Source organism: Calypte anna, chromosome Z (genome assembly GCF_003957555.1).
Source record: "Calypte anna isolate BGI_N300 chromosome Z, bCalAnn1_v1.p, whole genome shotgun sequence".
In the NCBI taxonomy this organism is placed as follows: Eukaryota; Metazoa; Chordata; class Aves; order Apodiformes; family Trochilidae; genus Calypte; species Calypte anna.
In genome coordinates this window covers 14,454,353-14,526,441 of record NC_044274.1, presented here as the reverse complement: position 1 = coordinate 14,526,441, position 72,089 = coordinate 14,454,353, and the positions used below count along the sequence as shown (strand labels likewise).

The following is a 72,089-nucleotide window of genomic DNA, read 5'->3' as shown; positions in this document are numbered from 1 at the left end:
GGAACTATATATTCCGTTCAAATACTTCTTCTTGTTGACAGCTTTTTGTTCCCATTCATAAAATATCAAATGGTGATCACCTCTATGAAAGGTGAGACAGTACTGCAATGAGTTAGATCCTTTGGTCTGTTCTTAAAAGAATGATAAGCATGTACGGGAGATAAAGAGTTAATGCAGAATGCACTCTAACTGTTAGCATATGTTTATGTTTCTGTAAAAATCTTCAAATCTTTCATATTTACATTTTTACAAAAGACCCATTTCCTGTTGCATTTATCTGTTTTGCTCTGCTATTAACCTAAACTGTCACTGGACCTACCTTCTCAGGTCTAAGGGGTTTTTTTAGACTTTTTCTTACTAGGTATAATGACGTACAACCTCATTATATGGCTGACTACCACTGCCTGCTCAAATGATGCTAGCACATCATTGTTTTGTGGGCTTGGGCCCTTCTTTTGTTGGTAGCAATGTCAGAATTTAAGTTGGTGATGGACTAGGATGTCTGTGAGGAAAGAGTATTTTATAAGGCTAAGGGTAGCCTGATATACCTGAGCTGTCACAGAACCGTCCACACCAGTGAGTGAGAGCAAAGCTGACATGACTACATCTGAGTTGCACAGTGAGGGTCCAGCTCCCCTTTTAAAGGAGCATCTGCTTCCACAGACTCTAGAGAAAATTTGTGCAGGCTACAGTTTCTAAGCTGAAGTTAACCTTAGCAAAAGTCCCTCAGGCAGCCAGTTGAAGCTGTAAAACCTGACCATCACTATAACCACGGCAAGAGTCCTCTGAATGTATTTTCACATCAGGATCCATCAGTTCTAGAAAAACAGATACATAACACTACTGCTAATTGGCCTGCTTGTAAAGATGTACCATGCACTGGGAGATTAAATGCAAACAAACTCCCCAAATATTTGTTAACATCACAGAAGTACACCTCACTACAGCATTTCAGTGAAAATAGGATTTTAAATTTACTCTTGGCAGTAGTGGTACTTTGTATGAAATGCTTAGCAGGCATTGGCTTTAAAAAGAGTGATTAAACATCAAGTTTTACTGATTTACAGAGTAAATATTGGTGCAGGAAGAAGGTAAGGCTAGTGTTTGCCTCAAGGGACAATGAATTTTGGTGATCAGCAAAAGTTTGTTAGCCTAGGCCTTTAGCACCTTCCAGGTTAGCACAGTGTTAACCCAGATCAAGGCTATTGAGGTAAATGAAGCTATACCAATTTGAAAAGAACACTGCAGTTACGTTTTCTTTTTTTCTTCAAAGCAATAGACTGGTATCACAGATAAAATTTTTAAATGATCTTAAAAATCTTAATCCTGTAGTAGATACTATCAAATAGAAGATGTGGAAGTAGACCTATTACACTGTGATATGACTGAAAAATCAATGCAAGAAAAATTATTTTTAATTTCTGAGATGGCAGCCAAAATGAAATAAATTAATTTGTAAACAAAATTGAATAGTCAGCTAATAGTTTAATGGGAATTAGCTGTAATGGTCACAGTTTTAGAAATTAATGGCTAGATTCCAGAGACATTAAAACCAAGAAAATTTTAATTAAATTTTGAACCTCTAATTCTGCCTTGAGAATGACCCCACCGAAGTAACACTAATAAATTCTAATTTTAAAGTTCCTCATCTGGCCTTTCCCACCTCATCACTAGTGATAATTTTATTTGCACATAGTATAAATCAAAATCCTTGTGATGACCCAGTCTGATTAGCTATTTTATTACTTAAATTTCATATGAATATTTTCAACAGAACTAAAACAGCAAAACAATGGAAAATGCTATTGCAAATGAAGCAAGTTCACCTCTTTTCTAAAGCCTGTCTTTTCTGCCAGACATGTTCCTTATACTGTATGACCTAAACTCTAATTTCACCAAATAAACCTCAGCCCAAACACTTTAAATGTCCTTTCAAGACTTTCTCAGAAGCAAGGATTTCCTATCACCAATAATACATCAGGTTCTTGTGCAAAGGGCAGCCACGAAGGATTCTTGCAACATCAAAAACAAATTCATCCTTGAGGGATCTTAAAAGCGTATTTCATAATATTTTCTAACCAAAACAAGCAGGACACAGTGCTGGAAGAAACATTTTATTGTCACTTCTCAACCATAAGTCCCTTGTGTGTAAATGATTTCTTATGCTGTTATTCTACTACCTGAATGTTATGGTGTTCTCCTCGGTTCCTGAAAAGATGAAAAAGAGGGTTTATTATGTCTCTTTCTTTACATGCAAGACTGATAACTTGATAAAGGTTTTGCAATAGCTTTTCCAAGGACAAACAATGAAGAAAAAACATCCAAATTCGTATCACCAACGTGTATGGAGGACTTTGATACCAAACTGGTTTGCCCAATGTAACCCCAAAGGCACAGCATAAGAAAAAGAAAAACATAGCTCTGAAAGTATATGATGTTGGTGTTGGCAATGAGTACTACTAACTGCAGAGAAATGCAGAATGCTTCTGCTGTTTCCTTTTCACAGAACATATTTACTTTTGAAAGGGTACTTTTAAAGCATTTTCTGCAAATAGGCACTGTCTGATGTAAATGGTTTTTTGCTATCCTGATCACTTGTTATTAATAATCAATTTTTGCTGAACCAAGAATAATTGTGTTTGACAAAGACATATATAATCTTGCAAACAATAGTGAAAGATTTTGTTTGTTCATTTAAAATCTCAAAAGTCAAAGTAGTTTGTATTGTACAGAGACATTCAGGCAATTTGGCATGTGCATCCATGTCGCCTTAAATTAGTGTTTATTCATCCTCACAGAAAATAAAGCTGAAATATTCCAAGCTGAATTCAGAATTACTACTTTTACTTTCAGGAGGAATTTACTCAGTTCAAAACCACAAATTGATTCCAAAGTCATAATTTATATTCCTCTAACGCAAATCCTAATTGAAGGGAATGAGCTACATTACACTATGTTCCAATTCTTGGGGTTTTTTAGTAGTTACAGTCTAGCAGCCAGTCTTAAAATATCTCAGTAGTGTATTTCTCCATGGAATAATTTGAATGGGAAATGGCACGAAACTGTGCACTGAAGTGAACTCAAGCCTCGCCAAAGACAAGATTGTTAGTTGACAACCATAAACTTTTGTAGCTTTGTAACACCTTTGTTCCAAAATGAACTTCAACTGTGTTAAAAATGTCTGCAGCTGGCAGATTGGCTGGCAGACTCTGAAGGTTTTAGGTATTTGCTCATGATCTGAACACAAAATAAAATCACAATCTGCATAAAATATAGAATCGAATAATTATTTTGGTTGGAAAAGACCCTTTAGATCATCAAGGCCAAGTATCAACCTACCACTGCCAAGTCAACCACTAAACTGTGTCCCTGAGTGCCACATCTACACATCTTTTAAACGCCTCCCGGGACAGTGACTCAATCACTTCCCTGGGCATCCTGTTCCAGTGCCTGACAACCCTTTCAGCGAAGAACTTTTTCCTAGTATTCAATTTAAACCTCCCCTGGTGCAATATGAGCCCTTTTCCTCTTGTCTTATCTCTTGTTACTTGAGAGACGACACCAATCAACCACCCCTTGGCTATGACCAGGTAGTTGGAGAGAGCAATAAGTCTCCTGCTCCTTGTAGGACTTGTCTACTAGACATTTCAACAACTTCATTGCTCCTTGGACATGCTGCAGCATGTCATTCTTGTAGTGTCTTTCTTGCAGAAAGAGATGGGGCACAGATTTACTTCTAGTCAAAAGTTCTGTGCTTAGGGTTCTCAGACAGGAGCCTGCACCTAGATTCTTCCTCTGAACCTTGGAAATTTAAATATCAAATCCACATTTTTCACAGCAGATAAATACTCTTTCTGCTAAGTGGGAGACTAAAGTGCCTCCACAGGTACTTGGAATTTCATTTTTTCAAGGCAAGAAATTCAATGGAAGAGATTAAACCTCACCTCCTTTTCTCTCTATTTAAAATTCTCTTGTTTTCTACCCGAAATATATTCTTGCACTAAGTCACAAGTGAAGGGTGGCCCTTTGCTGCAACCCAACAGCCTCAAAGAAAAGTGGCATTCAATCCTTCTAGAGGATTTTAGCCTCAAGTCACTTGTGGAAAAATCACTTCACATGTTTCAACTGTGAGATATTCAGTCCACCTCCAGGGTATGAGGCAAGTTTATACAGAATAGCACTGGGGAGACAAATTCATTAGCAGCCCTGATAGAGCACAGAAGCACCAGGGCTTTCAGACCTTGTCTAAACATTACCCTGGAACTGCTATTCTGTCCCTGGCTGAGGACAGCTGTTTTTTTACAAACCTTTACACGATCTTATACTGTGTGTGGGTAGGGTACACCATTGCAAAACTTTAATTTCAATGCCAGATTTGAATATGTCTACCCACCATACATATCAACTGAAAAATGACAGCAATTTCTTTTGGTCTTAAAAGACAAAAAACTTTTAGAAGGTTTTATCATCCCCAGAAAGAGGGATAGGCTACATGAAGAAACTGAATATTTCAGCGAAATGAGAATCCTAGGACAAGCATGGAAGAGTAAAATGCTTTAGAATGATTAATTGTCTTCTGTTTGGCAGCACTATGTCACCAAAAATAATTGAAAGATTGTAATAAACTGATGTAGAAATTATTTTAGAAATTATGCTATGCCTGCAAGTAGGCCTCATGTAAGACTTTTCACATCGTGATATTTGTAAACTGGGAATCATCAATTCTTCATTTTCATAGCATAGATTTCAATTTGAAAGGTGTAAATTTGATTTGACGTAAGTTTGGTGAGAATCAGTTTCCTCTTTTTTATATTTAGTAAAAAGGGGAAACTATATGTATTTTTTAAAGTATTAATAATTTAGAACACATATGCCTGAGCATACTAAAACTGAAAAAAATAAAATCTTTTGTGAGAACTGGCCACAGGCTTTGGCTTTTCTTTGTTGTTTGTTAGAGTGTTTTCTCGCACAACTTGTTATAAACAACACCCACATTATGTGAGAATGATGAATGAAAATTAACGGAGAATGTCCACAGGATTCTCCATTATTTATTATGAGACATTAGACTCCTGCTGCATGGATGTGACTGGGCAAAGCTGGGCTGGGCAAAAGCATTTATGAAAAATAAAGATTTAAGCACAGTTTTGCATTGCTGTAATATGGGCATGCCTGATCCAACCCAGAGATTTGTGGGAAAACAGTCTGCGGAGGCTTAAGGATTCCATGTGCACACCAATATGATTGTATGAAATCGTTTATTAGCAACTTGCACTCACTTTATATAGAGAAGTCTTGTTTACACCATCTTATCATGCAGGTGGCTTTGTATTCCAATTACACATTCCATTCTCACGGAAAGATTCTTCTCACATAATTATTTTCCTCTTCTGTTGCCAATTAAGTTATCTCTTTCCCAGTAGCTCATTCTCAGAAAGCCTCTAACTAGGCCTCAATAACCATTAACCCAATGTGGCCTAAATTGAAGTAAGTCAGGATTGCTCACAACCTGTATATTTCTGAACTGTTTCCCCAACAGAGATTACTGAGAGTGATTGTGTGTCAGAGACCACAAACATATCTGGAGTTATGCCATATATTTTGAATGAGAGAAAACCACTGTGTCATAACAAATCAAGGACAATGGTGTCCATAAATAATTATTTTAAGTGAGCTTTTTAGCTTTTGTAATTAAGTCGTATGTTCTTCTATGAGCACACTCTTGAAGCCTAACTGGGTACTGCAATTAAAAGCAGGGCCAAATATTTTCAGAGCATTAGGAACTCAGGACAACAGTTACCACAAGCTGGTCATTTATCTGTGCCACCAGCTAACTACTGAAATGGTGGCCCAAACTGCTTTAGAGATACCTCTATCCTCCTATCTTAACTACTGAGGAAATTTTTGATAACTCAAGCAACTCCAGTGGACGGTGACTATTTTCCTCCAGCCGAAAATGAAGAGACTATGACATAAGGCAGCTGTAGGGAGCTTATTTTCTATGGGAAGAATAGTTTGTGGGTTTTGTGATACCTCTTTTGTTTTGATATATGTCTGAATGGTTTTGTTTGTGCAGTGAAATAAAACCTAAAAGTTCTGCAAAATGCCTATAGGAGAGCTGTGAAACAAAAAGTCTAAAAGAGGTCTGCACCAAGTTGAAAAGTTTTCTAGGTTAGAAGTATGGAAAAATGTGAGACAAGAAGGGATCTCCAAATGGCTGCCTGACTTCTGTTCCCATCCCCTCCTCTGTCTGAATTTTGCAATCTGCTCACCCTAGCAGCACTATCATTCGTGGACTAACAGACTCTTGTGCCTAACAAGACTTAATCTGTAGTCTAAGTTACTCTTTTACTGTAGCAATGAAAGAAAAGCAAATAGTTAACAAGTGACTAGGAGTCTTTATAATTGCTGACCTTCAATAGTCCATATAATGTGACTTTAGGCCACTGAGTAATAAATAGACTAGTGTAATATTTACAGACATGTCTGGAATGCAGTGAGTTCCTCTCTTCTCTTTCACAAAGTCATTAATGGCTCTGTGAGGAATCAGACTACCACTGTTCATGTTCCCCAAAACACCTTTATCTCTTGACAGTTTATGCTGACCCTTCTACTTTGTTTTGTTGTTCCCAGATCCATTTCCTAAATGTTGGGTTTTACAGACTTTCCTAATGGGTTAAAAGTTTTTAACAAATCTTTCTGTGAACTCAGCCCTAACCGTGTATTCCCCAGCCCAGTGACCAGAAGACTTCTTAGACACAGTGTTTCTCAATCAGTTCCTTTCAGGTGGAAAGGACCATGTTGTTTGTACAAATAGAGATTTTCCTGCTGAAAGTACACAACTCTCCCTCTTTCCCACTCTAGCAGCCAGTTTCCACTTCTTTGAAATTCCGAACACTGAAGCAAATGGAGCAAAAATAGGAAATGTGTTTTGGAGAGGAGAAATGAAAACATATGGAGGAATAATCTCTTGCTTTCCTTCTTTACCTCTGAGTAAAAATCTGGACTTAAAGGTGGTTTCTGAAAATGCCAGCCCTGCAGAAACACTGGTCTTAAGTTTTGAGCTTCATCAGATACATAAGATTTATTTATAAGAAAAGGGAAAGGATTTTTTCCAATGAATAAAAATTAGCACTTTTGAAGAAGCAGAGCAGATTCATAATACTGCATAGTTCCATTTGAAAGTTTAGCAATAGTTTGCAGCTGCCCATTAAGTTATTTTCTTCAAGTCCCATGGCAGTAAAGGCAGAAAAAAAGAAAGTCTATATGCCAATTTTTATTCACTGTAGTCTTGGATATAAACTCCTCTGCTGTGGTTTCCAAGCCATTTTTGGTTTATTTCTGGTTTATTCCAAAAACAGACAATACACACAAACACCTAATGTTGCCAACCAAAAATTAAATCATTAAGAATTAAAGGAATTTCCAGAAAACTTATTAAAATTTTTACAAAACAAAACAGAAGTACTACTGGAAGTGCTCGGTATTGGGTGGTTCTTTAAATAATGAATCTCAGTCTGTATCTGCATCGTCATGCCTATTTTACAAAGGCAGATTTAAGCTTGAGTAGACTCCTTATCATACAATACTAAGTCAAATCTGAGATTTACTATCTAGAGAGATTTTAATTTTATTTTATAGTTTGTTTTTATTTTTAAAATATGGTATGTTGCACTATGACTCAGCAAAGAATTTGTCCCATGAGTATATTAAAGAAATGTTGCTCTTGGCCAAACATATTTACTTGGCAGTATTTACATTGTGGACCTAAACTTGACTTTCAATATAATGTTTTTACCTTTCACATAACTATTCCATGGCCTAATTATCCACATGGACCTCACTTCCTTGGAAAACAACAGTACTAATTAAGTAGAAGACTAAGGCATTTTGAACACTGTCCAGAGATGTTGGATCCAAACAATACGCATTTTCCAAGCACAACGTGGAATGGAGAATGAATGGAAATATTTTGGATGGCATTTCTGTGAGGCTATTACAAAGACAATTATCACATGTGGTTATTTTTGCACAACAGTAATTAAGGAAATGTGAGAAATCTGTCTCATGTTATCATCTTCCTCTGATATTGGACAAGCTATTCTTGGATTACTTTAGCAATTTCTTTCCCTTCCACTCCTTCCCTACCCATTTCTGCACATGTGCAACAAACATCTGGGTTGAGGCAATGACACATTTCTCATTTCAGACCCATTCCTTTCCCTTTTTAGGGAGAATTGCTCTCTGGAGGACTCAGCAAGTGTCAGCATGGTAGTATTTATTTGCACTTATTATAGAAAAGACAATTTTTCAAGACTATAACATCATTGTTTGGATGGGAGTGCAAAATATATAGAGCAGTCGGACTGCAAAAAAAGGTCATTTTATTCCTTCCTAAATTCAATCCACTTTGAAAAATGTTTGACAGAACTGCTGCAGATGATACAGAGTAAGGAGGAAAAGCATAGACATATCTTATCCAAAGCCATCTTCAACAAAGAAAAAAAAAAAAGCTGGAGTCTTTTCAAATCTACTGTATTGTTTCTTGAGCTAATCAATGCACTTTGAGAAGATTTCTCCAATCTTCTTGTGTCAGGATGACACAAAAGGTCAATAATAGAGATTCAGTTAAATAAACTTCTCACAGGAAGAATTTATCATTGTGTCCCAGGGAATCTATGCAGTACATCTTGTTTTGTAACTGCTCTAATAATTGCCATGACCAGCAAGTAGTATTTATTCCATTTTGGGTTATCTCCCAGTGCTCTTTTTTTCCTGTAACTTTTTATTGCAATATCCCAATAAGAAATTTATCAGCACAGGCATCTGTAAAAGAGAAGCACATACAATCCAGCTTTCATCTCCCAGAGACTGAGAGATTTCTTTTGCTACACAGCTGTGTTTTTCTCCATGAATTTTTTTTTTTTTACTACAGTACTATTATAAAAATTTAAAAAAATATTATCTTCAAATATACAAGAAAAGATATAAGAAGTGCACAAAGTAAGAGCTTGCACAACTTGAAGGAACATAGTACATGAGGCAGAAAAACTGTGTAAACAATAAAAGTAGATGCATAAGAATGATGGGAAACTGTGACAAAAGGAGAAGCAAACCATAAGCCAAGGCTTACATGTTTCCCAGTGTATTTCTGCTTTGTAAAATGTATTTGCTTCTCTTTTTATCTGCTTCATTTCTCACTAGGTGGTTGTTTGCTACTCTCTTTAGAAAGAAAGACAAACAGCTTTGCTGCAGCCTCTGCCTTTCCTCTGTGGTACATACCTGCTCACATACTAAAAATATCCCTTTCATGTACACAGATGGTTAGAGCTGCACCTCAGTTTCCCTGTGACAGTGTCGCAACAGCTGATCTCTTGCAATCCAGAAGGCTTTTTGTTGGTTTGCTCTGTTTTCCATATGTTTCTTTTAGTACATGCATCATCTGCAGCAGTGCAAAGGCTTTTCCCCAGAGATGAGTCACTGGGACATCTGACCTTATTCTGTTCACCTTTAAATTTGACCATCATTTTTGTACCATGACTTGGTTTTGAATATTTTTCTTGATTATGCACTAGCTGCCTTCTAGTCTTTCTCTTTGAATGCACTTGGGAATGGAGTTTGTCCCTAAGTATAAGTATTCATCAGCTACCTGTGTAAGTTCATAATTTTTGGCCTGACTCCACCATGTTTATGTGCAACTTCTTTGACCCAGTCTACATACTGTCTCTACATAGAGTCAGCCTGTAAATATCTGTGTAGGCTTTTTAAGTCTTAATGGATAACAAATCAGCTCAGAAATTTCTAGCAGGAAAATAGAAGCTCTGTTCTATGGTTTCAATGAGAAATAACTTCATTACAATGAAGACTTTAAGGATTAAAGAGAAACTCACCAACAGTTTCCAGGATGACAAAGTACATTATTGTCCTGTTTTGGGCCAGGATAAAGGTGATTTTCTGCCTTGTACTTTTGCTTTTAGCTAAGTCTCTTGTAAGTAGTTGCAACTACTTACAGTTCCATGAATTAGTCTAATTAACCCAGATACAGGACAAGCACAGATATATCCATCCCATTTGTACACTATACACCTCAGATGATACATTTTATCTAGATGTAAATAAAGTGAAAGCTTTGGAATCTCACAAAGATTTTCTCTCAGCTACTTTTGAATGCTGCTCAGCTGATGACTGGCAGGATGCTTACTGCATGACATTTATGGATAAAACTTTGCTAGTACTTCAGAGATGCCCACAAGGAGGATGCCATCTGTGCCATGTGACACTTGCCTCCTTATACGGTAGAAATAACAACAGTAATGACATTTTTAAAAATACCAGCTACTGTGTTTTTCAACAGGCCTGACATAAACGGATGAAGGTACCCACCATGTTTCTATTACAGGAGACATTTGCCTGCTTGTCATTACCCACAGAGAGGTGCTGCATGGATGCTAACACTAATAACAGCAGACCGGCCTCAGAGTTCCCTGCCACAGAGAATTAAGCCAAATTTTGCCAGCTGAAGTTAAATATCTCTACAGATCCGCCTCTAAAGGCAGAGGACCTTCATGTTGTATCCACATATCCCCTTCTGCCAAAGTATGTGGATTTTGGTGCAGTATCCAATCTAAGCATCTGGATTTCTCATACTATGCAGAGAAAAACAAGGAAATCTCAAAAAGATATCCAGCTTTACAAGAAAACCCACATTTTTAGCCTTCCTATCATGTAGCAACACCTATTGCAAGGCTCCACAAGGTGTGCAGAAGGCCCCAGAAGTTCCCTATAGGCACGCAAAGTCCGGAACTTGCCACAGATGAGTAAGTAGGTAAGGTGCTAATGCTTCTTTACTGATCTCATTGAGGGATTGGCGGTCCACCCAGCACTCCAGGAAACACAGCTTATTTAGGCACACCCTCTAGCTCGCTCAGATCTGCCACCTAACGCAATAGGTCCTTCTCCCCAAGCTGCAGGTAGTTTTTACCTTTCCATTAGCAATATATGCCAATTTTTCTTTGATTGTTAATTCCCAAGACTTTGCAGGGACTCATAATCAGATAAAAGCTGCCTCTGAACAACAGATGCTAGAGACACATAAATCTGTAAGTATATTTTGTGTTTAAACACTGAGGGTCAACAGGATGCTGGCAAGGAAGTTGAAGTTCTTTTCTTTTTGCTCTGGCAGCTGCCACAGTTAGACAAAAATGGATAACCACATCGGCCCAAACCCCGTAATCTTATAATCTAAATGTGTGGGTTTCTTTGCCCTTGGTGCCATAGCATATACTGATTCATTGTTATGAGGTCTGTTTATGCATTTTCTGCATTGTTTTCCAATTACATCAGATTGTAGCAGTATTTCTTTGCAGTATATCAATTACTTCTCTTAACTGAATGCAGATTAGATCTTCATTAACATACAAATGACATATCATGCTGAGAGAAAACATGTGGGATAAATAACACAGTTAACAAATAAGTAAAAAAATACCAAATTAAAACTTATAATGGTGGCTACTGATGAAATAAGATGAAACACACTGACTATGACTGAGATTGGTTTATGACAGAAGAAGTTACTTTACTTCATCTCATTAGCTATTCAAGTTCAGTTGCTAATTATAGACATTAGAATAATTGATTTCTTGTTATGCAAATAAAAGGTAACATATGGGATCCACAATTCTTATTTAAATTCTAGAATACCTAGTATACCTTCCCGTGCACCTGTGTCTTTGTTATCTGGGCAGGTGCTCTGTAGCTTTCTACATCCCCTTGAACATATGCATACCTGCACTTAATCACACCACTTCAAGCAATGTGAGTTTCTAATCTTGGGGCCCTTTTTCCTGTTAGTTATGCACCTTTTGACCAAAGGAAAAGCAGCAGCAGAAACATGAGTGACAACAGAGAAAAAACAGCCAGTATAAAATCCATATTGTTTAAGTCAATCATCCTGGAAAGAAAAGAAAAATATTAATGAGCTAGATGATAAAGAAACTCAGAGCACTTGGTTCCCTATATTTCCACAACTGTATCACTGAACTGTTAATGAACAAATATCCCTGTCCCATAATTATCTTACTCAGTTTTCACTTTTCTTTGAGCCAACTTTAGTCTAAATCCTGGAATTGGTGCCCTTTCCAGAGCTATTAACGTTCATAAACCTGCATATGTCAGAGAGGAGTCTAACTAGCCTGGAACAAAATCTGAGGTCTGCCCTCATTGATGGAGGGGAAACATTCACAGAATCACAGAATGGGTTGGAAGAGACCTTAAAGTTCATTTTGTTCCAACCCTCCTGCATGGGCAGGGACACCTTCCACTAGACCAGGGTGCTCAAGGCTCCTTCCAACTTGGTCTTGAGCACTTCCAGGAGGGGGAAGCCACAGCTTCTCCATGCAGTCTGTGCCAGTGTCTCCAGTGTCTCACCGCTCTCATGAGGAAGAATTTTTCCTGATGTCTAACTTAATCTCCCCTCTTAAAGGGAAGAGGAGGGACACTCAGGAGGGACCTTGAAAGTTACTCCTCCACTAAAGCTGTGTGGTGGGTAAGGTCTAGCAGGAGGTAACACAATTCCATTACCTAATCTGGCAGAGGTCCTCCAGCTCCCCAACAGAGAAGTTCTGCCATACACATACCCTGCATGGTCTCAGAAAAAGGATAAGGAGAAAGGTGTTCTGAGGAAATCTGGGTGTAGGCTCCAGAAACCAGACAAACAGATAGTGGGGTCCCATAGAGAAAATTCTGGTCCCACAACAGAACTGGGTGATTTGAGAACATGGAAATAATGTGGAATAAGTGAAACAATGGGGGGAAAAAAGCCTCCTTGCCCCAAACCACAACCTCTTCTCAACCCAATTATAGCTAGTTTACTGGTTTCACAATACTTTGTGGTATTGCAATACTTTTTGGTACTGCAATACTTTTCGGTGTTGGTTTTGAAAAGAATTCAAATATATCACTCATCATGACTATATACTGAGTTAGCAGAAAAACAAATGTACAGTCTTGCTTAACTTTCACTTCTCCAAGCACACAAGCCATGGGGCCCCAGAGTTTGTCCTGTACCCTTGGTGGAATTAATTATCAAAGAGCCAGACAACAGTGGAGGAGTGGAACTATGTCTTTCAAGTCAGTAGACTGGAAAGAAATAGGTAGGACACTTTATTTTGTAAATGAAAGGACACTTTTCTCCCTGTTCCCTTTTTCCCTTTACTCCTGACATGGGCTAGAGCATCTGCAAAATCCCCTACCCTCTATAGTGAAGAACCTTGCTTTTCCATTCTGACACTCTAGAAGAAGCCAGCTGAGAAAGAGATGTGTTGCTGCTGAAGCAGATTGACACTGTGAAATTGCTATCTAAACTCTCCTCTCTTACTCTCTATACTTCTGGACTTTGTGCTGCGTATATGAAACAGAGGAGCCCATATGAACTTCTGTTCCCAGTTCCCCATTTCAGTTACAAATTCCTGTTTCCAGAGATTGGTTATTAGGTTCCGGAGTATTTTTACTGCACTGACCTTGCATGTTCTTTTCAAAAAGTTAGAAGGGAACTGATGGGGTTTTAACACCTCATGTAAAAAGGCAAGTACTAAAATGAAGGCTTCCAGTACTCTTTGAAGCACAATCCTTTGCCTGGACTTCATGTTTCTGTAAGGGCAAACATGATAGAAGCAAGCAGCAAATAGAGCATTATTTACAAAGCAGGTACCTTTAGCTCTTGTAAGGGTACTGATGTACAGGAAGAGCCAGAGAGGGTTACAATGGTTGTCCTCCTATGGTGGTGTCTCCTGGAACTATAGATCACTAGTACTAATTCTGATAGAAGTTTGGGTATTATCTACTAGGAGTTTGACTGAGACCAGACACAGAATTTAAAATACAGCCTCCACAGCTCACAGCAACAACTGCAGATTTCAACAAGGATCTTTCACCAGTGTGCTGATCCAGAGCACCTGCAGTGTAATTAAGGTTAAGCATTCAGTTTATCCCAGCACCCTTGGCCAGCACAAGCCTTCTTGACAGGAATATATATATGCAAGGTGCATAATGAATATTGTGGATTTTAGCCTTCTCTGTGCCTCCTGATTCTTTCCCTTTGCTGCTGGCCTTAAACTGACTGAAAGTTTTCCTTCCTATCTGACCAATGTTCATATACCTTTTTCACTGTCTGTAACTTCTACTACATATTCTGTTTGGTCTTGTATTATTCAGTTTTGTATACTGAGATGCTGAGAGTACCAATCGTGGATTTACTCACACTCAGGTGTATTGCTCAGGACCTGTTGTCAGTACCCTGAGGTACTCTGATGAGGATGGATGGCAGTAGGTGATTGGGTTTTTTAAAGCATTTTGGCTTACCTATAATACTAGTACTAGTATAGTTACCTATAACTAGAGTCCCCCTAGGCGCAAGTCCTTGGTTGCCAGCAAACCAAAATAATAAGCAGGTAGCTAGGGAGTTGAGATGGGATCTGTACTTTGAATATTTAGTGAAATTAATGCCAAAAATTAAGTAATGATGTACATATGCAAATCTAAGTACCATAACACATCTCTGTTTTTCTGCAAGGCAGATAGAAAAATGGGCATGTTCTGCAAGGGAGGGAAAACCCGGATTTGAGGGGATGGCAAGGCAGAGAGCAGAGTGGTCTCACAACAGGAGCCCATTCCCATAGTGTCCAAAGAAAATAAGCAGAGAAATGGGAAAATGAGCAGTGGCAGCAGCCAGGGTCAGCCACAGTCCACTGATAGCTGGACACCTCTGGAGGGATGAGTCAGGTCTGAGGTCAAGCCGAAAGTCAGACTGGTGAAGGCAAGTTGAGGATCAGGAGGGCACAGGGGCTGTCCCATCACACCTGAACTGTAGCTCAGGCAAAGCCTGAGATCAAGGGTATGATCCTGACCATAGTACCCAAGCCAAGAACGACCCCAAAAGAGATTTCTGATTATCAATTTTTTTCACAGCATCTTGATCCAAGGTTATGCAGCTGTGCTGTATCAAAGCTAACACTGTTTTCTAGGATGGGAGAAAAATTTCACAGTGCCCTGGAAGGTTTCTGGCAGCTACTGCTGAGGACTTTATTAATTTTCATTATTAGTACCAGCACTCTGCATCTGGGCCATGGAAGATGATACCAAAGACAGTAGAGGACTAGACCTTGGGACCTGCTAGGCTTCAATAGTTTTGCATTTGTTTGATGTGATAGAACTTTGAAATTGCATTATCACCAGCACAGTGCCTATCACTGCTAAATAGAAATGTGAATAGGTGCAGAGCATATTTCCATGCAATGTCCCCACTAAATCTCAAACTATATCCTCAGTATGCTGCAAATCTAGAGGAAAATGTCCACAACCACACTAGAGAGACCTGTTTGCTTTTGGTAGGTGTCTGTTAGAGAGTATACCACTCCTAGGAGGTAGATGCATGAATTCCCCATAATTTATATCACTATTTCACTAGCCTCTGATTGTTTTTTTTCTGTAGAAGGTACACACATTTTCTAGAAAAGAGCTTTCAATCAACACAAAAAAAAAGTTAAAAGCATAGCAATACTAAAAAGAATTGTGTTTGTCTCAACTGGGGCTTTATGCTAAGGATGATACAAAAGCCTGAGGCACTTACAAGACAGCTGTGGAAGCTAAGATGTGTAAGGTGATGTCTAAGCTCAGTAGAATCCTTAAGGTCAGTATAGCCTTAAGGATTTCAGTGGTAAGTAGCTAGATAACTTCTAAGAGCTAGTCCTATCCAGTACCAAAATTCTGTGAATGTATTCTGAAACACTTAAGGACATAATCAGAGAAGATTGGAAACAGAAAGTAAATACACGGGAGAGATGAAGACAGGGCATTTTGGTACACAGTTTTCATCTGCTTTGGAGCAGTACACATCAAAGGGTGTATGGGCAATGGATCTTCCTCCAGCATTGGTTACAAATGGGAGCTACTGGGATCAGCTGAAGGAATAGCTCATATCAGTCAGGTCCATTGATACAGTGGCCCTTGTAACAACAGTTAGAAACATTAATGTGCACTATCACCACTACACCAGCCTGCACACTGTTCCTGCACACAAGGAACAATGTTCCTTACAGGAGCTACATCAGCAGATTCCAAGTAACCTTCCTGTTCATCTTGTCTGTCCTGTCACTAAAACAAGTTGTGTTCTGCATCGGACACTTGGCAGACTTTTTCTGCTCTTGGTCACCTCCCATGCTCTGGTCTACAAGGCTATATCTTGAGAACAGGAGCCACAGCTCAGATAGTTGAATGTCAGATGACAGCTCAATGTAAAAGACTAGTAGAAGACACACATTTATTTGTTGTTTACAATTTTTTATTATTTTTTTACTTTGGGCATTTAAACTTTTAAACTGTATGGGTTTGTCCCTCAAAAATGTGAAAAATAGAGTTAAGGTAGGAATTTTTTTTAGCCCATAACCAAGGCTAACCAGTTTGTACCTTCAAGATCTGGGGATTCTCCTAGGCTGAAACGGAACAGTCATGTGTGAAGTCCCATGAAATGGCAGTGCATCACCACATAACGTCAGAAAATTAATTACTGCAGTATTTACAAGACCCCACACAGGAACCTCCACATGGGAACTCAATCCACCCTTGATATCAACTCTGTTGCAGATGACAACAAAGTTTCTGAAATCAGTGCTAGAGAGAAACATAATTCCAGTCTCCTACAGTCACAGACAGCAATGTAAAAGAGTTCTTCAGTCCAGAAGGGTCCCCACAAACCACAGAATACTTCCCAATACCCTGTAACAAGCCTACAACCTATGGTGCAAAAGACCAAAAGCCACAAGGAAGGCAGTATGCCACAGGAAGAGGGCAGGAAGGATTCAGCTTACCATCACCATCTTTGGTCACTGCAGAAGCAATGCTCCTCAGAGATTAATGTTTTGTTAATTTGTCTTGGGTTGTGCCATTTTGATTTGATAATTACTAGTTAAATAAATTTTCATTCCTGTTAGATACATTAAAAAGGCTGTAAAATAAGCCCAAATATGATATTTCATTATTAAGAGAAAGTTACCCATTTAGTTAACCATTTTCAGTCAGCTTTGTTAACTACTGTTGTGCTGGTCCCCAAAGCAGGTGTGTGTTAGCAAAGATCAAGTACAGACACAGGTATGATACTAAACTGATGTGTCCTTCCCTGTTCAGTAGCAAGTGAAGACAATTTTCTTCAGCCTACATCACAAACTGTATTTGAGAAAACCAAACTGAAAATATGTTTGAGGCAGAAACCTGTGATTTTCCTTTTCTATTTTAAAGCTCCCAAATCTGGACTAAAGCCCAAATTCAGATTTTGCTCTCTCAAAATATCCTCTGAGTATCTGGTTGGGTTAGTGGTTAGTTTGTTTCTGTGCTTCCTACATGATAAATGATACCCACTGTCACACTTAACCTAGCACATAATTTTATTGCATTTGCAAAAGAAAAGCAACAACTAAAGAAATGAAGTTTGATTTCAGAGAGATGTAGAGCCAACATTGATTTGGCAGGCAAATGTTGTTTTAAAAGTTGGCTGACAGACCTCCCAAAATATAAAAAATATGGCATCAAAATATGCCAAAATGGGAATTTTGTTTTCTTGCAAAATTAGAGTATATTCTTCTCCTTTCACTGAAGTTTTGCTGTCTAGCATATAGACTATTTTCTTAAAAAAACTCTGAATCCTGCTGTTCTCAGTAGGAGTTGCATATTATGGCAGAACTGCTGGAAATCTTAGAATGACTGAGATGTTTTTGCAGGGTGTCAACTTCCAAGTCATCATTAATGTTTACAGTCTCAATAGCAGCTTGCATTGCTATAGTAACCCTTAAAGGAACATTCCTAACAGAAAAGTAATATAAAAGGAAGCCACATTTTTACCAAACACTCGTAACACAGGAATTGTTCAGAGGCTATTTCAGTAATTTAAATTTTAAACAAAGGCAATCTAAAGAAAAAGAGTGGTTCTCAAACTAGCAAATCAGTTTTATATAGTGCTTCCTGATGGGATGTGACAGAACTTGGATAGATGCCCTCTCTTAAAAAATCTAACTTCTGTCATCTCCAATTGAAGCAAGTAAGGGATGGAGTTAAGGATAACAGGGCTTCTTGCCAGAAATCTTTTTTGGAAGGAATTCTGTGGCTATTAGTGCAGAAAATAATTCTACCGTGACCTTTACCTCTAGGTTGAATTACAAAAAACAAAGCTGTCTTCTGAGAATTTAGTGCCATGCACAATAGAGACATCATTGATAGAGTAGTTTTTGGTCTAGTATCACCTGCTCCACTTGAGCTATGATGTATGCAGTAACCATTCTCCTAAGCAGAAGCAAACTGTGAGACCTCATATATTTTTATATTCAGATTCATGCAGACAAATGTGTTGCATTACACTGTTTAGCAAAAAGCCAAATTTATTTCATAAAGCAGTAGTCTAGTAACTTGTATTTACTAGGAAAATCCTGAATCCATTTTACCAACCGTTTGTCTCCTAATAACAAGTGTGTTCACATCTCACAGACAGTTTGGAATGCTAGAGCTGGGGAGATGCAATCAAATTTGAGTGTTCTCAGATTTGTCAAATCATAACCATTTCATGATATTCCAAATGTCTTTTAACCCTGTTTTACATTAGTTATGACAAAGGGAAGCACAATTTGACTTGTAAAAATACCAAACTCTGAAAAGCAGCAAGAGGAATCTTTTTATGAAAAAACATTCAGCAAGCAGGAAGTCTAGAGTCCAAGAAGTAGGATTCATATCCTGATGCTATTCTTACAAGTACTCTACAGACCTTATGTGTGTAAACTCAGAAAATGGCTTTGCCTGAATTTTCTTACTAGTCTGAGTAAAGCAAAGGCAAACGGACATGGTCAAAGCCACAGAGTGTCAAAAGTCCAAGACCTCAGGTGTCTAAGATGAAAAGATGAAACAGGAATCATTTTAGGCTGTTAAAGCTCAGTACTGCAAAGACCATTCATTAAAGATCTGTTCTTTTTAGACTTTCAAGCTACAAAATTGGGAGAACAAGGTGAAGTAGTGAAACAAAGCTGTGGACCCTGCATACTTGACAGTGATCATACTGTCTTCTGTATCTAATATTGGCAAGCCTCAATCTTCAGGGCCCAGAGGGGCTCGCACAAGCGCCAAAAAGCCAAGCCTCCATTTTCTGGTATGGGTCAGAAACATGAAGAAGAGGTTTGCATAATGATCCTCTCTGTTCCTTTATGTAAATGAAAAGCAAAGGCTCCATGTGACATATGAAAGATTTAGATACAGTAAGGATGGGCCAACTGGAGCAAAATTTTGTTTGCCAAATTTTGTAAATTTAAGAATAAATGAAATTACACATACATGGAAAGAGAAGGGTCAGTGCAAATGGTCTCCAAATGTGCATGTCATTGATATGTGGGTCTGTCTGCTCATGAAGGCTGTTAAAAAGCTTGCATTTGATGACCTGATTTTCAGAGACTGACAAAATAAAGAACAGAAAGGAAAAGACAATAATTTCACTGCTTCCCTCATGATGTCCTATTTACAAGGTAGAAAAGGCAATGCAAAAATGGAAGTTGCCAATAGGGTAGCAAGTCTACCAAGAAGGCAAGGAACACCTACAGGAAGACGTTATTCTAGAAAAACTGTATGATGGGCAACCAGACAATACTAGCTGGAGAGGTAGTTCAAGAGAATTAGAGAACCAGACAACTAGCAAAGGCTGTACACCCACTTTTACATGAAAAGAACAGAAATAGTTCTGGGAATTTTTGAGAAATAGCCAAAGTGAGAAGAAAAGCATAACAAAAGGTAAAGGGCACAAAGAGGATTGATTGTTCTCCCCATAGCATGCATTATATGACCAACATCTATATACAACAAATATATTATTTATTTTCTAGAAGTTATCACCTCTCTAACCTCAAAGGCGTTAATGAGATTAAGAGTATGGAAGAAAACAACTTACCCAGGGCCCAGCTGGAAAAAAGTGGAAGTCTTTGATCAAGCAGATTAACTTTAGTATTTGCATAGGAGACCTGAGCTCTAAGCCCACTTTGTATGCAAAGTTACTCTGCAGCATAACCCCACTCAGTCTAAATTCCAGACAACAAAAGCAATTTACTTATAAAGGCCCCTAAGAATGCAGAATATAAATGTTAAATTCTGTGTTTGGATGGAATTGGATCTGCACATAAAATACCCAAAATTTATTCCACTATGTTATACGTGCTTCTAACTTAGAAGAACAAAGGCAAAAAGAAAGGTGAGCAGATAAACAAAACTGTTTAAATCAACTCTTTCCACATGACTGCATTGCATATCTTCATCCAAAAAAAGTTATTTAAAAGTATTTATAGTACCTTTTGGGTATTGTCACATAAAAATGCCAGGGTTAGCGTTTCAGAGCAGTATACTACTGTAGGATGCACTAACAGAATCAGGGCAACATAGCACTATTTTGGGTGGCTTTCTGAAAGTATGTTGTCATGATTTAGACAGTAACTAGACAGTGACAGATACTCTCTGTTATTCCCCACTACTCTCACAGAGGAAGATGAAGAAGAGAATAAGAGAGAGACACTTCTGGTTTGGAATTAAAAACTTGGATAGGCTTAGTGACAAAGCAATAGAAAATTAAAAATGTATGTACAGGTATGTAAATATGGAGCTCTCCCTCCTTAGTTGTTAGCTGGTTCCCAACCAGAAAAGTCCCACACTGGACTGGGCACCATATGGGGATAATCAAGACCAGGGTCCCCGTGACAGTTCAGCACAGTCTTAGAGCAGCCAAGATGGTCCTACTTGGGAAGGCAGAAGACAACCTGCCTTGGTGAATAATGCTCTTTTTTACTGACAAAATGAGGAACAGTGGCAGCAGCAGCAGGAACAGCAAAGCAGGAGTCACCTGACCCATCCTTTCCTTGCAGAGGCTCTGCTGCTCCCCATTTGGCCCAGATGGCAGTTTCTGGTGGTGTCCCAGGCAGGCTTTTCTACCTTGGTCCTCTCAAACCAGGATATACATGAACACAGAAAGGCTTTTAACCAAAGTATATTGTCTGCAAACAGGAAAGAGAAGAGGAAAGAACCTTTTGTATGGCTTTCTTCTTGTATGACTTGACATGTTCTGTATGACCGATTCCATCAGTCTTAATTCCTGGCTTTGATTGCTTCTGAGCTGAACATAAAGCTAAGGTCACAGCCTCACCACATAATATAGCTAATACCTTTTGAGCGCTAGTTTATACTCATTTGGACTCCTTAGGTACATACTTATTTACATGATCAAATTCAAAGAAAAGGCTTAATTCTTAGAATTTCAGAATGAGATATATTATCTCAGATTCTCTTCTTCTCCATCTACCTACTTAATAACTACAGAGGTAATCTTTAAAAATGCATATTGGCAAGAATGTCTACACCTGACAATGTAACATCAACAGGATTCTGTGTTCTTCGATAAATTCTTCTGGATTTGCTTAAATCTAAATTGTGTGCAATGTGTAATTTATGCAGCTTCACTTCACACATCATAAGAGTGAAGGACAAGCTTTCATGTTTACACATATGGACAAAGAATTGTACATCTGCCAAAGACAAGTTTCAATGAACTGCATATGGTATGGTTAAATTTACAAAAATCAAGGCATTTTTGGTAGAATTTGCAAACATAGTTAAGCAAGCCAGTGGACCAACTCCAACCACCAATCTGTACAGGTAGTAATGGTGGACTAGACCCAAGAAGATGGTCACATGTTTGGATGCTGAATATTATGAACTCAACTGTGGACTGAAAAAAACCAGAGCTAGAATATATAACATGCAAAACCAGAAGCAGCTACAGCCAGCCAACCTGAAACACCTCCAAGGTGGATGCACCAGGAAACTCTTCCTCTCCTCTGGACATAGCACATCTCCAGAAAAGAAGTACACCATGGCCAAGTCCCCTCCTGTATGCAGGAATGTACATGCACATGCACCGTCACCTGGACCACAAATACTGGCCATACCTCCTTCAAGACAGAAAGTGGTCTTCTCCCTCTGTTTAGAGGGTATTCTCACAGTCAGAGAACATGGCTTGGGTATTAGCTTTTCTTCATCCTGATGGATGCCAAACAAAATGCTGTGTTTATTTATTTAATATGGGTGGGGGCAGTGTACTCTTTCAAATGAGAGTATAGAATCATAGAATTTTCAGGTTTGGAAGAGACCTTTAAGACCATGTAGTTCCAACCCCCCTGCCATGGGCAGAGACACCTCCCACTAGATCAGGTTACTTAGAGTCCTGCCCAGCCTGGTCTTAAAATCTTCCAGGGATGGGGCTTCTCTGGGCAACCTGTTCCAGTGTCTCACCACCCTCATGGTGAAGAACTTCTTCCCAACTTCCAATCTAATTTTCCCTCCTCTAGATTGTATCCATTCCCCCTATTCTTGTCACTACTTGACATCCTATTATTGTCTCTCAGTATATTTTTTCCTCAGATACATTTATGGTCCTTTTTCACCATACCAATGACCAAGCACTGGGTTTCACTGATGGAAAAGTCACTTCTGATTTAACTAAAGTCTGCTGGCTGGTGAGCCAAGCACAGTCATGCTAGGAACAGAGGTACTGTGTAGGCTACACACCACGTGCCTGCCCTCCACACCAGCATACATCCACAGACAGGCCCAAGGCAAACTGTGTCTGCAGACAAGAGGAGATATGAAAAACTGCTGAATGACAACAGGACTGGGGGACTAAAGCACTATAGTCATAGAATCATAGAGTGTCAGGTTGGAAGGGACCTGTATAACCTGTTTAATATCTGTTGGAGTTGCTAAGTTTTTTTTAGCAGGGGCTTGTGCTGGTTGTGTAAGTGAAGAGGTCTGGCTGTAGGTGTGCTGCAAGAAAAGGATACTACCATAACGGCAGCACCTGAGCTTCCAGTCCTAAAATTCACCATCTCTTCCCTGAGGCATGGCTGAAGCTTGGCAAGTTATCCTTTCTCAGACATATATTAGCAATCATCATCTGAGAGACATGTTAGCTTTAGTTGATGGAAAACACCACTGCAGGCAATCTAAAATAATGTCTTACCTCACACTGCAGCTGGTTAAGGCAAAGACTAACAGAGCTGTTGTACCTCAGCTGAAGAACCATAGCTCTTACAATTCTAGTCAATCATTTTTAAAGACCTGTACATATTACCAGCTTAAATTCTTGTGGCAGCCTAAGCCTGAGAAGAGCAGACTTGAGCCCAAACAAACAAGCCTTCAATTAAATAATTATTCAGGAGAAATTATTTCCAAGACAAGTTTAAAGTCTGTTGTTGATCCAGCGCTTGGGTACTGTGTCTGCTAAGATTCATTTCCCAGAGGTATGCCTGAAGCTATACTAAAATTATATATATAGATTGTGATTTAAAATTTTGAAGTAGCAAGGATGCTTTGTGCTTCAGATACTCTGTGGACTTTAACTGAATTTATAAAAATAAGTGGTCAGCAAGTCCAAGTCACATGAGAAACTTGGCTGAGAAGTCCAAAGGCTGAAGTACAAATTCTTCCTTCATGCTTCCTTTGACATACTTTTCCTTCTCCAGTTGACAGCAGTGAAGCTTCACTGAAAATGTACTTTCTAGACCAGTTTTCCATTACTTTTTATTCCCATATATTCCAAAGTGAGAATTCTCTAGAGATAACCTAAGCATCTGAACAACTCCTTCATTCCTGTCATTTTTTTTTATTTTACACTCACACAAGTTTGCAAGTCCTCTTACTTTTAGTCACTTCTTCTGTGGCTGCAACATCTGTAGCAATGCAGAGAAGTGTACAAGAGCATACAGTTTACCTTATGGCAAATTCCATGGAAGTATTCAAAGTTCACATGAAATTCCAGCATTCAAAGCATGAGGTTTAAGGAAAAAAGTCACAGGTCTGTCAATGAAAAGTTTAATTATGGACAAGAAGACACAGATATTAAAGCCTACAAAGGCAGCTACACCACTGTGGAAGCACATTCCAATAAAATCTCAAAAGATTACTTTAATAATAAACCATGCATTCCTGAGCAAGCCATTGCAAGATTAGCTATCACACTGCTTTGCTGCAAGCAGATTTTTCACAAACTGTTATTGATACCATTTTCAAGGCATTCATGAAAGTTGATGTCTTCTGAAGGTCCCTTCACTTTGGTGTTTTTACTTCACACTATTATCTCAGTCTCCTCCCAGGCTGGAATCCCAGCGATCCTAAAGACAGACTGTGGTTTGGGCATAGTTAAGGTCCAGAAAAGAGATAGAAAAACTCGCTGAGGTGGTTTGCAGCTGCAGCTTGAAGATAATTTTAGACCTTCAGAAATGGCTTGTGTTTGGGAAGTGCTGAGACTGATAATACTGTTATGCACAATAAGCAGCTAACTTAAATAAAAAAACCTTGGGAAGGGACTGAACCTAAGCCAGCAATAGTAAAATCAGACAAAACAAGTATGTGAAAAAGAGTCCTCGTTCTGGGAAACATAGCAGTCTGACTCTACTGTAATCTTTTGATAGTCAGGCTTAAGGTCCTAACAGCCTCTGTCCATTTGATTCTGTTTTTACTATAGAAAAGTCCTTCTACTCTTCCTAAAGTGTCAGGGGTGCTCTTTAAGTCCTGAAGACCAGTATAAATGAAATAATTGAAATCCCCTGGGGTTTTCTGTCTGTATTCCTCCTGCATTCAGAAGGCAATCCTATTACATGCCTAATGTCCTGAATTTAGTTCTGAATTCTAGTGCTTAGCTCCCCAATGTGGGACATCAGGGGAGCTATTCTAAGTAACAAAATAAGATAGTGCAGTTCTTCAAGGCTTGAGATATTTTTTTATTATTATTCTCTAAGAAAAAAAAAAAGGGGGGGGGGTGTTCCAGTTAGTTATTAACCTTTTCTCAACTGAGAAGTTCTTCCATGAAATTATTAGCAATGTCCCAAGTACAGGTAGATAGTATAGGACCTCTTGGAATTTACATAGCAGATGTAATTTCACTGCACCTCAAAAAAGACTCAAACTGTTCTCTGTTGGCAAATGGAAAGCATTTTTGTCTCTTTGAAACTCAACAACAAATATTATAAGTCAGTTTTGTAACCATTAGTGCCACTAGTCAAGGTACCTCAGTGAAATGTGCCTGGGTTTGGTGCTGGGCATAACCCTGCTTATGCCAGCACCAGGCTGGGCTGCTTTATAGGTGTTTCTTTGTTACTTACTGCATGTTTAAAGCAGGCACAATGTCATCCTTCATGTTAGGCAATCTAAGTCCTACTTGTACATTGAGTGATTTTTAAAAATATTTAAAGCATTATTCATTAAAATATATATTGCCCCAGGACCAAGAAGCTCCAGTCCTGCTGGAAGGCATCTAGCACAAGGTGTTCAAAACAATGTACAGTGCAGTGCAAGATGTACAAATCCAACATTGTTAAACATGGATACAGCAGTGTCCCAAGAAATTCAGATGTAGTCCTCCAAATACCCACATGTGTAGCCAGCAAGCTGTTAATTGTAGCAAATGCCTCCTTCCTTATGTAGCATGCACTTCCTTCCATGAACACTAAGCTAGTGTATAAAAATACATCCCTCGTGTCCTTTTTGGTTAAAATTAGCACTTCTGAAATGAAAGTCAGAAACAGGCACGTGAGTTGCAACTGTCAGCTTTTAGTCACTTTAGGCACGCACAGAGCTCCTAGTACTTTTGCTATTCATAAAGAAAGTACCACACCATTCCAAAGAAGTACTGTACCATTTGGTAGCTTAGCATGTGAATGGTTACCATCCACCAGTTTTGAACCCTGAACTCCCCAGTGGCAAAATCATTTTGTATTAAATATTTATCTCTTCCAAAACTCTTAGAAATACTTATAAAAGATATTGAAAACAGGGGGGGAAAAGTATTGCTCTTTTTAAATCAGGTGTTGTTGTAGAAAGCACTATCAGTTTTCCACACTGTTATTGTGTACTGTTTGGGTAAAATAGATGTTAGGCTAAGTTCACAGCCTTAAGGAAAAAAATTAAAAAATAAGTTTTGCTACAAGGACAAAAATTTCTGATTTCTTTATCAGAGGCTCTTTCACACAAGTTGGAAAATAGCTCTACTGCACTGGAACACAACACATGATAAATGTTTGAATAAAGAAGAATGGGAAGTACAAAGATCAGGTCTGGATGTGACCCAGAAACTGCATTGCACTGACCCAGTGCTTTTGGTTCAGCTAGCCACAGGTTTGGGGTGGGGGGGAGGGTGGTATTTTTGTTTTGGTATTTTAGGGGAAAAAAAATGAAAAAAAAATTATTTTTTTTTTAAAAGCTGTTGGTTTGAACTTGGACATTTTAACACCACTATCACCGCACCCACGTTTATGCATACTCATGAGAGTACCCATTTTCTAAAAGAGCATTTCAGGCCCACTACTGCCCAAGAAGCACAAATACCTGTGCTATGCAAACTGTGGGTGCCGCAGGTTCCTGTACCCCCGCGGGGACCCCTGCCCTCTCCCCCCCCCCCCCCCCGGGGGGTTCCTGCCGGGGGGGGGGGCTGTCCCTTGCCCCAGGTCTCCCTGTCCCCGCAGCAGGGACCGGAGGGGTGGCTCGCAAGGGGTTAAGCTTGTGAGCACCGACACTTTGAAGGGGGAGTAGCCAAGACCAAGGAGCAAAAACATCACAGCGCATTCCTGGGTAGTCCTCAGCTGCCAACATCTGATTAAAACCATATCTCTCGCTGTGAGTGGCTGACTAATCTCAAGGCGAGGGAGCGACACGATATTTAACTGGGCCTCCCTCCCAGTGCCCGCCAGGCTACCAGCTGCAGTCCCCAGATCATGCACGCAGCGACACGCATCTAGCCTGTAAGTAGCTTTGCCAGCGGGACTCGTTTCCCGCGAAGCCGACGGGGGGGGATGAAGGGGCTATCACCGAAGGGTGGGCTTTTACCTCGAGGACGTGACAGCCGGTGCTAGTGGTGGGGCTGCGGCGAGGGAAGCTAACAAAGACAGGGCGAGGGTGCTTCAGCTGCCGCCGGCCCTGGGCTGCGCTCGTCCCTGCCGGTTGCATCTCCCCGCAGCCGCGGGCCAGGGGTGCCGGTGGCGCAGCCCTTGGCCGCCCTATGCCGACGACCCCGGCCCACGACCCGTCATGGCCGCGGGCCGACGGTCCTGGCTGGAAGCCCCTGCGGCAACCCTAACCCACGACCCGTCATGGTCCTGGCCCTGCGGAGAGGTGCTGGCCGGGGGTCCCGGCTGGCATCCCCTGCGGCCGCCCCGGGCCGGGGGTCCCGGCTGGCATCCCCTGCGGCCGCCCCGGGCCGGGGGTCCCGGCTGGCATCCCCTGCGGCCGCCCCGGGCCGGGGGTCCCGGCTGGCATCCCCTGCGGCCGCCCCGGGCCGGGGGTCCCGGCTGGCATCCCCTGCGGCCGCCCCGGGCCGGGGGTCCCGGCTGGCATCCCCTGCGGCCGCCCCGGGCCGGGGGTCCCGGCTGGCATCCCCTGCGGCCGCCCCGGGCCGGGGATCGGTCCCGGCTGGCAGCCCCAGACCGGCGGTCCCGGCTGGCACCCGCTTCGGCAGCCCCGACCCACGACCCGTCATGGTCCCGGCCCCGAGGAGAGGTGCGGGCCAGGGGTCCCGGCTGGCATCCTCTGCGACAGCCCCAGCCCATGACCCGTTACGGCCCGGTCCCTGCGGAGGGCTGCAGGGGAAGGTCAGCGCTGCCCGAGCCGCGCTGCGGGGAGAGGGTTCCTGTCCAGGTCGGGGGAAGCCGCCGCTTGCTTCGGGCTGTGGCAGGGCCCACAAGATGGGGTAGCTTGTGCACCAAGAGAAATAAATGTGTTTTCAGTTTTGTGTAGGGGGATTAAAAAGAAAAGTACAGAAAGACTGATTTTCACATTAAGTACTGATATAAAGGGATCTCTGTAGTAGAAGAGAGCAGGTGAAACAGGAGTAAGCTTTTGATTTATGTTTTTGATGAAGCACCTTTTCTGGGTACCCTGCTGTTTGCAGCTGAATCTCAAGATAATACCTTTGTTTATGGTAAAGGGGTGCAGTTAAAGATATCCAGGATTAAGTGGAATGAGTCTTCTACTTTGCCACAGAAATGGGCTTCTCAGCTGGTGAGACAATGTCTAATAACTGTCATATGATGATCCTCAAGGTGAAGTTGTAGCACCTGTGCTGTTAAGGGGTGAGGTAAATGCAGGTGTTGCCAATACATCTGGATTTGCCTGCAACAGACCTTTTGGCTTTCAGATGAATTGAGGCTGGTTACCTGAGAATTTACCAGGGAAGCATGCAAATCTCCTGGTAAGGTAGGATTAATTTTTTCTTTTTCATGATGAGGAATTGCTTTCTCTTAATGAAGGTAGTGTGCCTCAAAAGGCTGCATTTTTTTACTCGGGTGTCCACTGTAACTTCCATAAATAAAGCTGCCCAAAATAGACTAAATCTGAGAGCATGTAGGCTTAAATTTGGCTTAGGTATGCTAAGGAATGGGCATAGATATGCACAGGGATGGGAACACCTGTGCAGATAGGCAAAATAGAGGTGCAGACTCAATTAGAGAAATGTAATTATGAAGCTATGTGTTCCACTTGTCTGTGAAGACTGACTGGGTACTGGTAAGTAGAAATAACTTGTGAAAGTGTCTGCATAACCCCATTACTGTACACTGTAGACTAGTAGCTGCTATGGATATGCTTCTTGCTTAAGGCTTACTTCATAAGCAGATACAGAAAGAAACACTTTAAACAGATGAATGTCATGTATACAAATTATGATAAAAATGGCTCTTAGATTTTTGTCTGTGTGGCAGAAAAATTTGCTTAGTGTAAAGGAAGAGTAAATCAAAGGCTAGTGTCTGGAATAGATATTTAGGATAAAAAACATAGCTTGAAATATGAAGTAAATGAAAGTGCATAACATGCTGTAGTCATTGAGTACTGATGCAAAATGCACAGATTCTTCTCTTCTACTGATGCTCTTCTCTCCTGGTGAACTTTATACTGCTAGGACACTTGCGTGATCTGCTGGGTTAACCCCATTCTTGGGAATGTTTGTGGACTCTGTACAGAAGGCTAGCAATATGTGAGCACCACGTATGTGTAAATTTGCTCAAGCAATGAAGCTGTAAATTCCATGTCCAGAGAAAGCCATCTTGTTTTGGAAACATTACTGGTAGTGCAAATCCTGCTTGCTGGCTAGATTCTGTCAGAAAAAATGAATAGATAGTGTGAAGGTATCTTGTAATCAGCAAGGATTTTGAGGGAAAATCTTAGATCTTGCATGTTGACCAAGGGATTATTAGAATCGAGATTCTGCCTCCTGGTTAGGGGAGAAGGAATTGTGGGATGTCTTAATCAGCTTCTGCTGTAAAGCCACTACTGCTTTACCTCAGCATGGACATCACAGAAATATAAGTTTGTGTCAAAAGGATTGAATACAATATGATGTTTAAGTGCCAAAACTGACAAAACAAACTGACTCTTGAAACCTGGTTTTGAGTCTGTACCTGGGTCCAAGGGTCTCAGGTTTATAAAGCACAGTAACAGGTCTGGTCAAAAAACATGAGGTACCAGTTTCAACAGGATTAGTTTGCTTATACAAGCTGGGCAGCTCAGTGCTGAACAAAGCATCTTCTCCCACCTAGCTTCTGTCAGCCCACATTGGTAGAGGCACAGGCTGTTTCAGTTTCCCCTCTTCTGAAAGGCTGTAACTATCTTCTCTTGAGAGTGAAGACTGTCAGCTGAAGTTCCCTTCTGACCTTTACTCCTAAGTATCTGTAAGATTTTTATTTTTTTTTTAAAGTTTCTAATACAGCTTCACTGCTGTTGCCTATGACCTTAAGTCTCAAAGCTCAGACATTGTGGCCAGTTAAGGAAAGACTTTTGGCCTTGGAGCTGAGTTTCCTGGTGCTCTGTCAGTTCATGTTGCATCCTTAAGAAGTAAGATAAGAGGTGAACATGTGATTAGGATTGTCTCTTGAACAGAACAAATAGATTCTGAGAGACAGGATATTAGGCCTTTAGCTTGGCAGTCAGGAGACTTCTTGACAGCATCAACTAGGAGCAAGCTGAAGGACTGAAACTGCTGTAGAAGTGCCTGTCTTCATAAGGTGCAAAGAGTTTTCATCAGGCTTCTAATGGCACATCATTAATGTAACCTACGATTGTTACAAAAGAAGAGCATGGAGTGCCTTTTGTGATTGTGACAATGACTGCTACAGCAGTTTCTGTGAGAAGAGGCATGGTAGCTGGGAGCTAGGTGGAGATATATTTTAAATACTGCTGAAATTAATATTCAAAGATGGGTTTTTGGCTTCTTGTGAGATCATCAGACTGGGAAAGTAAACCAGTACTTGACAGCTGTGGTCATGATTATTTTAATTTAGGTTGGGTCAACAAAAGGGTAATACAGAAAAATCCTCTTGATTATAGACATTTTAACAGGTATAGAACACTCTCATGACATAAGACATGCAGAATATAAACAATCTCTCTCATTACAGGTTGCACACACCCAGACTGTGAAGACAGATAACCCTGCCAGCACTGGACACTTAACAGAATGCAGCTGAAATAACCTATGATAACAACTTCAATATGTGTCAAGTTCCTGCTCCAAGGAAGGGATTGAAAAGCATGGTTATTGGCAAGAGTCTACTAACTAGCAAGAAGATCAGAAACAGTCCTTCTAGCAGGATGGAGTTAGTACAGCTGGAAATGAAGCGTTTGAACTGTTGTCTAGTTCAAATTAGTTTGCATCTGAGTAAACACCATCTGCCTTGGTTAAAAACTGCTTTGCTTCAAAGTTGTTTGGTATATGCAGTTAGTCTTAACAAGTACTAGAGACAAGAGATCTAGTGTTGTGCACTGCAGACACATGGCTCTTGAGTAGGCAGGTGCTGCTTTCCTAAGCAGTAGCTAGAACAGGCTGTCAAACTCTGGCTTGGGACTGAGTGAGTTATGAGGATTCGGCACAAGAAACTGGAGAGAGTGGTATTAGAGGAGTGGCCATTAGTACACTACAAAGTATGTTGTCTTTCTTGAAGTCTGATATGGAGAGGCTTCTTGTAGTTATCTAAGTATATAATCTAAGCATAAGCATGTGTTGCCAACCACATAGATCTCAATCAAGAAATAGTGTATTGAGATGTCTTGCAATATTTAGATGAATAATTTAGAATTCATGTGCTGATATTAATAGTGAAGGGCTTTAAGAGTTAATTTCTTAGATTAAGACATGGGAATGCTAAATGCTGAGCAGAGGTTGGAAAGGCTGCTACCAATACTTGCTGCAAGATGCTACCTTATTCCTGGAACCACCCATCATCTGAGATGGGGTAGTTAGGCTGTCTCAGCTTTGAGTTTGGGCACTGAAGTTCATGGCTGAAGAATAACTATCAAATAGACTATGACAGTGTTAGCTTCTTTCACTTTGAGGTGAAGTCTTCAGGAAATCAGATGGCACTAATGTAATGTAAAGCATCCCACTTTCTTCCTTTAAAGTAAGTAGTGAGTAATATTTGCAATTTTATATCGTTTCAAGGTGTTAGTCAGGTAAAGTTTTTTTAAGTTGCTCATGACTTCCCCTGAGTTCTCTGTTCTAATATACCTGCAAGAGCTGTATTTATTCCCACAAGTGGATGACAAATCCAAAACAGAGCTACTGTGGTAGCTGGGTTGAAGTAACTATCTCATCAGAGACTGTCCCCAAAAGCACAGTACAATAGCAAGTGCTGGTCTGATTGCATCACTTGAACAGTGACCTGTTCAGTTCCAGCTGCTGACTTACTGGTCTTCACTTGGCTGTGATTCTAGTGTGCAGAAAACACTTTCGGGAACTTCGTTTGAATTTTTACATTCTTGTTAAAAACCAAACAGCTCATAGGAGACTGATGCACTGATACGATGAGAACAGACTGTTCTCTTAAATTGATGAAATAGCAGTTGGCAAATTGGCTGAAATGGTAAGATACCTGGGTAGTTTTGCTGGTGAGATCCTCCATCTGCAATGATACATGCCATCTTCTGTAGCTTACATGGCTAATAATAGTACTGAGATCTTTATCTTGTAATATGTAAATACAGTTGCACCTTGCTCCAAAAACATATTTCTGTTGGTAAAGGAATCGCGTAACATAAAGTTGTCTTAATACCTCGGCACGGTATTGATCCAGTATATTCATGTTTCTAATTTATTAATACATGCCTAGTTCTTCTCAAGACTACTTGGGGCACTACCATTGCAGCAGAATGTTGGCAAAAATTGTGGTAGTCAGTTATGCCCATACAGATTTGTTAGATGCAAATGTAAGTCAGTCATAGAAAAGCTCACACAAACGCACTATTATACTTCCAGTATGGGTATAATGGTGCTAGCCAGAATAGTCCATTATTAGTAAATATATCTGGCTTTACCAAATTTGTGTCTTGCTAGTCATGGTATGTTTTGCTGTTTAGCCTGTAGTCTATTTCCTCAGCCTGCAAAGCAGAAGTCTTGGTTTCACTCAAGTGGGTAGCTTGTTTACCAGACTTCTGAAAACAGCTCTTTTGTCAAGAATTTGATGTATGTTTAAGGATACATTACGCAGGTCCTGATACAAACTTTGAACCAGAAGAACTTGACTAGCTCCTCAAGAAGGTAGGGAAGAGGGACCAACTTACCTTAGAAGCATTTTCATCACTTGAACTATTGTGCTTCCAGTTACTATTTCATCCTAACAGGCTACATTGCACTTGGCAGTAAAAACTTCTCTTGTCCTCTCCTGGCCTCCCAGATACTAATTTGAAGTTAATATTTACATGCAATGATTTAAAGCTGAATCACATACTTGCAGTATCAAGGGACAAAGAAGCAGCACAGTCTGTGAAAAATAAAAAGTATTAAACTGCTGAGCAGATGTTTAGTTTATATGCTTTGCATCTGTTTTTTTCAGTGTCACTAGCCTCTTCTCAGCCAACCTTTTAACAACACTGATACAATTACCTTTGTCTTCTGACAAAAAGTCTGGGGATTATTGTCCAGTCTTTAAATCCAATAGTGGAGTGCAGCCATGATGAAGATTGTCAATCCCCTACGCACAAGACAAAAATATAACCATTAAGGATAGTTATCATGTTGCTCCCTCTCCCCTATTGCTCAAACAAGGGATAATTGTGAAAGCATCTCAAGGTAAACGAAATGTTGCTCAACAAAGTCGTTTGGCTTGAAGTCTTGCTAAGAAACTGGTATTTTGAGGATGACTTGTCACTAGCAACAGCTCTTCTTGTAGGAAGTTCAGAGAAGACACCAGGAGCCGAGTATGCACGAAGTCTTAAGACTTGAATTTCTTTGTGGCTGTGTGGAAATTAAGTACAATGTTTGAATGCAGAATTGCCTGCAGGTATCAGCTCCTACTTAAGGGCTATGTGTTGAGGGCCTCAAATGGCCTTTCCCTATGGAGTGATCAGCACTTCCATTTCACAGGGTAGTCCTAGTAGGAAAGGAGGAAGATTCTGTTAATGCTATCTTTACAAACCCTTTCTGCAGTAAACTGCAGGTGAGCAAAATGTGGTGTTTGTCTACCGGCACAAGTTTAGGGCACTTGTCCATAGACCTGCAGTCTAAGATACTCGAAATACTGTGTTTAGCATAATAGTTAAAATGGTACATACGACTGCAAAGCAAGAAACTAAGCTGTGATGATAGCAATGGAATTACCTACATGGAGAAGACTGAAAAGGCATCAATGAAGCCTGCTGACAAATATTGTTGTAGGAATGATCTTGTTCTTCACTATGCCAGTATAACAGAATGCATGACTGTCGTGGCACAAAAGTATGTGCATATCTAACCCTGCCATACTTCTGGCTTGCTCTTTTCAGATAAACTCAGAATTCAAATGTAACAGAACAGTTCTAGTGTCTTGTTGCCTTACTCCTGCAGACTGAGCAGAGAAATACTAAGGGACTGAGCACTGTGAAAAGAAGCTTCCAAGAGTAGGAACTAAAACCAAAAGATTTTAGTATCATTTTAGCTACTTGCATGTAGACCACACCAGCACTTTCTATTAAGACAAACCAAGCTTAAGTGTGACAAAGACCTTGTGCAGCTTTAACTTGAGTATAATCATTGAATCAAAATTTATCTGTGGCTAAAATTCTTCTACCCCAGCAGACTTTATTACTGCTAACTCAAGCTATATTACTATTGTTTTTCACTGCTCTACTGAAATTTGAAGGTAGAGCCTGAAGCAATTTTGTCCTAGTTTTGTGGCTTGACTAAGATGACAAGAAGTAGTTATATAAAATATAGATGTCTATTAAGGCAACCATTGTTTATCCTTGCATTCTTAATTCGTAAAATTCTCATTCTTCTGAGATATGATTCTTAAAGCTATTAAGCTCTCCAAAAGTATGGTAACAACTCTTATACACTATGAACTGCTGCCAGGTGAGATGAGCTATGCCAGACCTCAGATAGAAGAATATGTTCTGTAAACTAGCTAGAAAGACATCACTAATCTTCTCAGCTGCACTGATAACACTGAGGATGAGCCTTTCCACGGAAGTAAGGAGTAAGACAGGGGTATTTGCAAGGGTTCAGCCAGATTTGTGTGTATACCCACCTACCTTCCTCTGCCTTGAGATTTTATACTGTCTGGATGTACAAGTCATTGGTCTGCTCTCCACAGGATGGAGGGGCATGGCAACAATGGAGGGATAACTAAAGTTTAAAAATGGCAATTGCCCATTTGGATTTCTGCCACTTTACAGTTGCAAGGTCTAGCTTGTGCATCTTGCGCCCCCCAAGATTATTTGCTTATTATTTTCACTAAGCTTTATTTCAAAGTGGTATACTTAAGGTGGCTGTATAACAGAGGTGGATGTGGCTCTACCAATTAAGTGGTTGAGCAGAATCTCTGACAGGACTCAACACCTCAAGGCTGCTATTTCTTCTTCCTGACATGGAGCTGGGCAGTTCCAAAAGAGCATATCTTAGCTCAGATTTTTTTCCAGTCCTTTTTATTCTATTCTCTAAACAGTAACCTTCCACATAGGCTTAACTAATGATTCAACCTTTACTCTGTCTTTCCTTCCTCTCTGTTTCTGAAGAACTTGATAAACCTAGAGAGGCTCATCATGCTGAAGGCTAAAGTCATACCTCCACTCAAAACTACACTATTATGCAAGCTAATCTAGTTTAAGTGTAGAATTCAATCAGCTTTGTTTTACTTGCTTAATATGTGGCTTTCAATGGGCACATTCCTTTTTTTGCACTGGTGCAGGTTTCTAGCCGAATACTTTTACAATAGTTTCCCCTTCGCTCCTTAGTTAGAATTGGCACACAAGCCACTCTTCCAGTGATAGCATTGCCTAAGTAACCATGGCTTGCTTGATCGACTCTTCCTCTAACATCTGTTTGTACTTAGAACCACTTGAAATTTTCATAGCGATATTTTTTTCCTTTGTACCAAGTGTTACCTACCTGTAAAGGGAAGTTGCATACAGAGGAAAACAGGTATAGCTGCCAAAATTGTTTCCCACATAAGCACTTCTATCTCTGGTTTACTTGAGAATGCTAAATTCAGTTCACGAACCAGCCTGAATAAGATCTAGTGGCTTCTTTTGGGTCTTCTGGTGTCCTCTTCAATGGCGATTTTAACAGATCCTAGCAAATGGTTCTTGAATTCTCTCATGTAGTACTACAGGAATTTAGCTGACATTGCTGAAGGAGACTAGAGCAAAATATCTGAGGTTCTATAAATAGCTTTAAAGGCTAAAAAGCTAAAGGTTGACAGATTAAACAGGGTGATGCAAGTACAGCCTGTGGAAATAGGTCAGTGTGATCTACTGATTAGGTATTACTGAGCTGATGGTGGTGGTAATGGACCTAAGGGCCGTAAGTTCGTGCTTTCTGTAGCCTGAGATGAATAGGCAGTGAGTCGGACTTCCTATACAATCACTACTAAAACTTTCAGGCACTAGTGGACCTTGATGTTCAGCAGAAAAAACTGGACTAAGAGGTCAAGTAAGAATATTTATTCTTCAAAGTAAAATATTAAATCTGCTTAATAATTGTTGTTTTTTTTTTTTTAAAGATACAGCAGCCACAACTACAGCAACCATCACCTCACCATGTCTGCTGAAGATGAAACTACTACTATTAACATCCCACCTGAGGAACAGATTCCACCAAAACCACAAAATTCAAAGAAGGAAAAAAAGAAAGGTAAGTAATGCTCACCTCTTGAACATCTCTTCTACTCAGTGTCCTTAATCTTTTGCACTTGCCTAAAACTCATCTCACTATGCCATAGTTAAAATACTCCTCAGGTTTTATACAGACTGGAAAGAATGAGTAAATAAATTAGCAAAACAAATCTAACCAGGAGGCAGGCTTTTAGCTTGAAAGTTGTTTTTTGTTTTGTTTTGGGTTGGTTTTTTTTCTAGTTATAAGTTTTGATGCTCTCAGTTCCACTTGTTTAATGTCTCATTTGCTCATCCTGACAAGTTGTCAAAAGCCCAGACCCAAGACCATCCAGGTCAGGACTTCCAGCTGTCAGTCTGAACCTGAATTTGCTTTCTCTCCTCCCTTCAGAGAGGAGGTGATCTGAAAGGCATATGTACAGATTCTAGTCCAGAGAAGCTAGAAAACATGAGAACTACTGCAGATTAGATACCTTTTGGTTTTGATAGATTAGGTCATATAAATACCTTCTACAGAAATGCAAACATAAGAACATACTTGGAGTATGTTGAACATACAAAGAAGAAAATCAAGTGTTTTTGAGAAGTAGCAGAAACTACAGAAATAGAACTTATGCTAAAATCCCAAGTGACTACAGGGATGGGTGTATCAGGGCTTGTAGAAATGATGACACTGGTAGAAAGTTTTAACACAGGAACTAGGAGATTCTTGCACATGAAGAGAGAAATGACACTAGCACTAGGGGCTATCTATCCCATGGACTTATTGAAAATCATGAATGGCCATGGAAAGTACCATTTCTGCTTGGTGTTTTTGCTTAGTGCTTTTATCTGCTTGGCTGTTGCTTATAAGTATTTCGGTCTTTTAGGCAGCAAAGAAATTGTTCTTAAGTATCCAAATATAAAGCATTGGGCTCCACTCTTTGAAATGTGGCCAGATTCTGCAAGAGCACTTTGACCTATCTTGCAGTGCACACATTAATGGAAGGAATAAGGGCTGTTAGTCAGCTATACTCAAGGAATAGTTTTAATATATGCTTACATTTTTTATATTTTAAAAGGTCTTAAAGCTACAACATAGGTATTTCTCTCAAAAAATAGTAAATAAAAATTCCACAAACACCAAAATACTTTTCTCTGTCTCCAGGACCAGAAAAGACATATGAATCCCTGCTGGCTAGATTCAAAGGTGATGGTGTAAGATACAAAGCTAAATTGATTGGCATTGATGATGTTCCAGAGGCAAGAGGAGACAAAATGAGTCAGGATTCAATGATGAAGCTGAAGGTAAGGCTTGTGCTGACATGTAAGGAAAAGCTTCTGGATAGCCCTCAAAGCAGGACAAATAGTCACTTTGGCACAACTTCAAATAGTTGATTATAACATAGTAATAACAGCTGCAAATTCTTGTGCCAACACCAGTGTTTGTCTAATAGCTTGGGAACACTCCTTTGGGTCTCTTACAGGCAGCCAGTATGGATACTAATAATACAAACTCAATGAGCTTGGGTTTTGGATGGGGAGGTGAGCAGTCTATGCAATTTAATGCTGATCTCAAAGCACAAGTTGGTATCATCTGGAAATGGTGACAAGAGATATAGTTAAGCCAAAGAAGAAATGAGACCATGGAGCAACAAAGATAATTCTGGAGAATGAAGAACATTCATATAGCTTCAATTAGGTCAGGAAAGTTGGTAAAGGCATTGCTACTGCAGACCCAAAATAGCTGCAGAGGAAACAACAATCCAGCTTTCAGTTATTACTTCAAACCCAGCCAGGCACACATTGCAAGAGTACTACTGCTCTGAACTATACAGTTGCATAAGAATAACTAGATCAATGCTAGTGCAGTCACAGCCATGGACTCATGAGTAGTGTGAGGAAAACATTTTAAAGCTCAGTCTAACAGAAATATTACTGATAATCTTTGATACTCATCCTTTCCAGGGAATGGCAGCAGCAGCTCGTTCCCAGGGTCATCACAAACAGAAGATCTGGGTGAACATCTCTCTCTCTGGTATCAAGATAATAGATGAGAAAACTGGGGTAAGATATGAATTATTCTCTTAATGTGATTCTTAAAGCAACTGAGACCCTGGGAAGTTAGATCAATCTGAAGTAGATTTCTTAAGGGTATCATGCACCCCTTCCACATATAAAATTTGGCTTGCAAAATGGGTTGTGATTACCAGAAAGATAGTTACATCCTGTTGTGGTTAGTCAACAGTTAACAAATCAGAATTTTGAACCATCTCAATCATTCTCATATAGAGAACAGAAACAATTTTAACTAATAGGTTTGTGGGTTTTTTTTGTTGGTGGGTTTTTTTTTTCCCAATTCTAGGTCATAGAACATGAGCATTCAGTAAATAAAGTCTCCTTTATTGCTCGGGATGTAACAGACAATCGTGCCTTTGGCTATATATGTGGAGGAGAAGGCCAGCACCAATTTTTTGCCATAAAAACAGCACAACAGGTATGGTTTAAATATCCTTTTTCACTTGCTATGAGTCATGGTATTGTGTAAACATTTTGCTGGTAGCTGTATAAGGTATAGGGGGAGAGCAGCACAGATAAATAGCTGCCTCTCCTAGAAGAGGGCAGTAGGAATTGACTGCATCACAAATGGCTTATCTTGTTCAGCTTCTCTATAGTCCAGAGTAAAAATACTCAAGTAGCCTACCTAACTATGATTAACCTTGCTTAACATGTCACCAGTAATGTCTCTGGTGCATGGATAAGAACAGAGACATTATAATAGAATGTTTTGAGTTGAAAAAGACCTCTAAGATCATCAAGTCCAAGCATAAACCCAGCACTTCCAAGTCCAGCCTGAAAGCACATCTCTAAGCACCATATCTATAAATCTTTTAAACACCTCCAGGGAAGCTGGCTCTACCACCTCCCTGGGCAGCCTGACAACATTTTCAGTGAAGAAATTTTTTCCTACTACCCAATCTAAACCTCCCCTGGCACAACCTGAGGCTATTTCCTCTTGTTTGGCCTCTTGTTTCTTGGCAGGAAATGCCAACACCCACATTATCATTGGCTTTCCTGTGTGGTGGTCTGTTACTGGCAGTGAAAGTGATGGTTCTTGAGTCACATGCCCAGTTCTTTACTCAGAATTAACAGCAATGATGTTATACCTCCACTAGTCTAGTTCTGCTGATGCTTTTTCTTGTGCAGCAGTGAAAACAGACTTGGAATAGTATCTCTGGGGCCAGCAAATGGCAGCTCTGGTTCTCCTTAAGTTAGTTCTGGGAAGGTCTCTGATCCTTCTGTGGTGGGTTTTCCCCACGCAGAGATCTTGGATATAGGGTTTGTCTCTCTGAAGAGAATCTATACATAAGCAATGCTGGGATCACTGTTGAATATTATGCAGCTTCCTGAATGCTGAACTTAAATATTGTTTATTACCTTATTAGTTACCTGGACCAGTTCAGGAGTCCCAAACCCGAAAAGGATATGGAGCTGTTAGTGCTGGAGCAGCTCTTCTTTGACAACAGGTGTAGAGGCTTGGGATAGTTCAGTCTGAAGAGGAGGCTTGAAAGAGACCTTATAGCAGCCTTCCACTACCTGAAGGAGGCCTACAGGGAAGCTGGGGAGGGACTTCTTGCAAGGGTGTGTAAAAAATTCTTCACTGTGAGGGTGGTGAGACCCTGGAAGAGATTGCCCACAGAAGCTGTGGCTGCCCTCTGCTTCTTCTCATGAGATTACCAGAGAGCTTGGATGAACTTTTGGGTTTTGAGGAAATATGGTTAGGACTTGCCATGCACTCATGATATCTTGAGCTACAAGTTTTTTAAGCAAAAACATAGTAGACAGCACAAATCCCCCCACTTTCCTGGTTCTAAGCTGGTTGTGCCTCATTATTCCTGGATTATGTATACTCTCTCTTGCATGGAGACTAAACAGTCTTTTAATTCTTTTCATGTTATCTCAGCCTTACTCGTGCACCATTTAGGCAAGTTTGCCTTGCTGCACAGCTTGCTTCAGTAGCATTCCAGGGAGAAGTACTACATGGCTTAAAATCTAAATTTTTTTTTCAGGCTGAGCCTCTAGTTGTTGATCTTAAGGACCTCTTTCAACTAATATATAATATGAAAAAGAAGGAAGAAGATAACAAGAAAAAAGTGAGTAAAATTACAGAAGCTGCATTAATCTGCAAAGAAACAACTTGCTTCAGCTTTGGCTAGACTTTTGGGATTTTTAAGACTTGAAACTGAGGTGTGTTTAAGTACAGGATCATTTGAAACTATTGGTTTGTAGTTGTACCACTCCATACTGTATTATACCAGTTTTATGAGAGTTTTATTAGGTCCTCTTAGCTTAGAGACCAAACCAGATCTAGGGTTTGGATATTCTATATGATGTATAGATAGTAAAAGCCTTACTTTCTTCTGGTAAGACCTCCCATGGAGTATTGCATACAGCTCTGAAACCCTCAATACAGAAAGGACATGGACCTCTTGGAGCAGGTTCAAAGGAGGGCTACAAAAATGATCAGGGGACTGGAACACCTCCGTTACAAAGACAGGCTGAGGGAGCTGGGGTTGTTCATCCTGCAGAAGAGAAGGCTCTGAGGAGAACTAATGGTGAAGGGGGCCTAAGGGTAGGCTGGAGATGGACTGTTTGGAAGGGCCTGGAATGATAGGACAAGGGTCAATTGTTTTAAATTAGAGAAGAGTAGATTTAGGTTGCATATTAGGAAAGAGTTCTTTACAATGAGGATGGTGGAAAAATGGAACAGGTTGCCCATGGAGGTGGTTCAGGCCTCGTCCCTGGAGATATTCAAGTTGAGGCTTGACAAGGCTCTGAGCAACCTGATCCTGTTGAGGATGTCCCTGCTCTTCTGCAGGGGGGTTGGACTAGATGACCTGTAGAGGTCCCTTCCAACTCAACTTATTCTGTGATTCTTTAGAGTGAAGAAGCAAGTAAGATCAAGCTAACTCATTTCAATTTAGCCTCATTAGATTAGGTATGCTGCTTCAATACTTCCTTTTCACTGCCAGCCTTATGAAGGCAATGTCAAATACCCAGCTACACTGAAGCACTAATACTGAATAGTGAGCTCCCTCATGCTGCTTCTTTCCATAACTTTCTCTTTGAAGCCTGCAAGTCCCTTGCTTAAGGCAGGTTTTGATATTTCAGTTATTGCTGATACTGTTATTCATCTCTTACAGGATAGTAGTGAAGCACTACCAGATCAAGCTGAAAAAATGAAACTGGTAGGTTACGTTTTAAAATTTTAGGCTGATGCTGTTAAGGATTTCACAGCTGGCTGTTTCCATAATGTGTAGGAAATGCAGTATTTGTGGATCTGTTTACAGTAGATCTGCATCATGTTTGATTCTTGTTCTTGCAAGAACTTGGATACCAATTTTTTCAATGTTTCTGATTTCAAGGGAGTTGACCAGATGGAGTTGTTTGGGGATATGTCAACGCCTCCTGATATGAATAGTCCCACAGTAAGTAGAACCTGGCTTATTTTCTTGGATTGTGCTTTGAGAGCAAATTTAGTCTTATTAATAGATCCATTTTTACTTTGTTAGTCCTGGTTTCTGGTTCCACTGAGACATTTGTCCAGCTATTAACAGTGTACTAATGTCTTAGAGCTGTAATAGTATCTACTTACTAACCAGAGTAGCTAATGTCATTCTTATCTAGCAGGGTTCACTTGAGACTGTGTGACAGAATCCTGTATTGTTAGTCAGAATCAGAAAATGACTTGGATTGGAAGGGACCTTAAAGACCATCTAGTTCCAACCCCCCTGGATGGAAACCTCCCACTACACCAGGTTGCTCAAAGGCCCATCCAGCCTGGTCTTAAACACTTTCGGGAAGAGGACAGCCACGAGTTACCTGGGCAATCTGTGCCAGTGTCCCACCACCTGCACAGTGAAGAATTTCTTTCTAATGTCTAACATAAATCTACCATTGACCCTTGCCCTGTCACTAGCTCCCCAGTGAAGAGTCCCTACCAATCTATCCTGTAGCCCTCCTTCAAGTGCTGGAAGGCTGGTGTATAAGGTCTTCTCTAAGTCTTCTCTTGTTTTACACTAAACAGACCCAGATCTCTCAGCCTGTCATTATAGCAGTGCTCCAGCCCCCTGAGCATCTTCATGACCCTCCTCTGCACTGACTCAATCAGGTTTTTCTTATAGAATCATAGAATCGACTGGGTTGGAAGGGACCTCAGAGATCATCAAGTCCAACCCTTGATCCACTACTGCTGCAGTTACTAGACCATGGCACTGAGTGCCACATCCAGTCTCTTTTTAAGTATCTCCAGGGACGGAGAATCCACTACTTCCCGGGGCAGCGCATTCCAATGCCGGATCACCCTCTTAGTAAAGAAATTCTTTCTAATGTCCAACCTAAGCCTCCCCCGGCACAACTTAAGACCGTGCCCTCTTGTCTTGCTGAGAGTTGCCTGGGAAAACAGACCAGCCCCCACCTGCAATTAGCTTTTCTGGGTGAGCACACATTGCTGCCTCACATTCAGTTTTCCATCTACCAATAGCTCCAAATGCTTACCCATAGTGCTGCTCTCAATCCATTTCCCACTCAGCCTGATTTGATTCTCCTGACCCAGGTGCAGCACCTTGCACTTGACCTTGTTGAATTTTATGAGGTTCACAGGGGCCCACCTCTATAGGCTGTCTTAGAAATATGTTCTAGCAATGAACACCTTGGCTGCAATGAGAGCTATTACACAAACTCTGCTAAAGACCCTTAAAGCTGAAGCTTGTTTTTTGAAGTGAGTCTTTAGCAAGTTCCTGGCCATTCTAGATGAGCAGCCCTAGCTCCAGGTGTGGCCTATTTCTACAGAAGTGTGTGTCAAATGTGCCGTAGCTCAGTATGGCCCCAAAAAGCCCATGGCTTTATTCAGGCACTGCAAGCCACCATGATAAAATTGGTGCTGTCAATCCATCTAGTGACCAGGTTTTACTCTTCTACTCTCTGCTTGGTGGACAGATGATGTGTTAGCATCTTCCACCAGCAAATATCTCTCTAATCTTAGTTGGAAACTGAGACTGCACCTTGAAGTCAAAATATGACAATGATTTCACAGACTGTCAAAACAAAAGACTAGAGTTTGGAGTTTCTTGACTCAAGTGAAAGACTAGATGTAACTAGTGTTTGATGACTGTACAGACTCTAAACAGTAGAACAAGCATCTGATATTATCAAGGGGATCTTAAAATGGCTGCTTTTAATGTTGAGTTTCTGAAACTACATAGCTATGACTTGACCAAAACTAACAGTGTTTGCTCTAATGGCTTATAAGACTTAGTGCAACTTCCTTGTGATGTTGAATGCACTGATTATTTATTAGTATAACAGATACTTGGATACCTTATTTTGCAGTTGTTTTCCTTGAGCTTGCAAGTTCTACATAAAACTAATTTTGTTTTTCTTTCTGAACAAATAGGAAGCTAAAGAAATCCTGTTAGTGGATCTAGATTCTGAAATTGAGACCAAACAGACTTTTACAAAAGAGGATCTCTTCTCGAATGGCATCACAGCCTCTCTTCCACAGCCAAAGCCACAGCCACCCTTGCCTGAAAATGCTCTCTCTACCAGTCTAAACTTCTTTCCCACACCTAATCCAGACCCATTCAGTGATGATCCTTTCACAATGACACCACAATCTCCACTGCCTTCATTTGATTTTTTAAAATCTGATGATCAGAAGAAGGAAAATCTGAATACCTTGATACCGGTGGGTAATAGTGCTTCCAATGGTGATACTGACAACTTTGGTAAACAGTTTGACCAGATTTCTAATAGAACTGGCAAACGAGAAGCACTAACAGGCCAGTGGCCACTTGATAGTAAGTCTCTTGCAGCAAGAACTCCAAATAGGGTACCAGAGAGAGAAAAGAATGGTTTTCTTAAAGGCTCATCAAACCTGTTTGTGGAAGGTCCTTCCAAAGGATTGTCTCTGCAGAATGGAGAAAAGCTGGATTCTGAAAGCAATATCCGGCTCATACCACATGAGTCTATAACAATTAGCCCACCACCACAAAGTACCAAGCCAGGAAGAGGAAGGAGGTCTGTCAAGGTGAACAATATTGAAGTAATCAATATAAAAAAATTACTAAAAATTGCATAATAAGCATGCTCTTATTGTAAGGAGCTGGGTGAAGGCAGCTTTTCTTCATACTGTGTAACTGGCTGAATAGCTTAAAAAAATATCTACTTCTCTTCTACCTGCCATGTTTGCTCTAACTGCTCTGCAGGCCTGGTAAATTCTAACATTCATGAGTGCTTCACAGTTGCTATGTTTCCTAAATTATATACTTTCTTTCTTAATGCTGCCATACTTCTGTAAAGGTCTGGTAAGTATGCTGCTTTATATATGGACACTTGATACAATGCCAGACCGTGTTATGATAGCTGTATACCCATCAATCTATGGCTTCCTAACAATGAGGTAGTAGTACCTGGCTGACAGAAATCTATGTAGTTTCCTAGTACTTGCCTACTGAGGGCAGTCTCAGTGACTTACCTGATTAGACACAGAGCAGCTCTGGATGATCTGCATTCATCTTGCACTCAAATGATGCAAAACTGTGTTGCTGACCACAACACAACTGTGGGAATCATGGCAGACTGAGCAGGAATGTTGAAGGGTGGGTGTCAGAGGGAAGCTCATGACAGCAAATAATTCAGTTACTTTAAGTCTTATTCTTCTGGTGCTGACTTGTGACTTTTGTACTTAGTGCTTATGCATCTCAGGCATGAAGAAAATGCTAAAGCTTGAAACTCTTGTATCTCTAAAGTATTCATTGCAACTTTCTGCTCGAGCTGAAATAAAAGCTTGTAACTCTAGACTAAGGAGTCTTGATCATGCTAGCATGTTCTATGCCATTCTATTTCACACAGTGTTTGGGTTTGTTTTTTTGGTTTTTTTCTAGGTTCCACTGAAAGATTTACTTACCCCAGACTTCTTGGTGACAACTACAGAGAGCGTGACCACCATGGCACAAATAGGACCTGTGTCAAGTACTCCAGTGGACGCTTTCAAAGCAGGTTCACTTCCAACACCTGCAATGACTGGTCTAGGTTAGTTCACAAAGTGAAGGCCTTGCTCCACTCTGCTGCTGGCTAACACCAAAATAAGGGAGTTTATTTTCCCTTTACTTCATGTCTAGTGCCATGGCATTTAATCCATGTAGTGTCTGCCATAAACCAAGTTCTGTGAATAGTGGTCTAAACTGTGCAGCCCTTAATTCAAATAGTTTTTTGCTTGAACTTTGACAGTAGATTGCTGCTTCAGGTAGACAGGGCTCAAGTGAGCCATGCACAGGTTGGGAGTTTCGGGTAACACTGCTAGAGTCTTAATTTACACAGAAGTAACTACACAGCAAGTTCATCTGTCACTTCTGTACTAGAATTAAGTTTCTCCTGTTACATCAACCTTAATTCTGTTCATTCAGTACTGAAATGGAGCAAAATAAAAAATTAGCCCCCACTTCCCCATTTTAAGTGCTAATCAACTGATTTTTTTTCAAACAGTACATGAAAAATGTTTTGCTGGTACTCTCAGTGGAATTTATACTCTCATGCTTGAGGCCTTCAGATCACTGAAGTGTTTGTATAACAACAATCTTCCCCCCCCCCCTCCTCAGGTGGCTTGTCAATATCTTCATCACCCTGGAGTGCACAGACACCTATCTTCTCTCAGGATTCATCAGCTTCATCAGTCTTTTCTGGGTCTGTGGTGCCTGCTCAACCTACAAGATTTACTCAGCCACTTGCCTTTGGTACTGCAGTACCTTCAGGCTGGAACCAGCCTGCATCTTTTGGTTCATCAGGCACTAAGTCCTCTGGTCTCTGGGTGCAGCCAGCACAAATTCCATCTGCTTCATGGTCACAGCCATCCAGTGCTGTAAATCCTTTCCAAAATAAGCTGTTCCCTTCTTCAGCCCTACCTGCTCAGACAGTACCTGTTCTGACCCCTCTGGCAGCAGCATCTAGCCCACCTCATCCACCACCTAGAACGGCACCTCAGAAAGAGCTAACCAAGAAAGAAAGTGATGCTTTCCTTGATCTTGATCCACTTGGTGATAAAGAAATGAAGGATATCAAGGAAATGTTCAAAGACTTTCACCTGACAAAGCCACCTGCCGTACCAGCAAGAAGAGGAGAGCAGCAAAGCTTTCCAGGTGCTTCTGGAGCTTTCAGCAGTTCTTTTAGTAGTGAAGTAGGCATTCCTCAAGATAGTACAGATGATGACAAGGAAGCTAGCAAGCTATCTGCCAAAATGACTGGTAGAATCTATTTTCTTCAGCTTGTATACCTGCTCAGGGATTGTGATAGCTGATAACTAGTCTTTTCTGATATAAATAAAAATTTGATTTAATAGTTACTGAAACAGAAGGTTGAAGGTCTCCATCAATGTTACATAACTGGTAAATGTTAGTGGCCAAACACTGACACCTAGTGCCTAGACTACTTGGCTAGAATGAGGTAAAGTAGGTCTTTGCAATGTTAAAAGTTCCATCTAACTTAAGTGTAGCAAGGAACAAGCCAAAGATAAAAAAGGCACTCAGAGAAACTTCGATGTGATTTAAAAAAATCTAATTAAATACACTGCTACACCTTGGCATTGTTATACAAGCAGTACTTAATCAGCTGTTAAATATCTACAATGTTTCTCTTCCTTAGAACCACCAAAGCCTGTTCCCCAACAAAGGGTGCAGCCAGCTGATGACCTGTTTGAAAATCAACCTACATCAGACCCCTTTGGTGCCTCAAGAGTAAGTAGTAAAAAACAAACAAACAAACAAACAAAAAAAAACCAATAACCAAACCAAACCAAAAAAAAACAACAAAAAGCCAGAAAGAAACAAAAAAACCCCCACTGCCACTCCTCCCCCACTTCCAACCTTTTTTTCCCTCTTTAATTAAAGAGGTGCCTGTACTTGAGCATGGGCTTAGTTCTGGCTTTAGAGGCTACAGAACAAAACTTCTTGCATGTCTAAATTAATGTTTAATCCAACAGAGAGCATTTGTTGCAAGAAGGTTAACAAGGTATGATTCTATGCTTCCATTTGGCTTAGGTCCATAACCCAGTTCCCCAAGCTGCAAGACCTAGTGAGAATTGGTTCAGTATTGAGAACTTCTACAAAAGGGTGTACAATAATGTAGCTGCAGTAGTGTTCCTCTTATAGTTGCCTTTCTGTGGAGCAGACTGAGCACTGTGAACTGTGCAGATTTCTTCCTGAACAAGCGGGAGGCTCCAATGTTCACTCCCCCTTGAGAGGCAGTGGCTTAACCTAATTGCTTTGTTTCAGACAACAGCACTTGAAGTCCTTAGTGCAAAATCTTGATCAATTCCAGAATGCTGACTTAAGACATGTAGCTTTTGGCTAAAACAGATCTCGTCATGACTGTGCTGGCTTAGCTCTAAATGAATGTTCAATAAGTACACATGGGCTTTCTAAAAGATACCTTGCCTTGGGCCAGGATAACTGCTAATGGCCTTTAAAGAGCTTTTCTTCTGTCAAAGGTGTAGAGTTAATGCATATTTAGTAGGAAGCCCACAGTATTCTTTCCAAAAAGTGTTTGGAACAGGAACTAGCTGACACAGCCATGCAAAGTAAACCTGGTGAAACCTGGAAATCCACTAATAGCCAATGATCTCTCTTTCCCTAGAAGGAATCTCAGAAACCTACTTATTATCTTTTTGAAGATCCTTTTGACAACCCATTTGCATAGATCACGTAAGTCTTCCAATAATAAGACAAATTACTTCATTATCTGAAATTTCTTCAGAAAACTTTTGGTAAAGAGCTGGCTAAAACCTATCCTACTCTGTCTCTAATGTTTCTCTGAAGTATGACAAACAGTCCCTAGAAGAACACTTCCAGAGTACTTCTACTTGGTAGATGCAGCCAGTACATGGCTGCATTTTGGCTAAGCTTATCCAGCTTCACTTGCTTAAAAGCAAGGATGTTCTTCAACAAATTTAGCTCCAGGGCCATAACAGATCTAGATTTCCTTTTCTTGAAGAAGATTATTGAGTAAATATGTGCTTAGCTCCAGGGCCATGACAGATCTAGATTTCCTTTTCTTGAAGAAGATTATTGATTAAATATGTGCTCTGAAAGCCAGAGGTGCTGACTAAATTCTTTCAGGTAACTCTTCAGGTGAGTGTTAGCACACAGTGCTTTATACAGCCTTCTGAAATTTAGTCCTCTAAATAGCTGTGGCTTGTGCTCTGGGTGTATTGGAGTAAAAACACAAGGGCTCTTATGAGAGCTTTTGTTAGTAAAAACTATTGTAACTCAAACTTTTGTACCATTGAGAAGAGAATGTGAACTGCAAAGCTAGTAAATCCGTTTTTCTGACAAAACCTTAAAGCTTCCTCTTGAACCAAAAACAAGTGTTTCTATTTATTGTTTGTTTTTTTCTCAGTGGCTTTAAGCTATCTTATGAAAAAAAAAAAACTAAACTAACTTGTGCTTATCCTAACCCAAAGACCTTTTTGTCGTACTAGGCATAACTAGACAAGGACAAATGGAATAACTGGACCTCCTCTCAACATGATTCTTCTGCACATTTCACTTTGCTCTCTGCTGTTCTTGCTGCTGTTCCATGATGTTTGTCATCTAAAACATGTCCAGATGAATTGAAATATGGACCCTCAAAGAACATCCTGTGAAGACAATAATTCAGGGCAAAGCAAATGGAGATTTGGAGCTATGATAGATATCCAAATTTAGATTGGTAGATGATAACTTTACTGTAGTTCTTTGCAATCTTCCACAGGAGAGCTTAGCAACACCATCATGAATCTTGTCATGGTCACCATAATTTCTCTTTGTGTAGCACTTATTGTCCTAAAATACAGGAACTGAATGTGCCTGTGGAAGAAATGTTGCTTTCACATTAGGGAAGTAAATTAGTAGCTGAAACTGCCTACCCTAAACAACTAGGTCAGATGCCTGTTATCAGAACAGCAGCCAGTTGTAAAGTTAGGTGGACAGTACTCAGGTCTAATTGGTGATGGAAGTTATTATTTGGTTTCTGAGCCATAAAGATGTAACCTGTGTGATAGTGATAAAGACAGTACTTGTCTGTTTTAACTAATGGTAAAAGTATCATCCTGACGTATAAGTTTAAAAACTGTGGGATCTGTAATGGAACTGTGGTATTCCTGAGTACTAGAAGTCTACACTGGAGGGTCAGGAAAACTGAAACACTTATCATGGGACATTGAGGTAGTCATGGACAGCATCTGTTGTCTTTTTTTCAGCATACTTCTTTTCATGGAGGGAAATCTACTAGGGTTCTGTTAAGGTGTCTTGGCAGATAAAGTGGAACAAGCCAGTAAAGCTTTCATATATCTCAGTAAATATCCCTGATGTTGCCCAGTTTGAGTTGTCATGTTCTGTAGTGTGGCATGTTTCAGATAATGATGGCTTCACTCCATGCCTAGATTCCTTGTGAACGGATGTGAACCACCTTTATGCCATTCACATGGGATCTAGTCCACCATCTTTTGGAAACCACTTTTTCTAAAGAACCTCTTTACTAGCAGATCTTCGAATCAATTGGTTGTAACTGACTGTAATAGCTACATTCTTGGCCAGTGGAGATGGGGATGTGTCAGAGGTTTTTCTATTAATACTAAGTATAAACTTGAAATAATATTGTTAAATCAAATGCCTAAGCAGTTGCTGAACTGGAGAGCTGCGACAAGTCAACTTGAACACAGCCTTAGTACCCAATTCAGCCAGTCATGCCATTAGTCTTGTAGATAAACCTCTCTTGCACTTTCTGTAATACAAAAAACTATGAATTTAAATATTTGTCTCAAACTGTAAATGTAGAAACTTATGGATGTTACACTGTTCTGTAAAACTTTACTATCTATAGTGGTGTTTCTTAATGATATTAAAAAGAAGCATATGCATTTCAGTGTGGCTGTTGATTTTGTCCTCTGTAGCTCAATCTTTAACTCAATTGTGGTCCAGTTGACACAGGTTAAGAGCCTGCTAAGAACTGTGTCTCTCAGGTCCTGTTCAAAAAATAACTGTCCTACACTAATAAAATACCTGGATGACTTATTAAACTGTCACTTGAAGATTATCCCATTAGCTACTTAAATGGAGCTTCTGCTAATGAAATGCATTCTTGATCTGTGTTGCCACACCGTGGAAGGTGGGCATCTAAATTGCATTGCATTCAGAATTTTCATTAATTCAGGTTGTCTATACCACCTTTTCAGGAGCTGAGATGCTGGGAAAACTAAATTGGAATATGTAGCTCTTGTTGACAAGTTTTACAATTACATCAAAGAAGCTGGTTTAAAAAGAATAAATCCATTAGAATTTTAGTTTAGACTAAACCATATAGAATTCGGTTTAGACTATTTTTAGTATTAGAGACAAACATCTAACTGTCTCCTGATGTATTACTGAATGGGTTCAGTTCTTGCTTGCTCATTTGTAGTACCACAGGATTTGTACTGTTGAGGGATTCAAAACAACTCATTGAAAGGGAGCTGGTATCCTGGTTCAAATGGAGCCTGTATCAGTTCTTTTTCTGTGAAACAGCAGTTCTTATATTAACTTTTTTCTTTTTTTTTTTTTTTTTTTTTTGCATAAACTCATAGCATAGTGTGAGGTGGAAGGAACCCTGAAGGTCATCTGCTTCCACCCATCCTGCCATGCACAGGGATATTTCCCAGTAGACCACCTTCCTCCAAGCCCCATCCAACCTTGCTTTGAGCACTTACAGGGTGGGGGCATCCACAGCTTCCCAGAGAAACCTGTGCCAGTGTCTCAGGACCCTCAAGAAAAAGATCTCTTCCTGTACATCTATTCTGAACCTAATCCTCTCTGCTTGAAGCCATTCCAGTCTGCTGTATCACTACATGCCCTTGTGAAATGTACCTCTTCAGCTTTTGGTATGTACCCTGTAGGTACTGGAAAGCTGCCATAACTCTTCTCTAGGCTTAAGAAATCTCAACTCTCACAACCTGGCTTCATAGGAGAGGTAGGTCCAGCTCTCTGATTATCTTTGTGGCCCTCATCTGGACTTGCTCCAACACCTCCATGTCCTTCCTGTGTTGAGGACCCCAGAAGTGGACACAGTACTCCATCCTGGATCTCATGAGACCAGAGTAGAGGGAGAGAAGAATCCCCCTCGACCTGCTGTGCATGCTTCTTTGGGTGCAGTTTAGGATGTGCTTGACTGCAAGCATACATTGATGGCTCCTGTTGCACTGTTCACCAAGCAGCATCGCCAAGTTCTCCTCCTCTGGGCTGGTCTCAGTGGATTTGTGTTGGGAACTGCCCTGCCCCTTGTTCAGGGCCTTGCCCTTGGCTTTACTGAACCTCATGAGGTTTGAATGGGTCCACCTGTCAAGGTCTTTGTGGATGACACCCCTTACTTCCAAAACATCAGCCACACCACACAGCTTGGTGTCCTTGTCAGCAAACTTGATGAGGGAGCATTCAGTTCCACTGTCCATGTCACTGACAAAGATGTCCCAGTAGCAGCACCGGTCCCAGTAACAGTCCCCTGAGAAACCTCATTTGTTACTGGTCTCCATTTGGATATGGAGCCGTTGACTACAACTTTTTGAACTGTACAGTGCAGCATCTCATCAGGTCCCATACATTTGTGCCCCTTCAGGTTCCTTAAATGGTTTCAAGCCTGATAACCCCTACAATGATTGTTTCTTCATTCTCCCAGTTCCTGCCTGTGCCTTGTGTGGCTTGAGGGATATTCTTCAAGCCCATGCTGATGAAGACCCAGGCAAAAAAAGTAACTCTTTAAGTAACTCTACCTTCTCCATATCCTGAGTAACTGCCTCCTGGTTTTCCCTGCCCATCCTTTCTGAAGAGCCTGTTATCCTTCCATTCCAACATTCCAGTCAAAGCAGCCATTCTAACATGTCTTACTGATGCAAGTAAGATCACAGCCCTGGCGCAACTTGCATGTCTCCATCTCCTCTTGTTTATTCCTCATGCTACATGTGTTTGTACAGAGGCATTTAATTTGGTGACTTGATGAAGCTGACTTACTGGCTGGAGTGACTGGAATGCCACCTTGCTGCAATTCAGGTGCTCTCTTGCTGACCTGGGATACTGCTGCAGGCTCTGGGTATCTATTTCTGGCATCAAACTCACTAGAAGTGAGATGGATTGAGACTCCTCTCCCCTGGTAACTTTTCTTTAAAGCCCCCTTCACTACCTTAGCAAGTGAATTTTGAGTCTCAGGCCATTGTCAGTGTTGTGTTTACATCAAATACTGAGAAGTGAAAGTAGAGAAAGAAAAGTTGGAAAGGATTGTGTAACAACCAGCTCACAGCCATTGTGTAGTATTTGAAGATGAGGAAGCTAATATCAACATGTATTCCTTTATTATGTTACAGCTAAATTTACCCCAAATCTTTAAATTCCACAGAAATAAAATCAGTCTTTGTAACATCTGTGATACGCAACCTCAGGCTTACTGGTTTAGAATAGAAATCACGATAGTTTTGGACACTACAGTGTCCATATTATTCAAATACTACAAATACTATAAAGTTTTTTTTTGACAATTTATAATATTTTTTATATTTCATTAATATTTTCCTGTACTGTCATAATAAAAATAATTTTTTAAAAAATTACAGATAGTCAAAAATTAATCTAGAAAAAAATGGCAGGATGCAATAACTTCTGCAAATTACAGTATTTTTCCTGTCACATTTCTTAGCTATTCTAGTAAACTCATATTCAAATATTGTAGTGTGAGGAGCAGGGTATCATTTGAAGGAGGCAGAGTGTAGCACCTGAATTCCTCATAAAAACAATAAAAATAGACATAGAGGCAGATCACAAAAGAGAGTTGCTGTGTGGTTGTTTTTTTTAGAGTCCATCTTGGAGAAATAAAATGCACTCATTCACTGTTTGATTCTTTTATTAGGCCAATGTATAAAGCGACGACTTGTGTGCAATGTAGATAATGACTTTGGAGACTTTTCTGATGAAGATTACTGTGAATCTGACCCACGCTCACCATGCTGTAACCATGATATTGTTGTGTCTGAAGTCTGTGGCTACTTTACCTGATCCTGAATTCCATGATCTCATGGTTATTACAGCCAAGTCTGCCCCCAGATATCATATCCTCAACAAGTTCCTCTTTATTGTCAGTGCAAGGTCCAACAGTACTGGTTTCCTTGTTGGTTTCTCCAGCAGCTGTGTCAAGAAGTTATTGTCAATGCACTGCAGTAACCTCTAATTGCCTGTAGGACACCTCATCAGCTTCCTCATCCTGATGAGTTGGCATGGAAACATGTAATTTAGTACTCAAAGATACCATAAACACTAAAAAAAAAAATAAAGTAATACTTACTGTTTTAGTGCTTGTATGAATAAATTTGACTTAAGCATCTAAATAACTGTTTGCAAGCTAAAATTGACAGTCCTGCTATGCCAGCGTTTTGAAAAAGCTGCCAGAATGATAAATAAAAGCTGGTTAGCAGAACCTCTTACAAGCTGGCCAAAGATGCTTGCTGATCATCTAGTTTACTCCGACTTAGCACTCGTATTAAAGAAACATGAGCTGTGTGGTATATATAGCATCAATTTAAGCAGGTATGATACACTATATGTGTCTGTGTCATGCATTCTTGCTCAACAAGTGTGTTTATTGAAACTGGACTCATTAAGCTGGACTGCAGCTGCCTAAGATTTAAGTTTCTCTAAATGAAATTATGACAAATTAAGGACTGAATACTGAAAAAAGTTGCCTGCCCTATTCATAGAATCATAGAACCATAAAATCATAGAATGTTAGGAGTTGGAAGGGATCACTAGAGATCATGTTGTCCAAACCCCTGCCAAAGCAAGCCACCTCATGTTGAGGAGGGACTTCCTACATTCTAACTTAAACCCATTATCCTTTGACCTGTTACTGGGCACCACTGAAAAGAGATAGGCCTCTTCCTCTTGACACCTACCCCTCAGATATTTATAGACATTAATGTGATCCCTTCTCATTCTTTTCACAAAGCTAAACAACCCCAGTAATTTCAGCCTTTCTTCATAGGAGCGTTGCTCAAGCCCTGTAATCACACTTGTATCTCACTGCTGGACTCTCTCCAGAAGATCCCATTCTCTCTTGAACTGGGTAGCCTGAAACTGGGAACAATATTCCATGTGTGGTCTCACCAGGGCAGAGTAGACGGGGAACTTCCCTAGATCTGCTGGTCACACTTCCTGATGCACCCTAGGATACCATTGGCCCTCTTGGCCACAAGTGCACATTGTTGACCCATGAGGAATTTACTGTCCACTAGGACTCCAAGGTCTTTCTCCATGGAGTTTCCCTCAGGACATCCCCTAATCTGTTGGTGTTATTCCCACCCAGATTCAGGACTCTACACTTGTCCTTATTGAACTTCCTGAGGCTGATTTTTGCCCAATTCTCCAGTCTGTCCAGATCTTGCTGGATTGCAGCACAGCATTTTGGTGTAACACCCACCCCTCCCAGCTTCATTGCATCAGTGAACTTTCTGAGGGTACACTCCATCCCTTCTTCCAGGTTGTTGATGAAGATATCAAACAAAACTGGACCCAGTTCTGATCCCTGGGGAATGCCCAGGCCACAAGCCTTGACTCTGTGCTGCTGACCATAACCCACACCCTCTCCTCTCTCTGCCACGAAAGGAGGGAACAGAAAAGCAATTTTTTTTTTTACTTACCTCTGGTAATTTGGAATATCCTTATACTAGATGATTATTTTAAACTTGCATACAGGGATACTTAATTCTTAACTGCTAAAAACCAGGTTATTTATGAGGTATTTCTGTCTTGCGACTGAGTCAAAACATGATGCCTTAAATCTAGATTACAGCAAACTATTGAGTAGGAATGCCCTTCTAAAGAGCTAGTTTATGGTTTGGTTTTTGGTTTCAAAGTAAAAGCTAGAAGAGTTTTAGTCTCCTTCAAAACCAAAAAAACCTGTGTGATGTGCTTCTGTATCTGTATTGGCTGCAGTAGGGAAGAAAAAGGAACCTTGGGACTTCATTTGTCTGTTACTCCAAATGAGGATTCCAAGGATGTTAGACACTGAACTTGTTCTTGTAAACAGCTCTTTATTAGGAACTATTTGTTCTTTATATGAGTCACTGCTATGGCAGCTTTTTACTAAGGGGTTGATAGTTCTCTAATTAAATAGAAAATGTCTTTTCCATATTTAAAAGTATTAGTATACAAAAATGGTTTTTAATCTTGAAACTACTTTACATTATTTTCCAGTCTCCATGTAGGAAAAAGTGGAATTTCTGAAAAGTGGACTTTAGAGCACTTACTGTAAGGCAATTTTAGCCAGTTACTGGCACTCTTAAGTAAGCACTCCTTTCTGTTTGTCTTCTTGGTAATAAATAACAAATGGAACAAATAAAGAAATGAGGAATTTAGTCATGGCAATGCTTGTCTATTCAGCTACAAAATGAGAAGCATGCATGTTATTCTGCAGCTTATATCCATACTATGCAGTTTAGAGGTGGCTGCCTCACTTTCGGGGGAAAGCAGAAGGTGAGTGTCCTTGGTCTTGTGCAAGTTTCTATCCAATTTTATTTCTCCAACACAGAGCATAAGACTTTAATGCAGACATTCCTAATTTTAGCTTGCTCAGGTGTTCAATGAAAAAGGAAATTATTTTTTGCTGATTTTTAGGATTCAATTAGAAATGGTTTATCCATTTATTTCAGATGCATATGGCACAATAAAGGTGACTGACTGGAGTTGACTGGCAGTCATGCAACATTTTTCTTTTGCACGCTGACTGTGAAAATAGATTCTAATCTCAGTTTCTTTCTGTAGATGCACAGCTCTATGCTGACAATACTTCTTTTCCTACTTAGACTCTCCTAGAATGCCTACTTCTAATTCTTTGGAAACGTAGTCTTGTTTTTTTAAACCGTAAGTATCACTAGAAGGAGGACTAAAGACTTAGTCCCAACAGAAATATCATGTGAAAACAACCAAAGAGCAGAAATAGATTTAGAACTACGTCGCCTACAAACCATTTGTTGAAAGTGGTCAGTACTAAGGAATGAAAGAATGTGAATCTTTTAATAGATATATGTACATTAAGAATAAATTGTGACCTTGTACATCAACCTGGAGTGTACATCACTGAATGAATATTGTCAAAGAAGTTGCCCAGTAGTGATTAACTGAAAACCTCTGCCACTTCATATTTGGCTCAAGGACTGCCATGAACTCTGGCTTGCAGACAGTGATGGCAAAACTTCCATTTGAATGGAAATGTTCAACTCTGCCTTTCCTGCCTGGGATTTTTTATTTTAGACTTTTAGACTCAAAATAATGTCTTATAGGAACCTTTGGGAGACTTCTTAGGATCTGTGCTAGCTTGAGTTTGATCATTCCTTTAGACACTCCTCCTAGACGCTGCTCTTCATGGTTCATTCTTACTGCCCGCAAGGAAATTTGGCTGCAGTTTTAAGGTAATAGTTTAAAAGTTCAGAAACGCATTTCAGTGTAAACTTCTACAGTACTGAAATACATAAGAATTGCTAGGAACAAGATATCTAACTGCTTTTAAAAATCTTATTAGGTGCCACAATACGTCTTTAATGTCTAATGTCTAAGGGTTTATAATTCTTTATCTCATTCCTGTTGTCAATAGATAGTGGGTATATTTGTGCTTTTAGTGTTTCCTTCTTTTCAGAATCTCACCTACTAAAAGCAAAATGTTCAGACCAGTATCCATCAAGTGGGGACCTTTAGCTTGAGTTCAGGAGGCTTTTGGGAACAGAAGTTGTTTAAAAGCAGCAGGCAAAACCTGATGATCCAGAATACTTCCTGCAGCAACTGTGTTGCATGTTTACTGCTGGTGCATGTGACAGAGGAAAGTTGGGGATCAGATCCAGTCAGGGGCAGCTGAGTGTACGTAAGATTGCACAACCAGCTGGGGTTGTTTAAGCTGGAAAGAGACAGGTCAATTCAGCATCTCAGTGACAACTTACTACGCATATGACTGGAACATACAATAAAATGGCACCAGAAACCTGAACCAGCTGGTGTATCTTTCTTGGCCAAATTGCAGATCTCTTAGTCTCGAAGAATCAAGCTACCTTTCTTTGTACTTCTAGCGTATTTGTATGGAGGAGGTGGGTCAAAGAGTAGAGAGCAAGGCCCTGCTTGCAACAAAAGCCCATACATCACACTGCAGGAACTGCAGAACTGCCCACCAGCAGAGCTCAGCAAATACAGGCTCAATGTAGAGTAGAGGCAATGGAATTAACCTGGAGGGATGCAGAGAGAGAATTGCTTCACAGCTGATGACTACTGAGCATGTAAGGCCAAAATGGTAAACTAGGCTTTAACACTCCTCCATTCCTCTGCTTTCCAGCATTGTTACCTGACAAGACAAGGTCACCTCTAAACTGTTTGCCTTGGTTTTTGAAATTACAAGTCATCCTACAGTGCATCAATTCTTAATGCCTGAATGTGAGTGCTTGAAAGAAATTTAATTTCCATAAAATGATGGCCTTCCACCTGCTGAGAGCCTGGAGTTCCGTGAGATTTTAAACTGAGCACCAAATGAAGAAAATATAAGCCTAATTGACAAAGTAGTCAAGATGGCAAGCAAAAGAATACTTAGATAGCGAAACATATTTGTTTTTTCCAACTATATGTTAGCTTATTAGCAAATAATACCTTTACTTATGGCCTTCTTTCAACACAGGAGAGCATTTAAACTTTTACCTAGGCTTAAGGGCAACCCTATTAATGTTAAAAGTCTAAAAAAATTCACAAAGAAATGTTTTGAAGTGCTACATCTGAGATGTGCTGCTGTGCCTTTGTCTCCAGCCTTAAATATGGGGAAGCACTCTGGCTTGGGAACGTCAGATGTTGTCTGTGTGTTATTGTTTCATTATCTTCCAGAGAAGCATGAGTATGCAAAAAGGTCTGAAAAAGGGAAAAAAACTGGTTTATTAGTCTTCAGAGTTTTTTTACTCTAATTTTAAACCAACAAACTATTTAAGATTAGGCAGCTGTTTATACATCTAAGTACCAAGTCCTGCTATGACAGTGAAGCAGAATACAGCTTGAAGATGCTTCCAAAATATTGGTCTATAGTTAAAATACAAAGTCACATGTGATTTTAGTGTACTACCAAGGACCATACTGGAATTTTTTGTTTGACAGCTCTTCAGAAAAAGCTTTCCACAGGGGAACGAGAGAACTGAATGCTCCATCTCCAATAGATTGTAAGCTGAGCAGCTGGAGTGCATGGGGACCCTGCGACCCATGCACCCACCAAAGGGTAAGCTGTAGTTTGAAGTTTTTGTTCCAAAGCCACAACCAAAGGAACATCATCTGTCTGCCTTTTGGCTATAGGAAAATATTGAATTGCAACTCTTAATATTGCATATTCGTGATTTGAAGAAACCCATAATCATTTCAGGTCTAATAAGAGAAGACTACATGAAGATGCACAAAACTGGTCAAATATTATTATTAAAAAAGTTTTGTTGATAGAATTTCTTTAACTTGGCCATGTGGATGTTTTTAAAGAACAGTATCTTTAAATATATTTTCCCTTCTGAAATACTTCTTTCTTCAAAAGCAGATTTTTATTTTCTCGGGAGAGTTCTCATCATAAAAAATGAAAGACTCCAAAGCTTATAAAGGATATGTGATGCATTCCTTCAATTGAAAATGACAAAAATTAAATAAAAGTGAAATTAACTAAGAAGTAAAAAATAATCATCTCTACATACTTTCTAACACATTAGTATTAATTCAGTGTTCAGTATACACTTTTTTTACAACATGATCTCTGCCTATGGACTTTCAACCAAAAATTTCTCTAAAGAAAATGCTTCCTTTTGAAAAGTTCTATGTTGAGCTGGAAATCCTTCAGCTCTGGTGGAGCTCTTTTCTCTCTAAGCAATGTTAATAGTGTTATTTATCTTTTAAGTTTCGCTCTAGACATATTGAAAGATTTGGACAATTTGGTGGAACACCATGCCTGCAGACCTTAGGAGAGACACAAAGCTGTATTACCAACCAAGTCTGTCCTGAAGAACCAGACTGTGGTACTGACTTTCAATGTGATTCTGGTAGGTTTTGGTTTTCTTGACAGAAAGTGTTGTGCAGTAATTCAGAAAAGCACATTTTACTTAGTTCTGTGCAGAAGATAAATCAGTTCCCATTGAAAACACATATACAATGAGAGAGATTAAGTGCTTTTCCAGTTGAGAATGATTTGCTGAATCAGTATCTTATTGCTAGGCTTTAAAGACAGTCACCAGTGCGTAGGTGGCTTGCAAAGCCAGAGCACCAAAACCATAACAACAATGCTCAAAGAAGGGTACATTCTTCTCATCTCCTGTAATAATTTTCACTGACTTGTAAATTTCTCTAATTTCTAGTCCTTGGCTAAAACCTGACCATACTATGTCTTTTTTTCTAGCATAACTGCTCCACCAGCTACAGAATACCTATATTTTATTGAAAATCAATCAGAGAATCATAGATTGCTTCCCTGGGCAAGCTATGTCATAGTCAGTGTCTCATGACTCTCACAGAAAAAGATCCCTTCCTGTATATCTATTCTGAACCTAATAAAAATGCACTCATTCAATGTTTTATTCTTTGATTAGGCCGATGCATAAAGCGACGACTTGTGTGCAATGTAGATAATGACTGTGGAGACTTTTCTGATGAAGATAACTGTGAATCTGACCCACGCTCACCATGCCGTAACCATGATATTGTTGTGTCTGAAGTTGGACGGACTGCAGGACAAGGGTATGTAATGAAGAAAAAAGCAGTCTTGGGCCTTTTGAAGAGTCCAGGATTGTCCCTAAAGCCAGCTCTGCTACAATCCTAAAACTGGAATCTGAGTCATTTTTGCAGAGATGGTATGTAGCTTTTGGAAGACACCATAACCAGTGGAAGTTTTGTTTTATATGTGAGGAAGATAAAATATTTATACAGATAATTTAAATCAATAATTATATTAATACACAAAATCATATATAGATGTTATATGAATTTATTTACAATAATTATTATTTAAATGTAAACATTATAGATAAGTTCCAAGTGATATTTCATAATGAATCAGCCATTCATAATTGCTTTACTAACATTCATGTCTAAAAGGGAGAAAATCCTGGCTATTTACATAAAGGGATGCCTTACTACAACAGCGTTCTGCCTGCAGTTTTTTTCCAGTATTGCATTCTCCACTTAATTGTTTACAATAGTTTTCTTCGCTAATCTAAGTCCCTGTGTTCTTAGACCCTCTTATATTTCCTTCATTTCAAACAAACAAACAAACAAAAAATCGTGGCGTAGTGTTACCTACAAATAGAGTTAGAAAGTAGCTGCCCGATCTTAACATGTGAAATTAAAGTGTACTACAGCACCATCTTGTGTTAAAATAGAAGAATGCAATCTTTTCCTTGCCTTTTGAAAGTAACATTGCTGCAAAAGAGAAAAAAAAAATGGGCTGGGGAAATAATGCTACTTAGGCATTTTTAAAAATGGCTTTTTTATTATTTCTTTTCTAATTTATTACTAAAAAACTTCTATGAGAAAATGTTTTTACTGTTGTGCAGTTGTGATGTTGGCAACTTTACTGAATTGATAATAGCTTTTCTACGCTCAGGTAGATGTACAGACATGTGTAGGACAAATACTGGAAAAACTCAAATCTATGAATCATAGAACCGTAGAATAATTAGTGTAACCCCCTCGCAGTAAGCAGGGACACAGAAATGGACACAGAAGAGCAAAAAGAGTTTAGACTCCTCCTGCAAGCAGTTATTTTTGCAAGTAGATGAATAGAGCTATACAGCCAGTATGCCTACTTTGCTGGATTTTTTAATGGTTCAGATTTTCTCTCCTCTGCTCCAGGTATTATGTTACTTTACCAGGTCACACTCTGTGGTAAGACACAATGCTACAATTAGCTGTATGTTCCTTCTATAGGTAGTTATGAAAATGGATGCATCAGTTATGAAGTGAATCAAACAAAAACAAACAAAAAACAAAACCAAACTTCCCCCCAAGAAAAAAACCCAAAAAACCAACCAACCAAACAAACAAACAAACAAAACCAGAAAACCAAACAGGTTAAAAAAAAGCTGTTGAGATTTCTTTTTTAAAACCAATAAGGAAAGCTTCCTCCCAAATAGTTTTGATTAGAAGAAAAGTTTTTTACCTCCTTTTATTCTTAAGGATCTCAGTGTGTTTGATATCTATCTTTTATTTGTTTATTTCACATACATGGCCCTGAAAGTGCTTTACAAAAGATCTCATTTTCTTCATTACACAGATGAGATGACCACAAGAGATTAGTCAAGATGCTGTGAATTAAAGAAGGTTCAGTCCAACAGCTATAGTCTCCATCTTTTATAGAATCTGGCTTTACCAGTGATAATATGATTGTCTATAGGCTATGAGAGCTGACACTTTCTTTTTTTTGAAGCATAACCTCCCCTGTACATCTCTTGTAGAATCAATGTTTTAGGTATGCAGCCAATGGCCAGCCCATTTGACAACGATTTTTTCAATGGTCTTTGTGAGAGAGTGCGTGATGGAAACACAAGGACGTACTACCGCAAGCCATGGAACGTGGGTGTTCTCATTTATGATGTGAGTATAAGACCATCTGTGCAACCTAGGATGTGTCTGACTGAGTGCTGAATCCTGACTTCCTCTTGCAAGACAGCACATCTCTTCAGACAGGCAGCAGCAGCTTTTTAGCACCAAGCTTTTGATAGAGTCCAGAGAGAAACAAATTGGGTTATCACTTGCTTTTGCAGCTGAGCTCAGTTGTGCCAGACATTCCCAGAGGGTCATTGCTGCACCTCTGCCCAGCAAACAAAGCTATCTTTCTGGAATGTTTACTCTGTGAGTGGATGAGAAAAACAGAAGTAACAGACAAAGGAAACTTTCCTCTGCAATAAAGATACTTGTGCAAGGACACACAAAAAAACACTGATAAAAGGGCAGGAATAATATTATGATAGTGAAGGCTTGCTTGGGTTTTCTATTCCGTGTTGACTTTCTCTGTCCAACTGAAAAAAAAGTCTAATAGGCTTTTGATATTCAAACTGACATTCAGTGGGGCTTAAACACCAAAACTGTTGATAGTCTTACAGACTATCAAGGTCAGAGGCATCTCAGAAGTCAAAGCTGTATTTTACTTGACAAATGTTTTGCATGTCCCCGTAAGTTGGAACTTTATAGAACAGTACAGTTTTGTCAGTCATACCCTGCCCAAAATGAGTAAATCAGACCCAGAGATCATTGCTCATATTTGATATTGATGTATAACCATGTTTAGTTACAAAAATTCTGTCTCCCTTAAGTAAACAACAATTCAAGATGAAATTTTTATTCTGAATTAGCTATTGCCTGCTACAATAGAAGGAAATTAAATCATAATTCTTATTAATTTCAGATGTCAGGAGCTATTAGCAAATCTTGTCTGCATTCTGGGAAGGAGCTGGAGACTACTCCTCCTTACATGTAAAGGAACTGTTGACACACATAAATCGCTCTGACAGTGTTACATGCTGAGATTTAACATTCACTAAGATATTGTCACTGCAGTTTTCTGTTCACTTTTGAACCACTAAGATGATCCAGATGACATGGTTTGGGGAAGAATTGGAATTTCCATTTGTTTTCTTCTAAAAATAAAAAGAGCTGTAGAAAAAAATGCATTGCTAAGCTATGTAAAGCATACAACTTTAAAGTGTTACATAGATTTTTCTGTTACTGCTTCTTTTGTTTTCTCATACAACCTTTTTGTTATCTCTTCTAAGACAAAAGCAGATAAAACCTTCACATCTGAATACTACCATGACCGTCTAAAAATGTTAAAAGAGGTTTACATAGAAAAAATAAAATACTTTAATTCTGATCTCTCTCTGAAATTCACACCTACTGAAGGAAGTAACAAAAGTGCTTCAGAGGGAAATTTCAAGTATTACTATGCCAAGAATGCAACTTTATATTCTGTCCTGACAAGCTCCAAAGAAAGGGTAAGTTTTACCAAGATGAAGGTTTGGAGTATTTTACAAACATTTGGAGTATTTGGAGTATTTTACAAAACAAATTTATACAGTGCCAGGATAATGGAATATTAACCTAAATACTGTAGTTGCCTGCCGCTTTTTTTGTCAATTGTTCAAAAAAATTAAATGTTGGGAACACTACTGTTAAGATTCAGAACACGGGCAAAGGTTAACCAAATGTAGCTTTGTTTTCCTACTATTTACCCTTGACTAGCAGCCACCCTTATCTTCAACAGAGGTTTGATAATAACAAGGGCCAAAGATCTCTCATCTTATTTTGACTAGAGAGGAGCTCTGATCTAGTTCAAAGTGGGCAAATTAGGTCAAGTCTTTGGATATGAAATTGCCAGTTAGTAGGCCTACATTAGGTTAACACAAAATAAACCTGTAGAATGATAACTCAGGAGACAGATCTCGGCCATTCAGGTGTTTCTCTGCTAATAAAATGTTGTAGCTAAATGGCACTGGCACAATAAACCTTAAGTTTTACTAGTGGACTGCCATGTTTTTAGATTGTCTCAGCTCTCATACTCTCATAAGCAATGCCCATCCTGTAGTCCCCTTTAGCATGTTTGTGAGGAATATTCTAAATAGACAGTCTGGAGAAAGAAAGGTTATTTTGGGGTTGCACAAAATCCATACTTCTCTACCTGGCCTTTCATAAAAACACCCTATCCTATTTTATTTACTAGTAAAGAGGTAGACTCTGCATCTGGTAAGGTCATAGAGACCACAGAGATTGATATAGACATGCTAGACACTATGGCCTAATCCAGCAGCTGGGCACAAGTGGAATCAAGCAATCAGGCCATATATGCTTCCCACCATAAATGCCAATGTCTGTGTTTGCAACATGCCTTCATGTACAAGGCAGATCTATTCCACAGTGCTCAAATGCCCCACATGCAGGGAAGAGCAGAAATTCCTCAATTAATCTTTTCAAGTTTCTTCCCAGTATGGTTATATCAAACCCACTAGGAGTTCTGATGATTAAATGTATATAAGGGAAAACCAAGATAACTTTTATAGATGATTATTTAAAGTAATGCCAAAGATAGGAGTATGTACTATAAAGAGGAGCTGGCACACAGCACTGACTTTCAACTGGCGTGAGTTTTCTTGGGATGGAAATAGGCTTCAAGAGTTTTGGCCTCGAATTCTTGCTTGGAGATCAGTTCAGAAAATGAACTCTGATCTGTCACTGGCAGAGGTCTGTCACCACAAACTCACATTGCAGCAGGTTAGTGGAGTAGCAGTACCTGGCCAAGAGACCTTCCAGAGCTCACTTGTGTGTGAAAGCCAGGACCACCCCAGGGACAGCAGGGGAATAGCATATTTTGTACTTGCTGGATGGCAGGAATATTTGTACCTACAAATATTTCCTTAGAGATTTAGATGCCTAGAGATCTCTGGCAGTCCTAAGCAGCATCTGGGTTAGTAGTTTAAGGGCACTTAGAAGGCACTAAACACAGACTTACAATGTGTGTATAGGTCAAATGCATCAAAGAGATTTTTTTTTTTCCTTATTGATTTTCATTGTGTTGTGTTCATTTGTTTTTATTGTTGTTTTCAATTGATGCTGTCCCCTTCCTTCTGACAGTCTGAGAATAACAGAGAAGTGATCAAAAAAAAAGAAAGAACTTAATTATTCTCTGACTATAAACAAAAGCAACACTTCATCTGACCTCAATGGGCATCTCTTTTACCTAGCAAGCCATATAGAATGCCTTATTAATGCTATGAAAATCAGAAAGGCACTTAAGAAGTTGTTGTCAAACAGATGACAAAAGGCTTGCTGAAATTAGAGAGGAAGAAGTTCTGCAGAACTGGAAGAACTGAAATTATATAAAACTCTTGCTGCTTCCTGAGATTAAATTGGAGAACTTTTAATTAAACAAGCTGTTCCAAAATGCTAGGTTGAATGCCATGTTTAAAGGTGCTGCAGTTTCTTTATAAGTGAAATAGGAGAGACCTTCCTGCTATGCTGCATACTTGAACAGCACTCTCATCTTCTTTCCTGTCCCTGCATTCAGAACCAAACCTTTCTGCATGTAAAAGGAAAGATTCAGCTGGGAAGATTCCAAATGAGGAGTCGTGATGTGCATCTCACAGATAGTTTCCTTGATGATCTAAACTTTCTGCCTGCTGAATATGATAAGGGACAATACTTCAAATTCCTAGAAGACTATGGAACTCACTATGCAGTCTCTGGAACTGTGGGAGGAAAATATGAACTTGTGTATGTGCTGGATACTTATGCTATGTCTCAAATAGGTATGCTTTCTCTTGGCTTCACTATGATATGCAGATTGTCCCCAGGTCTCCAGCTGTGCAAAGAGATGGATGGGGATAGATTTGTGTATATGGAGAATGACTAAGAACAGGGTTTGTGGCACATCTGTGACATTACAGAATTACATGAGTTCTATTGAGATGAGAGTCAGTCTTTGTTATCTCCAGAATTATTTGAAACCTGATTTTCCCTCTGTTTGTAACTGAGAAATAAAAATATTAAAGAAACCTTTTCAAAATACCAGCAATATTAATTTGTGTGACATGATTCACAGGAGATCACCATTGCCTGGGAAATCAGCCTAAACTTTAAATCCAAATTGCTAGTTAATCTCCAAGAATAGTAATATCACATTATTTATGATCATTAAATCTCTCTAATCACCATTAAATCTCTCTAATTCCACTTCCAGGTATCACTGTAGAAGATGTGAAAAGATGCCTTGGCTATCATTTAGGTGTCAATGTTGCATATGAAGACTTAGAAGCCAAGGCTAATGTTGATAGTGGTAAATGTGAAAAGATTAATGTGAAGGACCACTGTAAGTATATCCTTATTTTACATTTTACCTTTTCCTTAAGGGAAAATGATACCAATTGCTTTCCCTTTTATAATCAATGGTTTCTGCTGTTAGGGAACAGATAAATCAGATAAACCAGTACGGGGGTGAGGCTGCTGTACACTCATGCTCCCTGGTCAATCCAGCCTGAGCACGTGTTCTCAGTAGGCATACACATGAAGACACTTCTGTAAAACATGGGTACATACACACATTGCTGGCCAAATAAAACAGTATAGACAAAAGCACAGCACACAGGTGAACATACACAGCACCAATGGTTTCATCATCTTCTCCCTCTCCATCTGAACAGAGTGAAAGTCTGTTAGTGGGAAACATCACAGAATGGTTGAGGTTGGAAGGGTCCTCTTGGAGGCCATCTAGTGAAATTTCCCTGCTCAAGCAGTGTCATCTAGAGCAGATGTTCTCCCCAGGCAGCACAGCCCTCAGGTATTTCAGCCCCTTCTCAGTGTATGCACATAGCTAATACAGATGTCTCTGCCAGCTGATCTTACTCATGAAATTGAATCCTTAGTCTGTTACTGGTACCCCAAGGCCTACAGCTTCACTTTCATTGGTGGTACATACCACCTGATACATATCAACACACACACACTAGGGATGCATATAGTAACTGGCCTTAGGTGCACAGTCTACACAGCAATTGACCCTTGGATGCTCTTCTCTTCAGTTACTTTTAACAGACAGACACCAATGCAGAAAGAGGTTTCAGTCAAGCACACAACCTTGGGGTGTTTCCAGTATTTGGCCTAGAACCCCTGGTCACTCCAGTAGTCAGATTCTCCAGTGGTTTCAGTCTTGGGTCAGGTACATACCTAGGCCAGACTAACATCCATTTTGGATATTTGATTCCCAAACTGCTTATTCTACTCACCTGTTGGTCTGGCTTGATCTTTGCTAGTGATCACACACTGACTTACGTATCCTCACTCTCTTCAGTTACTGACACCAAACACCAGCTCCCTTTCAGACATTGTCCCACTCTATTTGCTGGCACACAGATCTCTATATGCAGGCATGTACAGCCCTCTCACCTAGGGAAAGAGTTAGAAATGGAATGTAATGGTAAGCCAGGACAGACTGCAAGGATCAAGGACAGTACACAGCAACAAGCTCACTGATCAGCCACCTTTCTGTACATACTCTGTCCCCTTTTTTCCTTCATCCCTCTATTTTTCCACACTTGTTCCTCTCAAAACCACCTTGATTCACCCTTGCTTTTTCAGTGGCACTCCTCTAAATATACCATAAGTATAAGTCTGTGCCATCACCAGATCCCTTTCTTTGCTTTCAGACAAGCCATTGACTTGTCTTGCTGTCAATTCATCCTCAGCCCTATCCTGTGGGGACAATGGCTGTGCAGGGACAGGTCTGGGAGGAGTCAAGGCAAAGGTTCCCTTTCTCTCATTAGGCTATTTTCATTACCTTGACAGTGATTGTTTCGCTGCTTTCTTGTGTGTCTGAGGAGGGATCCTTTTATCACATGACCAAAAAATTGCAAAAGGCTTAGAGATTTACTTCTGAACACAGAAGAGGCAATTATTTTCAGTGCTCTGCTCCTGCTCTATAGTTAAGCACAAGTTCTCTACTGCTCTAATTCCTACCCCTTTCTGGTTCCATGCAGATGGCACAGTAGCATTACTCATACTTTGGCTTGTTATCAAATGGCTCTGATCTCCACAATGTCTCTTTTTTTCCCTACCCCTTCTTTTCGTTTCTGTTGTAGGGTTTTCTAATTTAATTGAAAAATAGAAGATTTCCTCCCTTACAAGAAGTATGAGCATAGGTAGACTGAATTACAACACAACCAGTGAGTGAAGTGTTCTTCTCTCTATAGTCATTTTATATAGATGGAGTGGCTGAGATAAAAGGACAACTACTCTTCAAGATGCATGGCCATTCAACTTTGCTCTTCATCCAGTCCTCTTTCTTTCTCCAGCAGAACTTCAGGATGATGCTGTAATTGATGATGTCATTTCTTTAGTTAATGGAGGGAGGATTGACTTTTCAGTTAAAATAAAAGAAATGTTACTGCGAGGATCCAAAGTGGTTGATATAGAGGACTACATACAGTGGGCTAAGTCTTTGGTTGATGCTCCAGTAGTGATAGAGCAACGGGTAAGTACAACTTCTTCAAAGCTGTGACTCTTAAAGTTTGAGAGCTTTTTCTTAAGATGGAGATGAGACTCCAAGTTTATCATGAACTTTCAGGTATTTTCTTCATCCTGACAATTTGTTTACAAGTTTGCTCTAGTGATGGGCAGATCAAAAGGATTCAGAACTTTAGAAAAGACTGTTATACAAGGGCTTTTTTTCTTTCGCAGCCTTCTCCTATACATACACTTGTTCCAGTTAAGATGAGAGATGCATATTCAAAGAAACAAAACTTGGAAAGAGCGATTGACGACTACATTACTGAATACAGTGTGTGCAAATGTGAACCCTGCAAAAATGGAGGCACCCTTGTGCTGGTAGATGGAGCTTGCACATGTATGTGCTCAAGCTACTTCAAGGGAATTGCTTGTCAGATTCCCAGATCTTCATTAATTGAAGGTTAGTAAATACTCCAGAGAGATTATAATGGGTATATTTGTTATTATGAACAATATCCTGCAAAATGAGCCTCCATAAGGACAGAAGGATGTCTGTCTTATACCTACTGCTGTCGAATCACATGGATGTATAGTATGGAAGTTAGTAGGAGTCACTGTGCTCCTTCCATGAAGAGAGGACTCTAAATTAGAGCTCACTGTCCCTAATATATTTTCATGTTTTGTAATGATACCCCAAGTTCATGTAAGTAAATAGGAGCGTTAACAAAGCATGGTGGCGTTGTGGCAAACTGATTTCAGGCAATACCAATCTCACCATGTCATATGCCATTTTAGCCCCAACTTTCTGTAAAAGCACTGTGTTTGCTAAACATATGATCACATTTCATAATTTTTGTGCAACTTTAATACTAGGTTGATCCAAAAAGGGGAAGAGGGAGATGAATGTAGTTCTGCAACTAATGATGTAAAAAACATTTTGCATTAAATTCATTCTCCATGGCCAAGTTTTAAACCATAGGTGCCCTAAATTGGTCTTGGTACTTGATATTCAGTCAGCTTACCAGGGTGATAAAAATGTTGAAACCTCTGGTCTCTTAAGCACTGAGAAAGCTTCGAAATGAAGGCTGCACCGATTTGCACAATCACCAGAACTGAAACATAAGACTTGAATCATGGTCTACCTGTCCACCCTAAAAAATGCCAAGTAAAAGGCTTTAAACAATCTTTCTGTGACTGCACAGAAGACAGATGATAGGCTAATCCTAGTATGGTGTTTTAATACCAGTTATCACTGATGGAGGCTGGAGCTGTTGGAGTTACTGGTCCACCTGCATCAATGGAGAAAGCACTCGAACTCGACAGTGTAATAATCCTGCTCCAGGACCTGGTGGCAGATCATGCCAGGGAGAAAGTATTGAAAAACGGCCCTGTGAATAGTTATGCTGCTCAAAACCAGGTAAGCAGCTTCTCTAAGTACTAATGTGCTATTACTGTTTGGACTAAAAGCTCAGGCAATATTTGTGTATTTCAGTGACAGAATTGAAGAAGTGAGACCACCTATGTGATTCATTTAAATGTGACTTGCTACAGCTTTTAAAGACAGTGACCTTGTAACTCCAGTTAGTGAATGGTTGGATTTGTATTTTAATATCTTGACAACTAATGTTATATCACAGAACTCAAGAATAAAATGGAACTCTGGATAAGAATAGACTAAAAATACAGCTTTTAAAATTTAGATCTCATCTCCAATCAGACCCGCTATTAATCAACTTACGTGTTAAGGAGAAGAAAAGAGATGTATTTTCCAGAAACAAAATGTAAAGGAGTGCTTAAATGCAACAAAGCTACTGTTACAGCAGGTTTGAAACTTCTAGCTTGGCAAAATTGGTTTAAGAAAATGTGTAGTTTCACAGGTTTGTCAGGTTGTTTTTTATTTATTTATTATTTATTTATTTATTTATTTATTTTCAATATGAAAATGGCAAAATAAAAAAATTAAGTAGGATTTTGAGGATCAGTGCTATGGCCCATAGAAAAGCAAGGTGATGCTAACTTTCTTCACCTGCTGCAAACATGAAGCCTGCATGCCATTTGGATGAGACAGTAAATATGTTCAGGCCTAGGAAGAAGTTTCTGAGGTTTATGCCTAACAGGTTACTGTAAGCTCCTTCTCTTCTGGGAGGCCACAACAAGAAATGAGATGGTGAGATAGGGAAAGATTTTTAATATTTTCCAAATTAAATACCCTGATGGTAAGTTTTGCAACATGACCTCTGACTGCACCCCAAATATTCATCAGATTTCTTCTATGCTGGCCCTCTCTCAGCTTCACGGAAGCTCAGCTGCATCTGCTATGTGTTAAGCATCCTGAAGAAAGCATGGCCAGCAAGACATAACATCTAGCCCTGTATCAGGGAATGATAAACTGCTCCCTGCAAGACTTCATCTCGATCTCCAGCTGAGAGAAGAGTACAATACAGAGCTGAAAAATTGAGAGTAGTACAAGGAATACAATTGTAAGCAGGGGAAATTAAATAAAACTAGCAGATTCAAACTAGACTGAAGACTGGACCTTCACACAGGGGGCATACTAAAAATAGAATTGTGTTTTTAAAACCTCAAAACAAACTAATGGAAGGTTCTCAAACATATAAATACCCATGCTCACATAGTAAGACTCCGAAGAATCAGTTTTGCCAGGGTAGGAAGGTATTCTGGGGAAGTATTTCTCTGTATTTCCCTGCTCCTGGACACTCCCTATGTCAGTACTATTGCTCTCTTGTTAAAAAATGGGTATCAAAAAAGCCCATGCTTGATCCATTGAAGTTTGTCTTGTTTTCTAAAAATTTCATAAACAGCTTATTTTCACTCCTGCACTGCATCATTCTGCTCAGCTATGGCAGCAAATACCACTTGTATGGCATGATAGAAGGCCTTTTAAGAAGGTCTTTTTAAAAAATTGACATAACTTTAACTCCTAATGTATGACATATTGAAAACTCACTTTTCCAGTGGAAGTCAGATACTTAAATCTTCTGAAAATCAGTTTTTTAAATAATTCGTTGTTTGAATTATTTTACATTAGATTCATATTTGAAACCCAGTGAAATCATGCTCTTCATGAACCATGAGAATACTATTTCCCTTAAATTTTGACCAACATACATCACAGCTACTATCTTCTATCCATTCTTTACTATTTTTCTCCTTTTTCAGGAAACAGTAATGGATTCCAAACCAACTCTACAAATCACAGTTTCTGCTACCCAGCAAGCTACCCAAAAACAATGGAATGCCATGATTTAAAAGCACCTACAGCTTGAATGATCACTAATTAAAAGCAAGTAATACACCAATAATTCTTAATAGAGATGAGCTGATGCTGTGGGTGTGATCCATATTTTATTTGGCTATTATTAAAGCATGATTTATCTTTATCTTTATCAGTCAATGACATAATGGTGTCCTCTTGGCAGTGTTGTGGGGTTGTTTTCATAATTCTTTGTGGTATGTTTAGAAACTGATTTTCAAGATTTTATATCCATCACAAGTAGTAGAACAATGTATACAGTATCAGCTCATTGATGATATATGGTTAGTAAAGAATCCAGAAGTGTAATTTTCTTTAGAAATACATCACTGTGGATTTCCAGGGTCATCTACCTTATGCTCTGAATCACTGGCATGCTGATGAAGATGTGCAGCTTTACTGGACTTCTTACTGTTGTTCCTCCCAATATATGCTGAGTGGCATGACATTGTATCTCATCTATGTCAGTGTATTAAATAATTTTATACAAAATCAGAGGCACATGACAAGGGGTAGAAGAGTTGTTATACAAACATCCACATTTTTAGCAAAACTTACGAAGGAAAAAAGGC

The 72,089-nt window shown here is 39.7% G+C and overlaps 2 protein-coding genes across 9 annotated transcripts; both read left to right on the top strand.

Annotated features, from left to right (window-relative positions):
- Positions 1-26,739: 26,739 nt before the first annotated feature.
- DAB2 (DAB adaptor protein 2) lies at positions 26,740-50,116 on the top strand. Of its 7 annotated transcripts, none has more exons than XM_030467857.1 (16): positions 26,740-26,858; positions 28,250-28,308; positions 30,504-30,701; positions 36,078-36,208; positions 37,334-37,473; positions 38,134-38,232; positions 38,531-38,662; positions 40,236-40,319; positions 41,370-41,414; positions 41,592-41,654; positions 43,622-44,254; positions 45,111-45,258; positions 45,825-46,466; positions 46,864-46,955; positions 47,857-47,921; positions 48,698-50,116. In XM_030467857.1, exons 3-15 carry the CDS (start codon positions 30,598-30,600, stop codon positions 47,914-47,916), a joined length of 2,373 nt encoding a protein of 790 aa, XP_030323717.1. In that variant the 5' UTR covers positions 26,740-26,858; positions 28,250-28,308; positions 30,504-30,597; the 3' UTR covers positions 47,917-47,921; positions 48,698-50,116. The 7 variants fall into 7 exon arrangements, with proteins under 7 accessions (XP_030323717.1, XP_030323716.1, XP_030323721.1 ...); XM_030467856.1 differs by having other exon boundaries at positions 26,744-26,858; positions 47,854-47,921; XM_030467863.1 differs by having other exon boundaries at positions 26,752-26,858; positions 43,622-43,912; positions 47,854-47,921.
- A 5,514-nt stretch (positions 50,117-55,630) lies between these two features.
- Positions 55,631-71,661, top strand: C9 (complement C9). Of its 2 annotated transcripts, none has more exons than XM_030467142.1 (12): positions 55,631-55,742; positions 58,386-58,503; positions 59,161-59,302; positions 59,846-59,993; positions 61,709-61,847; positions 63,026-63,244; positions 65,311-65,551; positions 65,983-66,111; positions 68,090-68,268; positions 68,475-68,703; positions 69,490-69,660; positions 71,424-71,661. In XM_030467142.1, exons 1-11 carry the CDS (start codon positions 55,657-55,659, stop codon positions 69,639-69,641), a joined length of 1,782 nt encoding a protein of 593 aa, XP_030323002.1. In that variant the 5' UTR covers positions 55,631-55,656; the 3' UTR covers positions 69,642-69,660; positions 71,424-71,661. The 2 variants fall into 2 exon arrangements, with proteins under 2 accessions (XP_030323002.1, XP_030323003.1); XM_030467143.1 differs by lacking the exon at positions 55,631-55,742 and adding an exon at positions 56,608-56,677.
- Positions 71,662-72,089: the final 428 nt, after the last annotated feature.

Bases quoted from the DNA above. Each gene is read 5' to 3' on its own strand.
- DAB2 (XM_030467856.1), top strand. From the start codon at position 30,598: ATGTGTCAAGTTCCTGCTCCAAGGAAGGGATTGAAAAGCATGGTTATT. The intron at 30,702-36,077 runs GTTAGTACAGCT...TTTTTTTTAAAG, and splicing joins AGTCCTTCTAGCAGGATGGA to ATACAGCAGCCACAACTACA. The intron at 41,655-43,621 runs GTAAGTAGAACC...CTGAACAAATAG, and splicing joins CTGATATGAATAGTCCCACA to GAAGCTAAAGAAATCCTGTT.
- C9 (XM_030467142.1), top strand. From the start codon at position 55,657: ATGAGAAGCATGCATGTTATTCTGCAGCTTATATCCATACTATGCAGT. The intron at 58,504-59,160 runs GTAAGCTGTAGT...TTATCTTTTAAG, and splicing joins ACCCATGCACCCACCAAAGG to TTTCGCTCTAGACATATTGA. The intron at 68,704-69,489 runs GTTAGTAAATAC...TTTTAATACCAG, and splicing joins CAGATCTTCATTAATTGAAG to TTATCACTGATGGAGGCTGG.